We start from the raw sequence: 72,089 nt of genomic DNA, 5'->3' as shown, positions 1-72,089 counted from the left end.
AAATACGACCATTTATATATAGAGCTTATACATATTTAGCTCCATGATTGACATTTAATTTTTCAAACATTTCAGTTTGGTATATGTATGGGTTGTTTTAATTTAATTCAAATATCTATGTACTTCATGTAGTCATTTTCGACCTATTCCATTTGGTCCTTAAAAGATGCTATGTCTATTCCATATAAAATATATTGTGTATATAAGCATCTCTTGTATGTACCCAAACTGGTGAAGGGCATCATACAGTCGACCCCGTCCGGCTTTTAACTCTCCTTACTGTTTTTTTTGATTCCAAATTTTGGGACGTTTCTCTGTAAGTATATAGCTATCGTATGAACTAGGATAAATCCAATCGGTCAAGATCTTCCTCATTTTTTAACTTGATTTTGATGTAATATTCTTAGCATCAGTGTCCCATGACACTGAGTCATGTTATGGCTCAGAGTAATTCCTAGCAGAGCTATAACAGTTCATTTACATATCAATGAAAGTCAAAGAACCACAAAATATTTGATCAATAAGAATTGGAGATGGCAAAAAAATGTATGTCCACTTGTTTTCCGTTTCCGTTTTTTTTTTCGTTTTCTAACATGGAGAAAAATCAAAATGTAATATAATCGTATCATTACAATCTTATCTTAAGTGAGTGACAGACAGATCATCGCCCGAAACGGCTAAAGCTAGAAGCTTGAAAGTTTGAGTGTGGGTTGTTGATGGTGTGTAGGCGCGAGATAAGGCTGGGTTTTTAAAAATTCGAACTAGAAGGGTACGAAAAGTACTAAAATGTACCCATTGTATTAGGCGAACGGGAAGAGCTAGAATTCTGAAATTTCCAATGTGGGTCAACGATGGAATGCTAAAAAGATGTGTAAAATGGTTTTTGGAAATTCGACCTATAAGTGTATTAAAAGTACTAAATTTAGTTAAAATTGTATATATTGAACATATATAGCTAGAATCTTGAAATCTTAAATGGAATACAGGTTGGGAAGTGGTGTTGATGTACGGAAATGGTTTAAGACTTACTTACTTATGTGTATAAAAAGTACAAAATGGTACTAAATTTTGTACTATTTGCATTCAGTTGAGTGTGTAGAGATGGAATCCTGATAATTGGAATTAGGACTACTATTGGAGTACAGGATTGAGGTAGCTTTAAAAAATCGTACTTATTTGTACGAAAAGTACTAAATTTGGTGCAAGATGGATCTTGAAATTGGAAATTAAAATGACTGTTGGAGTGTAGTACTGAGGTAGATTATGAAATTCGGAGAGAGCTGGAAACCCAAAATTTGGAGTAATGGTTGATGTTGGAATTTATAATTGAGATGTGGAAGTATAGCACTTATGTGTACTAGGATTGATGTAGTTTTAGAAATTCTTACTTAGGAGTATGAATAGTACTAAATGGTACTAAATTTGGATTTGGTGGAACCCAGAGATTTGGAATGTAGATAATTGTTAAAGTGTAGTATTGAGTTATGGCGACAACTTTGGAAAATCAAATGTATGTGTACGAATAATAATAGAATAGAAAAAGCACTAAATTTGGATTTGAGTAACGGAGAGAACTGGAAACCTAAAATTTAGAATGTGGGTCACTGACGGAGAGTTAGAAAGAAGTACCAAGGGGGTTTTGGATGTAACTGCTACTAAATTTAGTGGTGGTGATGGTATGTAGGTACTCTTAAAAATGTGTACTTAGGTGTTTGAAAAGTGCTAAATTAAACTAAATGTGGAACCTGTACGTATTTGCTAAAATCTGATCTATTTTTAATCAGTGTAATAAAATAAAAAAGAGATTTCGGAAAATAGTACTTATGTGTATGAAGGGTACTTGATTGTAATAAACTTGATATTAGATGTAGAAATAGAGGCGGAATTCAGAACTATAGTACAACAAATTATACAGTATTCACGATTTCCATATGAAATAATTTTTTGTATTCCCTTTCCGCATACGAAGTAGCGGACACTTTGCTAGTCATATATATAATAAAATATTTTTTTGTCATATCAACAAAGCATTTCATTTAATACAAATACAAATTACCTGTAACTATGCTTACTTTTGTTAAATATCGCAGAAAAAATGTATAACCGTTTAAACACTTTCTGCGCAAAATTTTACAACAAGCTATTGAAAATTACTAATTTTTGTACGGCATTTGATTTTCAACAGAAATAATTTAGAATGTACTAGAAATAACTTTCACGTTTGAAAATTTTTAAATTTATTACATCTTGCAATATAGGTTTAATAATATTTCATAACATGTACATTTTGTTTAATGTTGCGTTCTATTCATGCAACGTTTAATTGAAGGTTCAGTAACCTTTACATGTAAATTGTTGAATTCACTCCCTATTTTGTTTTTAACAAAAGTTAGCCGTAGCAAGAAAAACCAACTGTTTTCTTTTACAAGCAACAGAAAGCTGCTACAACAACAACGGCAGTTACAGTACCAAACAACACATTTCCGCAAAGTCAGGTCGCGGAGATGGAGGACAAAATCAACATGAACTTGCTGTGGCCTATACTTGTAAGTAAAGTTTAAGTTAAGCTAATATTTCATGCCGTTCATGTACATTTGTTGCCCGAATGTACTGCTCAACTGAATGCAATTCTTTTTGTTAGTGAGATGGAAACCGAAACCGTCTAATATGGTTGTTGATATGTTAAATGTGGTACAAATTTTGTTGTAGAAAGAACCATCATATGCTTAATATTCGATGCAATTCTATTGGACCCATTGCAAATATTAGTAAAATATCAAAAACCTGTGTCAAGATAAGGATGATTCATAAGAACATCTCATACATATACAAAAAATACTGAGATTATCATATAGTAGGCCACTGCCAACTTTAGTCCCTTCTTTAATGGTTTCAAATGTTGTCTGCATGAGTATCCCCCGAATATATCATTTTATTTCCACTTGTGGGTTATTGCTAAATAATTGCAATAGGTACTCTTTATGTTGATGCTATGATTCGGTTTTTCTAATCTCACTAATTCGTACGTATCTAATTCGCATGTGCATGTGTCACAGGCGGGTTAACTTTCGCATGAGTTTACATTCGGGTTATTTTATTTTTTGTCGAATGTGGTCATTGCATGGATATGCATTTTCTTCTATGCAAACGACAGCTAGACTTTCTAACATAGTGACACCCAGCAACAAGCAAAAGTCAAGCGAAACCAACAACAATTAAACAACACAATGGTGTTAGAAGTGTGTATTTGAGTTCAATACTTTTCCTAGACTTCATACAAGGTACACTCGAAAAATATCGTTATAATCTTTACGTGTATAAAAAAGTGCAAAAAGGGTGATGGGTGCACTTTCTTTATTTCACAATCGGACACACGAACAATATTTAGCTAAAATAGCCCGAAAATAAAGGAAACGATCTACATTGCTGTATAAAGATTTCAAGGTACTACTCCTATCTCTCACTTTAAACATTTTAATTAAAAATGAAATATGGTTTTATATTTAATAAATTTTTGTATATCTGAACCAAGTTTCTCCAATTTTAATAGGGTCTTTGGACCTAATAATCTCATGAGGATCGCAAAAGCGACAGGTAATTTGTTAACAATTGTAGATGAATAGACAGTTGTAGATTAATAAATCTATCAACCAAAATATCGTCATGTAGTTGCTGTAAGAACAAAAATTATTTGGATAATAAATGAAAGCTATCTCAATTCCTTCAGAAGATAGCGTGATTACAACAGACGGACGAACATGGCTAGATCGTCTTAGAATTTCACCCTGATCAAATATATAATATATATAGGGTCGGAAATGAATATTTCGATGAGTTACAAACGGAATGAAAAAATTAATATACCCTCCATACTATGGTGGATGGTATAAAAAGGGGGTTATATGGGGACTACTCCAAAAAGGGGGCGAATATTAATAATTTTTATAGAGAGATTTGTAAACATATACGACTACAAAATTGCAGCAAATTCTGTTGAAAAACGCGCTCAAGAACCCCAAAATACCGAAATTTGGCGGGTACCCTTATATGGGAGCTATGCCTAAACGTGGACCGATATATCCCATCTTCGAACTTGACCTGCCTTCAGACAAAAGACAACCCTATGCAAAATTTCAGCACCCTATCTTAATTCCTTCAGAAGATAGCGTGATTACAACAGACGGAGGGACAGACGGACGGACGGACATGGCTAGATCGTCTTAGAATTTTATCCTGATCAAGAATATACATACTTTATAGGGTCGGAAATGAATATTTCGATGAGTTACAAACGGAATGACAAAATTGATATACCCTCCATACTATGGTGGAGGGTATAAAAAGGCAGAAAAATAATTTACAAAAAAATTTTTTTTTTATGTGATCAAAAAAAGTCCTTATTTTTTATGGCGGGCATGATAACTCCTCACTGGAACATCGGAATCCGAAAATTCCAACTGTATTGGAAAGAGTACATGTCTGGTTCTCTAGGATTCTCTAGGATTGTTGACTTCGCACAACAATTAACAAAATTGCGGAACTTTGATTTTTTTTGAAAAATCGCCTATTTTTGAGTTAAGAAATAAGGAAGATCTTCACCGATTGGCTTTATCCTAGTTCATACGAGAGCTATACACTCCCAGAGAAACGTGTCAAAATTTGGAACCGATTGGATTATTAGTTTTAGAGGGAGATAGAGAGAGTATACTTGGGAGTGTATGTTTGGTAGTGTTGGCGGGTTTCTATGGCACAGAAATTCTTTGTCGTTTTGACTTTTTATTTTGATTTTATATTTTCTTCTTCTTGGTCATGTATTGTCTCGTTCCTTCTTATTTACATACAATTTTATGTTCAAATTAGAACGGCCATATAAACAATTGGGTTGGGCTTGGGCTATAAACATTCCGTAGCACCCACCATTCGGTATGCTGCAACATAGTGCACTATCCATAATTTATCTCGACGCAAAATCCAATTAAAGCCGGTTAGATTTGGTACGTTGTGGACTAATTCGTCCTAAGCGGACAAACTTTAGTTATGCCAAATTTCGACTGATGCCAAATTTAATTCAGTACGCTGTGCAAAATTCTGTCTCTATCGGAAAAATATTGGCAATATTTACATGAAATCGGAAGAAAATATATATGGGAGACATATCTAAATCTGAACCGATTCCGACAAGACTTTGCATACATAAATATACGCTGTGCACAGTTTTGTCAAATCGGCTCAAATTTGATTCTATGGTGTTCCATTTACATAAAATCGGACGAAACTATATATGGAAACTACATCTAAATCTGAACCGATCTAAACAAAACTTGGCGTATGTCAATCTAGACCTAATTCAGTACTCTGTGCAAATGTTTGTCTCAATCGGAATAATGTTGGGAGTTTGGTGCACAATATACATAAGATCGGACGAAACTATATATAGGAACTATATCTAAATCTGAACCGATTTTCTCCAATTTCAATAGGGTTCTTCCTTGGGCCAAATAAGTGACATGTGTAAAATTTTAACCAAATCTGAACATAAATTCGACCTGTACTTTGTTTACAAAAATACATGGACAGACGGATGGACAGATGGACGGTCGGACGGACAGACAGACATGCATAGTTCGACTCAGAAAGTGATTATATGTCTATATCGATTCCTTTTGCCTGTTACAAACATATGCACAAAGGCATAATACCCTGTATCACAGTGTGGTGAAGGGTATAAACACCAAACAAAACACAGCCGATTAGTGGAATACATTTGTTTTTGTAATGAGAGAGAGGAAAAATGGGAGCTCATAGTGGTGAAGTAGAGCGAAGAAAGAAAATAGTTCTGATATTAATGAAATGTTTACATTTTTTTGGAAAAAAGTGGCTTTCTCATGATTCTAAGAATGTTTACTTGTATTGAGCGAGGTACATGTACAATATGGAAAAAAATAACTGTGAATGATATTATGAAAATATTAATAAAGTGTTTTTTTTCGGTACGTGGAAGCTACATCAAAATGACGCCTAATTATTAATTGGCTGTATGTAGCTATGTCTATTTCCTTTTGAGAAAATGGGATACAATTTAGTAATATTTATGTTGGATATGTCGGAATAGAGTGGAATATGTCCAAATATGACCTATATTGACACTTACACTAGTGGCCTTTTACCCACCCAGAGTCCGGGCTTTCTTAAACTGTAGATTGTTAAGACGACTGTAAATTTGACATTTTCTATGTTCTGCAAAAATGTTTTCATTTCATAGTTGACGTTTTTCTTGAGTGTAAAAAAAACATATTACTAACGCACATTTTCACGTCCGTTATGCGAAAAACATTAAAACATTTACAACACTCCTCTTATTCGCACATGCCGCTTTTGTTGTTTGTTTGTTCGTTCATTTGCAGCTTTTCTTTTGCCCTTCCCTGCTGCTGTTGCTGTTGTTGATGTGAAAACTTTGGGCCAAACAAATAAAGTCAGGGTTTCGCCAATTGTGTGGCGGTGACACGAATCAACTCTGCTACTACTATATTAGTCCGGTGCGAGAGTCCAGAGTTAGTATGGGCCAACTAACACAACTAACCCATGTCTAATTCTGAATGTCAAATGTCAAAATATATGGTGAAAATGTGTCAACGTTCTTATCTGATTTGGTCACGCTGCTACTTTATTTGAACAAATACAGCGGCAATAACAAAAAACAACAACACTGGCACCACATCGTCAATACAAACATTATTAGCAAGCAATTGTTGCCGCAAATTCTATTCGTAATATATTCCATTGGTCATGAGTCTGAATGCAAGAGTTCGTGTATCAAACGCCAGTAAATATGTATGTATGTACATACAATATAAAAATAGGGAGCAAACAATCAACCGAGCCCATCGACTGTGACCGCAGAACAAAATTTTTCCAAACAAAGGTTAGAAGAACACTTTCAGCTAATTTTGTTGCCATTTTTAGTTGTAGTTTGGTATTAGTAACAGATAAGCAAAAATTAAGGTGTGGAAAGAAAACAAAAAAAAAACTTGCCGAAATCGATATTGCTGTAAATTGAAAGGGAAATCTGGAGCTGACCGTTTCTCTTGAAGAAATTAGTAAGCAATATATTTGATATCTAATAAGGGCAAATTCACTTTTGAATTTCGTTATCATTCTCTAAGGTCTATATTAACCCTCTTCAAATACGAAATAATGGATTGAAATTTGTCCATGTTCATGGATTCCATCAACATACACCCATCTTAGGAAGAACTTATGAAATGTCGATCATAGATCCAATTCCCTTGTAACCGATGAAGTTGTATGCACGTTTACATTTTACTGCAGCATCTAATGTAATTTACATTTTTTTAAAAGACATCACTGAGTTTTGCAGTCTGATATACTCTCAGCATATGATATGCGTAGTGTATATATCGTAACCAGAGACACTGTCTATGTGTCGGGTTTGAGCAAGTTTACAAATTAATTTAATAATGAAAATCGAAGCTTTATTGGGGAAGCATTGAAAGTCGTAATAAACACCAGACAGACAAACATATATATCGAAATCTTGATGACTCTATCTTTCAGTGAGGCACATTTTTTATTCCCCTTGTATAACTGTAGCGGATAAAGTTTTTAAAATGTCAGGTTCTTTGCGAATAAACTCTTCTTCAATATACCGAAAATGTTGAGATACTAAAACGTGGACTTCGGTTGGAAATTCCTTAAGGAATATAACAACTAAATAGGTAGTTAAATTCGGACCAGTAGTTGGTTGTTCATGTTCTGAAAAAATTATATTCAAATTGCGGTTATTAAAGTTAGAAACTTGGGGTAGGAACTTCCACATATCGATAATTAAACGGTACTGAATAATTTGTGGAAATAAGTTTCTGGAAAGAACTTAATAATACTGGAAATAGGTCTATATAAAAACTTGGACTAAAATAATTAGGTATACCAAAACGTAACTCTATATTGACCAATTTTTGTTCAAAAATTTGACCCAAATTAGAAAATCTGGTCCTCACCTTCCAAAAATCCGTGATGAACTTCTGAAAAAATAGGCTAATACTTATCCAGTAAGGAAAGTAGTAAAGTCGGACTGGGCCGACTATATGATACCCTTGGGGATATTGATACCCTTTGGGGATATTCTACATATGTATCATTACAGATGTCGTCTTTTCGAAAGAACATTGACATGAAATTGAACGATCTTAAAATGCGATTTTTGTCTATAAGTAAACCGACTAACATCAATCCTTACACATGTCATTCTGCAATCTATTCCATACCTTGTAAATGGACTTTAAGCTAACTTTACGCACGCTATTTGGTATGATTCACTGTTTAAAATGTAATATCAATCAAGCACCCATTGATTATTTGGTTTACAATCAACATGATTAGGTCGAAATTATATATGAAAGCTATGCTATATCTAAATCTGTACCGATTTCAAGGAAACTTGCCCGAGATTAATTGATATTCATTTCCGTACGTTTTGCCAATCGGCCTAGCTATGGGTCTTTGGTACAACATTTACTTAAAATCGGACGAATGTATATATATAGGAGCTATATGTAACTCTGAACCAATTTCAAGAAAACTTGACACACGAAAGTTTATAGTAACTTCAGTACTTTGTACAAAATTGTGTGCGGGTCGGCCAATCTTTGGTTCTTTAGTGTACAATTTACATTAAATCGGACGAAAATATATATTGGAGCTATATCTAAATCTGACCCGATTTTCTCGAAACTTGGCACACGTCATTCTTGACCTAATTCAGTACCTTATGCCAAATTTTGTGCAAATCAAAAGATATATAGGGACTTTGGTGCCGCATTTACCTTAAATCGGACGAAAATATAGATATGGGGGCTATATCTAAATCTGGACCGATTTTCATGAAACTTAACACACATCATTCTAGACTTAATTCAGTACGCTGTGCCAAATTTCATGCAAATCGAAAGGTATATGGGGACTTTGGTGCACCATTTACATAAAATCGGACAAAACTATATATGGGTGTTACATTTAAATCTGAACCGATTTTCCCCAATTTCAATAGGGTTCGTGCTGGGGCGAAATAAGTGACTTGTGCCAAATTTCATCCAAATCGGATCATAAATGCGACCAGTTTACAATTTAACATCTACAGACGGACTGACGGACATGCATAAATCGACTCAGAAAGTGATTCTATGCATATTCTCATAAGGAACTATGTGTCTATCTCGTATCCTTTGGCTGTTACAAACATATGCACAAAGACATAATACCCAGTATCACAGTGTGGTGAAGGGTATAAAAATACGGGCTGCTACATCGTGGCCAAATATATACATTTACACTGTGCAACAATATTTTGAGAGAGGAATAATTGCTTGTAACAAGCAAAAGGAAACGAGATAGAGACATGGTTCCTTTTGAGAATATGCATAGAATCACTTTATAAGTCGATTTATGCATGTCCGTCCGTCCATCTGTCTGTCCATGTTAAATTGTAAACAAAGTACAGGTCGCATTCATGATCCGAATTGGATGAAATTTGGCAGAGCGCATTATTCGGCCCAAGGACGAACCTTATTGAAATTGGGAAAAATCGGTTCATATTTAGATATAGCTCCCATATATATATTTAACTGATTTAATGTAAACGGTCCCTATATATCTTTCGATTTGCACGAAATTTGGTACAGCCTAATCATTTAGGTCTAGAATGATGTTTGCCAAGTTTCGTAAAAATCGGTCCAGATTTAGATAAGTCCCTATATATCTTTCGATTTGCACCAAATTTGGCATAACGTACTGAATTTAGCCTAGAATTATGTCTGCCAAGTTTCGTGAAAATCGCTCCAGATTTAGATATAGCTCCCATATATAGTTTCGTCCGATTTCATGTAAATGGTACACCAAAGTCGCTTAATATCTTTCGATTTGCACGAAATTTGGCATAACGTACTGAATTGAGCCTAGAGTGATGTCTGCCTTGTTTCGTGAAAATCGGTCCAGATTTAGATATAGCTCCCTTTTATTATAGAATAATTTTAAGTAATTGACGCACCAAAGAACCAATATGCTGATAGGAACAAAACGTTCTGAAATTAGTATAACTTAACCTGTGACAAGTTTGTTTGAAATCGCTTAACATTTGGATAGAGCTTCCATATATATTTTCGCCAGATTTCAAGTAAATTGGGCATCAAACTCCTCACGTTAGTCAGATTGACATCAAATTTTCCACAACTTACGAAATTGAGCATAGAATTACGTAGTTGCGTTTTCTAGAAGTACAGAAATAGCCCAACGGATGACCTAATTATATTTGTTTGAAGTCGATTTACATACTTTATGGATAGATTTAGATAAATATCACATATTTTATTTCATCCAATTTCATGTTAATAGTCCTGTTTAATATACCCATAGTGGTGAAGGGTATCATATAGTCGGCCCCGTCCGACTTTACTACTTTCCTTACTGGTTTTTGACTTTATGACTTGACTGCAGTCAAATCGTCTTTTTCGTCCTTTTTTCTTGAACTATGGGGAATCTGTCCTTCTTGGCTCTTAATATACTCGCCAAGGATCATGAGTCCTTTTAGATTCATAGTAATATCATGATAATTTGCACCAAGTCCAGGTTCCAGTCAAGGATGTGCAGATTTAAGGTCAAATCGAATATACCATAAGTTTCATAAGGGATTTTCAAGTTGTACCTCAACCCTTTGACTATGCCTATGTTTGCAATGAAATTATAAGCTAAAATTTCTACCGCATCGGCCACTTGCATCGAGAGATTGTATGCACCTTTCTAAGAGATTCATTGAGAGACATACCTAGCTGATTATTACTAACATTGGTGGAAACTTAAATCCCTCCCCATTTTGAGGTGGGAATATCAAATGACTTTATTAAATTGTACTCTTTTATTTTTGCTACTATAAATTATTCTCTACAAAGGTTATAATTAAAATTTCATTACAACAATATACCTTTTTCTGCGAACTTATTCATTGGCAGCTTTGCAGTAGCTTGGAATGGACAATACGTAGGGGATCAATTGCAATAATTAATATTCGCTTTGAAATTTATAAGGCGTTGCAACGGAAATGCATGTTGCATAGTCACTTATCCATAACTTGCTCACCCCCATGCTAAGCGCCATTACGAAACACAAATAACAACTGTTCGGATAGAAGCAGCTCATTACGGTAGTCTCCCTCTTATTATGTGGCGTTTGATTGGCATTATATCTCAGCCTGGGGTTTGGAGAAATGCTGAAAATCTAATTAGCTTCTCGTATACGTCTATTAGCTTCGTTTGATATGGAGGTTTGTACATGTTATATGGCAACTATCTAATAATACATCTTAGACAAACACTTTCTGTCATTTCGAATGTGGGTATAGGCTTAGCTAGATACCCCGCTGTTTCACAGTAAGCAAACCCTAAATGCAGGGCAGTATCTTTTTAGCAAAAGAAACGCACAAATGATCTGGCATGGAACAAATGACGAGGGGCCAAACACTAAATTAAGGTGCGTATGAATTACTAATGAGAAAATACGCACTTCCTGTGCTACGAAAAGTAAACTTTGGCAAGTTGGCTTACGGCGTAACGTTACACTTTAAACAACCGTTTGTGGACATAAGTAGGGGGCAAAAGTGAAAAGACTTTGCTAATGACAACTACAAGAGAAGAATATAATTGGAGATGAAATAATGTAAGATATTCAATTTCAAAATATGTTTTTTACACCATCCACTATAAGGTGAAGTGTATATTGAATTTGTCAGCCCGTTTGTAGTAATCAAAACATTTATGCGATATTATTGATCGGAATACGATTATGTGTCTGTTAGGACCTCATGTTATGATAGGGCCTCGAATATACGGAAAAAGAGATGAGAAAAATATAATTATCTAATAGGGGGCTAGGGTTTTATGGGGCTATACCAAAACGGGTATCAAAACGTGTCAAAAATTCTTAAAATGCCGACTTAGGTCAATATAAATCATTCATAGTACCCGTTAAATTAATTTTTAGTACATGGATGTGTTATATAATGAGAACCCAAAATATCAAATTACGGCCAATTCAGTTGAAGAACGTGTCCAAAATCACCAAAATACCGAATATCTAGGTGTTGCAAACGGAATGATCAATTGTGATATTGTGTGCTAGTAGATTGTTTATTTGGGAAAATAAAAAAAAAACCAAATTAAGCGGGTCCTTTGTATGGTAGAGATGTAAAAATCATGAACGTAAATTGGAAGCTTTGTAAAAAAATGTTCAAAAATAATGTGGTATAGTATAATATCCTATATAATTTATTGTTTTTAAATAATGTGAATTAGCTCGAGATTTTTAACGGATACGTTGAGTGGAACTTTAATTTTTATACCCTTCACCACACTGTGGTACAGGGTATTATGTATTTTAGCATATGTTTGTAACAGGCAAAAGGAAACGAGATAGACACATGATTCCTTTTGAGAATATGCATAGAATCACATTCTGAGTCGATTTACGCATGTCCGTCCGTCTGTCCATGTTAAATTGTAAACAAAGTACAGGTCGCATTTATGAAACGAATTGGATGAAATTTGGCACAGGTCACTTATTTGGTCCAAGGACGAACCCTATTGAAATTGAGAAAAATCGGTTCAGATTTAGATATAGTTCCCATATATATTTTCTTCCGATTAGAGGTAAATGGGGCACCAAAGTCCCTCCATATACACACAAAGTACGGAATTAGGTCCAGAATTATGTGTGCCGAGTTTCGACAAAATCGGTTCAGATTGAGATATAGCTCCCATATATATTTTCGTCCGATTTAAGGTATATGGTGCACCAAAGACCCTATATATGATTCGATTTGCACGAAATTTGGCATAGATTACTGAATTAAGTGAAGAATGATGTGTGTCAAGTTTCGCGAAAATCGGTTCAGATTGAGATATAGCTCACATATATAGCTTCGTCCGATTTAAGGTAAATGGTGCACCAAAGACCCTATATATCATTCGATTTGCACGAATTTTGGCATAGAGTATAGCTACCATATATAGTTTCGTCCGATTTAAGGTAAATGGTGCACCAAACTCAATATATATCTATATATAAATTGCACGGCATAGCGTAATGAATTAGGTCTAGAATTATGTGTGTTAAGTGTCGTGAAAATCGGTTCAGATTTAGATATAGCTCCTATATATCTTTTCTTCCGATTTCATGTAAATTGAGCACTAAAGACCAAAAGTTTGTTCGATTGTCACACAATTTTGTGCAGTGAACTGTAGTTAATATAAGTTCATCTCTGGCAAGTCTCATTGAAATCGGTTCACATTATATATATATATATTAGATATATATATATATATAACAAGTGAAAAAGCGTTAAGCTCGACCGGGCCGAACTTTGGATAGCCTAACTATTTAATATAAAAAAGGGGTTATATGGAGACTACCCTAAACAGGGGAGAGAGATTTGTTACCATATACGACTACAAAATACCAAATTGCAGCAAATTCGGTTAAAAAACGCGCTCAAGAACCCCAAAATACCGAAAATTGGGGGTACCTCCATACTATGATGGAGGGTATAAAAATATAAAAATTTAGAATATGTTGCAGAATGGCATGTTACGGATCCATTTTCGTGTTTATGGTCCTTTAATGTCTGTTAGGATTCCTCTGTTGAATATACCCAAAGTGGTGAAGAGTAGCATATAGTCGGCCCTTCCGACTTTACAAGTATTATATAGCTATCTGACCTGGCAAACGTTTTTTGCCTTATCAAAATTGCATCAATATAGGGTTGGTATATATTAAGGAAGTTATCGAAAACATATTTGTGTATGTGTGGTATTTCAGTATATTAATTGATAAAACTTATTCCACCAAACACTTTTGAATTGAAGATCAAGTTTTGATACATCCCAATATTTTGACATTTTCTAATTTGTCCATTATTGAAGTATTCTTAATTGGAATAAAATGTTGTTCATGTCTAACTGTCGTTTTGACTCTTATATTGAAATCAGTATATAATTCGCAATATTTTAGATTGGGCTTAGAAATGTTGAATGTTCGATTAAAAACATGTCGTATCGTTTAGTGGTATACATATTTATAATATATATATGAGGGGAATTCTCGGATATTTATTCCGCTCGGATCGGTTCATTGAATTTTTTAACAATTCATTATATAGTTGATAGATTATCTATACTGATTTATATATGTTTTGTTATAGATTCTATATATATTTTTTAACCGTTAAGGTTAAAAAATTTCGGACAAAGTTAACGTCGGATATCTTGTTCTAAATGTAAATACCAATTTTATATCTAAACTGTAAATCGCGATGTAAGAAATGTTCACATATTGAGTAATTTGATTTGTAATTAGTAGGAAACATTTAAATAATTGCTGTTATAAGTTTCATAGGTTCATATTTTTGTGTAGTCCCTTACTGTCACACACACTTCAAATTGTCGGAAAAAAAACATTGTCCAAAAAATAATACATTTTTTGACATATATTAAAATTAGGTTTGATTATTCAAACATTATTACAAACATCTGAAAAAAATGTGCGTCAAATCGATACAGTGGTTCTCAATACACCAATTGATTCACATAGTATAACAAATTGAATAATCCTGCTTTAATAGAAAACGTGGGGAAATAATGATCGCGATAAATGTGCGTGTCTTACATATAGTTATCTCTTTTCGGTTTCATATTATTAAATTTTTCCCTAGTAAAAAAATTGATTGCCATATATCATACAATTTTCGACTAAAATATATCCAAAAAAAACTACGAAATCATGAAATCGTAAAACTTCGAAGAAAATTTGTCGAAATGCAATTATCTTTAAACATATATTTTGCAACATTTTTCTCAAAATGTTCCTTCTTTAAAACCTTTACACTTCAAGAACAGACAATTGAAAATAATTTTTAGTCAATTCGGTCCAGTATTTCCTTAAAAATATTTTTGCGAGATTTTCGCGGATTTTTCTTAAAATTTTTTTTCATAACTGTTATTACCGACAATTGAAATCCATTTTGAATGAAATCGGTCCAGCCGTGTGAAATGAGATTTTGTCTTGTGCTGGCTTTTTTCATACTGACTCAAGATATATCACATTACCTGCTCTTGTGTTTACTGAATAAACGTATAGTTTTATACCCTTCAGGTATTATGTCTTTGTGCATATGTTTGTAACAGACAAAAATAATCGAGGAAGACCCATGATTCCTTTCGAGAATATACATAGAATTACTTTCTGAGTCGATTTATGGATGTCCGTCAGTTCGTCCGTCCGTCCATGTAATTTTGTTAACAAAGTATAGGTCGCATTAATGATCAGGTTTGGATGTAATTTGGCACAGGCCACTTAATTGGCCCAAGGACAAACCCTATTGAAAATGGGAAATCGGTTCTGATTTAGGTATAGCCCCCATATATATTTTCGCCCGATTTAACGTATATGGTGTACCAAAGTCCCTATATATCTTTCGGTTTGCACACAATTTGGCACAACGTAATGGATTAGGTCTACAATGATGTGTGTTAAGTTTCGAGAAAATCGGTTCAGATATATATATGTAGCTCCCATATATATTTTCGTCCGAGTTAAGGTAAATGAGGCACCAAAATCCCTATATATCTTTCGAATTGCACGAAATTTGGCATTGAATACTGAATTAGGTCCAGAATGAAGTGCGCCAAGTTTCGATAAAATCAGTTTAGATTTAGATACAGCTCCCATATATAGTTTCGTCCAATTTAAGGTAAATGGTGCACCAAAGTCCCTATATATCTTTCGATTGGCACGAAATTTGGCACAGAGTACTGAATTAGGCCCAGAATGATGTGTGCTAAGTTTTGTGTAAATCGCTTCAAATGTAGATTTAGCTCCCATATATAGTTTTGTCCGATTTTATGTAAATGGTGCACCAAAGTCCTTATATATCTTTTGATTTACACGAAATTTTGCATAGTGTACTGAATTGAGTCTAGAATTACGTGTGCCAAGTTTCGAGAAATTCGGTTCAGATTTATATATAGCTCCCATATATATATATATATATATATATATTTTCGTCCCATCTAAGGTAAATGGGGCTTAAAAGTCGATATGTTCTTCCATAAGAACATTTGGCCTCTATAAGACCTTGTGGTCTGCCATAAGACATTGTGGTCTTATATAATACTTTCTAGTTTTCTATAAGACCTTTATATGAGTACTACATCAAAAAAGGTCGAATTGAGTTTTGGATCTTTAAATTAATTCTACATTTGCATATACCTCACGTATGGTATGCCCATACGCCATTCCCTGTGCAATGGATAAGAAAGATATAAAAGGATAAGAAAAAAATCCGTAAACAATTTCCATAATCTTTTTCTTATGACTTCTGCAGTAATGAGGCGTTACTTTTTGCGATTTGTTTAATTAACAATTTTCTTCTAATATGGTGTTTATTTAACAATGGAGAGGATGGAGAAAAAGAACCTTCCAATAAGGTAGTGAAAGAATTAATTTAATTCCTTTTAGATTATGATCTAATGAACATGAAAAGTGCCATGTAACTGGATGATTGGCGTGTTAAAAAAATATTAATGGTTTATTTGTCTACACTTCACGTAACAAACGTCGCGGCACCTCTCACCTTATCGTTAGCCAAAAAAAGTAATTTCAACTTTTTCTCTATCCCTAAGTGAAATTGCGGCATATGTTTTACCCTTTCTTTAGCAACACAGGTTTCACAACGGATTAATCAGATTAACTTAAATACGAATAGAACTTTGGCAACGGATTAGTACGGCATTAACCTGCAATGCAAACTGTTTATAAACAGAATAACAAATACCACATTCTTTGGATTGCTGAAGTTGCAAACTTTTTCTTTAGATTTTTTTTTAATTTGTCTGGTATACAGGACACTCAAATGGTTTCCGGTAAAAAGTTTGCGAGAAAACAAATACAAATGAACATTTTCAACCTTAAGGAAGTGTTTCGCTTCCCACAACATTATTCTGGGATCTGTTGTTAGTCAGGCACAGAACAAACGAATGAAATATTTCTAAATATAATAAATGTTAGTATGATAGAAAACTTCTTTGCTTGTACAAAGAGTTGTGCATGTTTCTTGATAAGCAACTAAAGGGAATGTTTATACTTTATTGTCTGATAGAAATTAATTCGTGTTAAAATATTCCAGCAAAGGGTATGGATTAACAAAGCACCAAGGAAAAAGGAATCGAGCCCAGCCAGACTTCCTCAATTTCAAGGTAACACCTTATCACTCATCCCTTGGAGGTTGAAAAAATCACCAAAAAATAAAACCTAAAACAAAACCCATTGAACATTGTACGTATGGTGTCCTGATCCCTAGGTGTCCTGATCTTGTCTGATCGTTGGTGTTGGACCTTCGGGGAACATCGTGCTGAAGTTGGTTTGTAACCAAATGCCGGGTAGAGCTTCGGCACGATGTGCAGTTGCATTACAACTGGATGAGCTCCGCTCCTCAACCAAGGATGTGGTCGCTTCCGAATACGTGTGATGGATTGCTATCTGCATATTGGCGAGGGGCGTTGGTCGACGCTTTATTTTAAATGGTGTTTACAGCTCCACGTACCCTAAGCATCTCTGTAGCAAATTAAAAAAGAAGCAGTAAGGAAAGTCCAAAAGTCGGACGGGGCCGACCCTTCACCACTTTATGTACATACAAGAAATGTTAATATCTACAATATCCTGTAGACAGAACAGACATAGAATCTTTGGAGGACCATTGAGATGGAATCGGGCGAAAAAAAACCATAAACATACTTACTTACTTATCTGGCTTGTTACAGAACGGTTGTTCCATTAGCCGAGCTTAAAAAAATTTCCAAGCGAGTCGGTCTTGTGCGCAAGTCCACCAATTTGGAAGACCACGTTCCAAGATGTTGTTTTCTACTTGGTCTTTCCATCTAATTCGTGGCCTTCCCCTTCTTCGGGAACCATCAGTAGGCTAATTTTTATATGCCTTTTGAGCTGGGGCATTTTCATTCATCCGCACAACATGGCCTAGCCACCGTAGTCGCTGCAGCTTAATACGACTGACTATGTCGATGTCCGCGTATAAATTGTAAAGCTCGTGGTTCATTCGACGCCGATATTCACCGTCGACGCAGATCGGTCCGTAGATCTTTCGGAGAATTTTTCTCTCAAACACCCCAAGAGCTGTCTCATCTACTTGCGCAAGTACCCATGCCTCTGACCCATATAATAGCACGGGTAGTATCAGCGTCTTGTTAAGTGTGAGTTTGGTCTGGCGGGAGGTGGCCTTGTTTCTAAACTGCTTACTTAGACCATAGTAGCATCTTTTGGCCATCACAATCCTTCTCCGAATTTCAAAACTGATGTCATTCGTTTTATTTATGGCGGGACCAAGGTATATAAAGTCTTTAACTACCTCGAAGCTGTAGTTCTCAAGTTCCACAGTTGGTCCGAGTCTACTGGACGTCTTGCGCGTTGATACCATCAGCTTGGTCTTCTCGCCGTAAACATACCATTCAAACGGGCAGACTTGGATTCATTGTTGTACCATTTGTATGAAATCGGGTAAAATTATTTATAGGTGATATATATAAACACATGGACATATTTGATATATTCAATTTAATACCATCGGCCAAATTTCGTGTAAATCGAACAAGCATAGGCCCCTCAGTGCACCAATTACATAAAATCGAACGAAAATATATAAGACCTACATCAAAATCTGAACAGATTTCAACAAATCTTATCAAACATCATTTTTTCCTGAATTGCATTCGCCATGCAAAATTTGGCTCAATCGGACAAATATTGGGAGTTTATATATATATATATATATATAGGAGCTATATATAAGTCTTAACCGATTTTAACAAAACTTCGCAGACAGCAGTCTAGACTTAATTCAGTATTCTATGCAAAATGTTGTCCCAATCGGACAAATATTGGGAGTTTGGTGTTTCATTCAAAAGAAATCGGCCGAAACTATATATGGGAGCTATATCTAAATCTGAACCGATTTTAACAAAACTTCGCCTACATCATTCTGGACCTAATTCAGTACTCTGTGCAAAATTTTGTCCCAATCAGACAAATTTTCTAAATCTGATTTCTAAATCTGAACCGAGTTTAAAATACTTCGCAGACATCAGTCTGGACCTAATTCAGTACCCTCTGCAGAATTTCGTCCCAATCGGACAAATTCACATAAAATTCACATTCACATAAAATCGGACGAAACTATATTTGAGAGCTATATCTAAATCTGAACATATTCGAACAAAGCTTCGCAAACATCAGTCTGGACCTAATTCAGTACTCTGTGCAAAATTTTGTCCCAATCGGACAAATATTGGGACTTTGGTGTATCATTCACAAAAAATCGGACGAAACTATATATGGGAGTTACATCTAAATCTGAACCGATTTTAACAATACTTCGCAGACATCAGTCTGGACCTAATTCAGTACCATCTGCAGAATTTCTTCCCAATTGGACAAATATTGGGAGATTGGTGCATCATTAACATAAAATCGGACGAAATTATATATGGGAGCTATATCTAAATCTGAACCGATTCCAACAAAACTTCGTATACATAAGTATAGACCTGATTCAGTGCGCTGTGCAAGATTTTGTCCCGAAACTATATATGGGAGCTACATCCAAAATCTGAACCGATTTTAACAAAATCAGTCTGGACCTAATTCAGTACTCCGTGAAAAAGTTTGTCCCAATCGGACAGATATTGAGAGTTTGGTGCATCATTCACCTAAAATCGGACGAAACTATATATGGGAGCTATATCTAAATCTGAACCAATTTTCTGCAATTTCAATAGGGTTCGTCCTTGGGCCAAATAAGTGAACTGTGCCAAATTTCATCCAAATCGGATCATAAATGCGACCTGTACATCGTTCACAAAAATACATGGACGGACGGACGGACATGCGTAAATCGACTCAGAAGGTGTATTTATGCATATTCTCAATATGAACCATGGGTCTATCTCGATTCCTTTTGCCTGTTACAAACATATGCACAAAGATATAATATCCTGTACCACAGTGTGGTAAAGGGTATAAAAATATTATTCAAAAATCGTTGCAATTTTTTGGTCTTGAAATTTTTATTTTTTTTAAATCTTAGGGATTTTTAGGTCTTGAAATTTTTATTTTTTAAAATCTTAGGGATTTTTTGGTTTTAAAAATATTTAAAAAATCCACTCATTTTATAGAACTCCGAAAATTATTCCTTTAAAATATCCACGCCTTCTGAAAATATTCCTTTAAAAATTCTACAAGTTCTGAAAACATTCCTTTAAAAATTCCACGCCTTCTGAAATAATTCCTTTAAAAATTCTACAACTTCTGGAATCATTCCTTTAAAAATTCCACGCCTTCTGAAATCATTCCTTTAAAAATTCCACGCCTTCTGAAGTCATTCCTTTAAAAATTCCACGCCTTCTGAAATCATTCCTTTAAAAATTCCACGCCTTCTGAAATTATTCCTCTAAAAATTCCTCTCCTTCAGAAATCAACCCCTTAAAAATCCTGTATTTAAAAAACCAGTGAGCGGAGCAGTATAGTCGGACGGGGCCGACCATATGATACCCTACACTACTACCACGGAACTCTAACTTTCTGCGGATGTTTATTCCGAGCCTGGGCAATATTTCGTGATATTTCGTCCCTCTAGCCTGATTAGAGGTCAACAGCACCTCTTCCTTACACTGACATATTTTCCGAATATTACTATTCATATTCAGTACAGCCTTTCTAATTACTTGTCCATATTCCCTTCACCGTGGGTTGTGTTGTGATGTTCGGCCTATTATTGGCATCGACTCGAAAAAACAAAAACAAAAAAATAAGTTTTCGGTCCACTTCATCCCAAAATTATTATCTGATCATCACCGAAAATTATAGGCATAGTCCTTGACCATAACTGGAACCTCATGAAACATTTCAAAGCGATCAGCGCTATATTTCCGCCCTATTTGTGGTAATGGTTTATTAAATATTATCTGAATACGTAAGCACCTGTAAATATTCAAGTGTATATCCCAAATCCGAGTACATATGACAATATAATTGGTAGCAATTTAAACGCCAACCACTCCTCTTGGATATACTGTCAACTCTTCGGCTCTATGTTCTTCAGGAGTAAATATATACGCTATTGAATACAAATTTTGTAATTTTTCACACAAAAGTCAGGTCCATTTGACCCGCTAAATATTGACCAATCTTTATCAATACAGGCATTCTTATTCTTTGGCACAATCCCCTTCTCCATATAAAAATTCGAGATGTTTGGGCCATAATTGCGGCCTCTGGAGCGTCCAGAAAAACCGACAAAAATTAAGTATTTGGTCCATTCCCCTAAATATTAACAGATATTCTCCAAAAACAATAGGGGTCTTCATTGGACCGAACCCTTCCTACATGCTAAATTTCGTGAAGATTGGTCAATAACTGTGGCCTGTATCGTGTTTACAAATTATAATGGACAGACGGACGAACGGACACACATGTCTAGATCGACTCAGCTAGTCGAGATATGACGATCGGTATAGTTAAAGGTGGGTCTAGGACCAATATTTCGCGGCGTTACAAACTCTTGGGGCTGCACAAAGCTATAATACCCTGACAACATAGTTGTGTAGGGTATAAAAATCAAATTCTGTTGCGGTAGATATCGAATATAAGAAACTCAAAAAAGCCGGAGATTTCATTCTTATATACGTTTTTTCTTATATAGAATTGTCGGATATAAGAAAGTATAAGCTCGGCGTTTTTGATAAACTTTATTATATGCGATTTTTTCTTATATGAGATGTGCTTATATCCGATATCTACTGTATATTGTGATTATATCAAAATATGGACCATTAGTGATCGAATTTTGCATAGATGTATGTAATTTTTGCATAGATGCATGTAATGGCGAAATGGATGTTCGTCACATTCCAAAAGGCGACCACTTCGGACAATACACTGACCAATTCTCCAGAGTAGCATATACCGTTAAAAACACAATTTATAATAGTTAAAAATCTGTCTGATCTGAAATAAATATGTTATCCCCACATCTATTAATCATATTTGGCCTGAATCGAACCTAAATGCAATAGCTAGATTGATTCGAGTGGGTCTACGAACATAATTTTTCGGTTTTACAAACTCTTGGTGCCAGTCAAACTTATAATATCCTCATAGTAGGGAATAACAACATATTATTTACATCCTCTTTTATTATATTTACTTTTTTTTAATACACAAACGGAAATATTAAACTCATCATTTCCGTAATCCTTGCAGTCGATGGAGTACGAATGCCAAGGAAATATGTAATAAGTCACATTGAGTGGAAATATATTGTGCAACAGCTTGTAAAATCATTTGGGGTTATGTGCGTATATTTTTGCTGTGAGTTTTCAAACAGTTCTCTGTCGGGCACGTTCAACGGAAATGTTAGTCAACCAGTGATTACATGGTAATGATTATCATAGGCACCGCTGCAACCGAACGACAATCGAACAGGTGCGTTAACCAAACAATGGAATTTATTTTACAGTAAGCAAACTACTATAAAATGAAGCACTATTTGTTTTCGTGCAGAAGAAATAAAGTAGATGGGGATACAAGGATGATTACTTAAAAATAGAAATAAACTATTTCTACGATTAAAGACATTCTAGTCAGGATCATTATTATGAATTTGCAATGTATCAGTAGAAATGGACCACAAAAAGCCATATATATATATATATATATACATATTTTGAATAAAATAAGATACACTCTGCTTCGACGTAGTGCTGAAGTCAAACGTCATGTATCTAAACGATTAATATTTTGAACACACAAATTTGGCCCTTCGTGAGGAGGTACCCGATGGAATGGAACGATAAGACCCATCTTCGAAATTGATCTAGATTTGGTAAAAATACGATGGTGTTCAAAGTTTGGGTCAAATCGGATATGCTTAATATTGGATTTATAAAAATTAAAATTGTGACCCTTTGTTGTAGAATGCGCCGTTGAGTCCCATTTTCGAAAAAAACAGGATTGGTAAAAATATCAAAAAGAGTGGACCGACATTCGCCATCTTTCAACTTGACTTAAGGGAACCCCCTCCCCCACATTAATTTTTTTTTTTTTAATATGTTAAATGAGCTGGAAAATGAATACCAATGCTTGTTAAGTGTTGTAACTTTGCACATAAATATTTGAAGATTTAAAAAAAAAATAAATAAATTAACAAACATTTTTGTCGGAATTTGATTTTTTTTTTGAAAATCGCCTATTTTTGACCACAAACTAATTTAAAAAATAAGGAAGATCTTCACCGATTGGCTTTATCCTAGTTCATATGAGAGCTATACACTCCCAGAGAAACGTGTCAAAGTTTGGAACCGATTGGATTATTAGTTTTTGAGTCATCGTGCCCGCCATTCGTAAAACACTGCTTCGAGAAAAATGCGTTAAAAGTTTGAGAATCACTCTTGCCCTCACTTGATGCTGACACAATAAATCGGCTATATATTCAAGAGTTCTTGATATTAGGAACATTCTAGAATTAGAGTAGATTCGAATTAAATAAAAAACCAGTAGGGAAAGTAGTAAAGTCGGACGGGGCCGACTATATGATACCCTTCACCTCTATGGGTATATTAAACAGGACTATTAACATGAAATTGGATGAAATAAAATATGTGATATTTATCTAAATGTGAATCTACCAAGATCTATCCATAAAGTATGTAAATCGACTTCAAACAAATATAAATAGGTCATCCGTTGGGCTATGTCTGTACTTCTAGAAAACGCAACTACGTAACTAGGCTCAATTCAGTATGTTATGCCAAATTTCGTGCAAATCTCAAGGTATATGTGGTGCACCATTTACATGAAATCGTACGAAACTATATATGGGAGCTATATCTAAATATGGACCGATTTTCACGAAACTTGACAGACATCGCTCTAGGCTTAATTCATTTCGTGCAAATCGAAAGACATAAATGGATTTTGGTGCACCATTTACATGAAATCGTACGAAACTATATATGGGAGCTATATCTAAATCTGGACCGATTTTAACGAAACTTGGCAGACATCATTCTAGACTCACTTCAGTACGTTATGCCAAATTTCGTGCAAATCGAAAGACATAAAGGGACTTTGGGGCACCATTTACATGAAATCGGACGAAGCTATATATGGAAGCTATATCAAAATCAGGACCGATTTTCTCGAAGCTTGGCACACATCGCTCTAGGCTTAATTCATTACGTTATGCCAAATTTCGTACAAATCGAAAGATATCTAGGGACTTTGGGGCACCATTTACATGAAATCGGACGAAACTATATATGGGAGCTATATCTAAATCTGGACCGATTTTCTCGAAACTTGGCAGACATCACTCTAAGCTTAATTCAGTTCGTTATGCCAAATTTCGTGCAAATCAAAAGATATATAGGGACTTTGGGGCACCATTTACATGAAATCGGACGAAACTATATATGGGACCTATATCTAAATCTGAACCGATTTTCTCGAAACTTGGCAGACATCACTCTAAGCTTAATTCAGTACGTTATGCCAAATTTCGTGCATATCGAAAGATATATAGGGACTTTGTGGCACCATTTACATGAAATCGGACGAAACTATATATGGGAGCTATATCTAAATATGAACCGATTGTCTCGAAACGTGGCAGACATCACTATAGGCTTAATTCAGTACGTTATGCCAAATTTCGTGCAAATCGAAAGATATATAGGGACTTTGGGGCACCATTTACATGAAATCGGACGAAACTATATATGGGAGCTATATCTAAATCTGGTCCGATTTTCTCGAAACTTCGCAGACATAATTCTAGGCTCAGGAGAGTACGTTATGCCACATTTCGTGCAAATCGAAAGATATATAGGGACTTTGGGGCACCATTTACATGAAATCGGACGAAACTATATATGGGAGCTATATCTAAATCTGGACCGATTTTCATGAAACTTGGCAGACATCATTTTAGGCTCAATTAAATACTTTATGCCAAATTTCGTATAAATCGAAGGATATATAGGGACTTTGGTGCACCATTTACATGAAATCGGACGAAACTTTATATGGGAGCTATATCTAAATCTCGACCGATTTTCTCGAAACTTGGCAGACATCACTCTAGGCTTAATTCAGTACGTTGTGCCAAATTTCGTGCAAATCAAAAGATATATAGGGACTTTGGGGCACCATTTACATGAAATCGGACGAAACTATATATGGGAGTTATATCTAAATCTGGACCGATTTTCTCGAAACTTGGCATACATCACTCTAGGCTTAATTCAGTACGTTATGCCAAATTTCGTGCAAATCGAAAGATATATAGGGACATTGGTGCACCATTTATATGAAATCGGACGAAACTATATATGGGAGCTATATCTAAATCTGGACTGATTTTTACGATACTTAGCACACATAATTCTAGACTTAATTCAGTACGCTGTGCCAAATTTCATGCAAATCGAAAGGTATATAGGAACTTTGGTGTACCATTTACATAAAATCGGACAAAACTATATATGGGAGCTATATCTAAATCTGGACCGATTTTCACGAAACTTGGCAGACATCATTCTACACCTAAATGATTAGGCTGTACCAAATTTCGTGCAAATCGAAAGATATATTGGGACCGTTTACATTAAATCGGTTAAATATATATATGGGAGCTGTATCTAAATCTGAACCGATTTTTCCCAATTTCAATAGGGTTCGTCCTTGAGCCGAATAAGTGACCTATGCCAAATTTCATCCAATTCGGATCATAAATAGGACCTGTACTTTGTTTACAATTTAACATGGACAGACAGACAGACGGACGGACATGCATAAATCGACTTACAAAGTGATTCTATGCATATTCTCAAAAGGAACCATGTGTCTATCTCGTTTCCTTTTGCCTGTTACAAACATATGCACAAAGACATAATACCATGTACCACAGTGTGGTGAAGGGTATAAAAAATGACGCCAAGAATGGGGGTCAATATTTACTAAAATTCACCTCTCATAAACCGATAGTTTAGGAAATGTTCATACCAATTGCGAATTACCAATAAATTGATTATTATAGATAATTGATGAAGACCAAATAACGTACATATATTATGTCTTTGTTCATATGTTTGTAACAGGCAAAAGGAATCCAGATAGACCTATGGTCCCTTTTGGGAAAATGCATAGAATCACTTTCTGTGTCGATTTACGCATGTCCGTCTGTCCGTGTGTCCGCCATGTATTTTTGTGAACAAATGATGAAATTTGGCACAGTTTACTCATTTGGCCCAAGGACGAACCCTATTGAAATTGGAAATCGGTTCAGATATAGCTCCCATATATAGTTTCGTCCGATTTTATGTAAATTATACACCAATCTAAAAATATTTGTCCGATTGGACAAATTGCACAGCGTACTGAATTGGGTCCAGACTGATGTCTGCGAAGTTTTGTTAAAATCGGTTTAGATTTAGATATAGCTCCCATATATAGTTTCGTCCTATTTTTTGTGAATGATACACCAAATTCCCAATATTTGTCGGATTGGGACAAAATTTTGGTACAGTGTACTGAATTAGGTGCAGACTGATGTCTGCGAATTTTTTTTAAAATCGGTTCAGATTTAGATATAGCTCCCATATATAGTTTCATCCGATTTTATATATATGATGCACCAAATTCCCAATATTTGTCCGATTGGGACAAAATTTTACACAGCGCCCTGAATCAGGTCCATATTTATGTATGTGAAGTTTTGTTAAAATTGGTTCAGATTTAGTTTTAGCTCCCACATACAGTTTCGTGCGATTTTTTGTGAATAATGCACCAAATTCCCAATATTTGTGAAGTTTTGTTGAAATCGGTTAATAGCTCTTATATATATATATATATTGCATAGCGAATGCAATTGAGGAAAAAATGATGTGTGATATGGTTTATTGAAATCGGTTCAGATTTTGATATTGGTCTTATATATATTTTCATTCGATTTTATGTAAATTGTGCACTGAAGGGCCTATGTATGTTCGATTTGCACGAAATTTGGCAAATGGTGTATGCAACGATTGCTCAATTAGGTCCATGTGTTTATACATAGCTCACATATATAATTTTACACACTTTCATACAAATGGTACACCAAAGTATTCAAGTCTGCCCGTTTGACATGCAATTGTTCATATCTATCTAGATAGCAGATTTAATTTCTCCCGATTCCATCTCAGTTGTCCTCCAAAGATTCTATGTCTGTTCTATCTGCAGGATATTGTAGATATTAACATCTCTTTTATGTACCCAAAGTGGTGAAGGGTATCATATAGTCGGCTCCGTCCGACTTTTGAGCTTTCCTTACTGGTTTTATATAATTCTAGGTCAATTTAGACATATCCATCTGTGTGTCCGTCGGTTGATAGCGATCGCAATAATTAACATAGAGCTCTGAAATTTTGAACGAACATTGTTAGATCTTGTAGGGTGTTTTGTATTGCAAATGGGATATATAGGTCCACGTTTTGGCATATATCCCATATAACGGTACATCACACTATTCGGTATTTTAGGGGGTGTTGGGTTCGTTTTTCAACCGAATTGGTTATAATTAGGTATTTTGGGTTTTCAATGTATAGGGAACCTTCCTATTAAAAATTATTAAAACTTTCTGTGAAGTTCAGTTTTAATAAACTAGCCTACGTTTATGTGTAGGTTTTAATAATATTCGGTATGTTCAAAATATATAAATTATTATTGGATGTCAAATTTCAATATCGATTCTTGTTTTGGCATATATTCGATATTTTAAAAATTGCAGATATCTTTTCCAAACGTCACTCGTCATTGGTATGTTCAAGTTGCTAGCTAACCCTGAATGCTGTAGATTATAATACCGTTTTATTCTGGAAGATCCAATCGGTATTAGGTATTTTGAATGTAAACATCATGGTGGAGGCTCAGCCGACCTCAACGACATTTTTATGTTGTATTACTTCCATTTAAATAAATCAGTTAAATTGTTGGGAACTTATTTTAACAACATTTTTAAAATATGCTTAACAATTTCCTTTCATATGTTTTTGCCCTAAGTTCGAGCTTTAAATTTCTTCATAAGTGTATTCTTGTTGTCAATTTACCCGCACACCTACACCCACATTTGGTCATACTCTCTCACACCCTACCTAAAATGTTATAAATACACTTACTGCGACTACATGAGTTTCTTTGACATTAGAATTGCGTGATATATTTTCCCTGAGCTTTGTATTGCTTTTTGAAATTTAAAATATCACAAGCAGTATTTGTTTCGGTTCGGTGTTTAAACATTAACCACGTCGCATATTACACATTTTTTGCATGTTGCGTTAAGCCCCGAAAGCCATAAATGAGTTTTTCTTTGAAGTAGTGCACTCGCACACACACGATAATGTACAACATATTGAAATGCAATCGCATGATTGTCAGCATATACCGGACCAACGAACCATATAAAGGCTTACCAACCGGCATCTTTTCTTCTAATCTATGTTTGTCGGTATATTTTCCTTAGAGGCAGTTTCGATTTCAAAGAAGAAGAAAAAATAACGAAACAAAATTGTGAAATATTATTGCTGATATTCCCTCATTAAAAACGGAAGCCAAAGAAAGGCATGATATTATTTTTTCCTTTAGTGTTTTTTTTTTGTTTTTTTTTTTTTTTTTGGATTAAAGGGAGGATTTAAATTAATGGAAAACAACACACACAAACACACAATTTTCGTTTTGAAATTAGAGTCAAACCTGTGGATATAGATATTACGCTTGCAGTTCGGCACAACATAACTACTCATACTGCTCCAGTTTGTGTGCTTGAATGACTTTTTTGCCGAAAAGTATTTGTGAGTGACAGCTTTACAGTGTTTCCTGTCCGCTTTGAAGTTTCGTCTTTTTGTGTTTTTCGTAGAAAAGGAACATAACACGTGAAATGAAAAGATACAAATGAAATGTCAACATTGCTGTTCATCAGCATAAAGCGAAACGTAATCATAGTTCAACAATATTTTTGTGTTTGAATTTTTTTATCAGAACATTTTGAGATGAAGTGAAATATCTGTAATTTACAATCTCTTAAGATATATTTTTTTATTTATCAGTTGTTTATTTATGTTTTTGACTTTGGCAATGTAGATTAATCTATATCCATTTTGAGGTTTCCTACTTTTTTTTAAAAATGACACACCCACCTGTGGAATTTTCATTGTCATATGAAAGAACAATCTTTGAACATAATATTTGTTGATATATATTTGACTAATAAACAGTAGTCGGACTGGGCGACCATATGACATCGTACACAGCTTGCTCTGAACTCAAATTTTCAACAGATCATCATTGTTATATTGGCAGCTTTTCCGAATCATGTTTCCCGAATTAACGTAGGATTCAAATTTAGTCACACAAAAGTCTTGGCACATTTGACCTAACAGATCATCATGAAAAACCCTTCGTTTGTCCGATCTTCTTCGCCGTGTAACTTTTGTAATATTCGACTGATAATAGTGGTCTCTAGAGTGACAAGAAAACCAGACAAAAATAAGTAATTCTTTGTAAATATTTGCGTATAACTCCCACATCCGAGTACATAGAACAATATAATTGGTATGATTTTTAAAGCGAACCATTCCACATGGATATACTGTCAACTTCTCATTGCTACGTCCTTCAGAAGTAAATATACGCCATAGAAAGCAAATTTAGTCACTTTTCTCACAAAATCTGTATCTGTTTGACCTGCTAAATATTGACCGATTATTATTAAAAGGCGAAATTCGTGTTATTTGGTGTGCTTGCTTTCTCCGTGATGTTCGGATCATAATTGTGAACTATAGAGCGACCGAAATTCAGACAAAAATAAAGACAGACAATGTAGTCCCGTAATTTTTTTATAATCCATGCTTAAATGTATTGACTGAAATAAAAATTATTAAACCAGTGAGCGGAGCAGTATAGTCTGACGGGGCCGACCATATGATACCCTACACAAATTCCATGAAATTCTAGCTTTCTATGGTACTACATTCTGAGCTTGGGCAATACTTCGCGATATTTGCACCCTCTTGACGACTAGGGGTCAACAAATATTATTATTACTAATATTCAGTACAACCCTTCTAATTACCTGTTCAGATTTCCTTCACCGTGGGTTGTGTTGTAATGTTTGGCTTTCAATTGTGGCCCAAAGATCGACTCGAAAAAAAAACACAAAAATTAAGTTTTTGTTCCACTTCATATCTGTACCAAAAACAATAGGGGTCTTCATTGGCCAGAACCATTCCTACATGCAAAATTTCGTGAAGATTGGTCCATAACTGTGGCCTGTATCGTGTTTACAAATTATAATGGACAGACGGACGGGCACACATGTCTAGATCGACTCAGCTAGTCGATATATGACGATCGGTATACTTAAAGGTGGGCTTGGGACCAATATTTCGCGTCGTTACAAACTTTTGGAGCTGCACAAAGCTATAATACCCTGACAACATAGTTGTGCAGGGTATAAAAATCTCGGTTATATGCTGTCCATAGGAAAAATATTGAAGAAACCAAGGCCAGACTACTGAAAGAAGTTTGTTTAAATCCCTATTTTTTTCAAAATATTTGTCTAAGCGTGGATTGTTCAAAAAAATTTTAAATTTTTTACTTTTTAAGGTTTTAAATATTTTTGTTTAAAGCGGGTATTTTTATAAACATATTATATTATAAAAATGAACCCGAACCTCACAAAATACGGGTAGAAGTCATTATCTCCACTGAAAGTAGTAGTTTAACAACAGGGCTTTAAGTTACCCATCCAGCTATCTTTTCCCGAAATGGGTTTCAAAAGCAGATAATGGCAAAAATGTTGGTTGTAGACCACATTTTTCATTCCACCAAATGCCTACCAGACAATTTAGAGTCCATTTACAAATGTCCGTCCGTCAGTCTGTGTGTGTATTATCGTGCTCGAAGTGAGTAATCGATTCAATCCAATCTTTGCAAATCATAATATTTCTTCCAAATTTAAATCACGTTCAAGGATGGGAGTCATCGGTCCACTCCTTCCGGCACCTCCCAAACAAAACGACCAATATTTTACTGAAAATTAAGTTTCTAATATCATGCAAACGTGCTATCCGATTTGAACCCAACTTTACACAATCTAATATTTTCATATTTTCCGAAGATGCAGTGTAGATTTTTTAAGTAACATTTTTGAAAAAAAAATGATAGCAATCGTCCCATCTTTAAAGAATGATTACTACAGCAGTCATAATGGATTTTGATAGAAAACCTCTTTTTTTCAAGGACTACCAAAGCAGTTCCGTTAAATCTATTTCCTGATATGAGCTCCAACATTTTGCCCCGAATTTCAATCCTAGTACATGTTTCGGAGCTGAATGTCCGCTGATTGCAATTAGTTTATTTTTCTAACTACCTCTTCTGGATGCCTGGTATGTTTCAACAATTTCCGAAATAAAATACCCAATTCAAAGAAAATACCCAATACTAAATTTGGTGAATTTTAAGGGAACCGATTGGACTGGAATCCTGGATTTGGAAAATATAAGTTCTATTGGATCGTAGAGGTAAGTAGTTATGGCAATTTATATTAAGGTGTACTGTAATAAATTTGGTCAAATTTGGATTTGGATGTATATAGCACGAATAATGAAATTTGGAAGTTTTTGTGGAAATTAGCACTACAAGACTACAAATGGCAATAAATGGTAGCACAGAGCTATATTTCTATTTCTGTTTGGTCTATTTTTGAGATATTGAGATAGTTATTGAAGTACCTACTATGAAAAATAAAGGTACTAAATTTTTTATTATGGTCGTTATTGGTGTGCATGCTAATTGGCTCTGTGAAAACAACATAATATGTTAAGATATATTTAAATATTTCCCACATTTGCTATCGATGTACCGGTCATATGCTAGTGTAGAATATTTATTTAAAGTCCATATTAAGCAAATATCCTTATAAGCTATTCCATTTTTTTTCTTTTGTATCCTTCCATAACCATTTCTAAATTTAGGCTAGACCTGACAATTCCATCCAGTCAGCCATGACTCATTTTTTTCCTGCCACCACATTTGGTGGAGGTGGAGGCATTACATTTGAAAGAGCTCTCATTCAAGTGAAAGTTATTTTTCTCGCGTGTCCATTTGACATTTAGCCATGTTGACATATCTGACCAGCAGTCATAAGTCTTCCTTTAGCCATTTCAGACGTGTTTCTGTTTTTTTCTGCTTTGTTGCTGTTATCGGTAGTATAGTTGTGGTTGTTGTTACTGTTGTGTTGGATTACTTTGTCATTAACATTTTTGTCGTTTATTTAGATTCTTTCTTTCTTTTTTTTGGGAATTTTTGATTTTATTTCTGCATTATGTTTTATTTAGCCTCGATTTTCATTGTCGTTCTTACTTTTGTTTGGATCAAAGAACATTTTGAAAGTATTTTCGTTTAGTCGTAACGTTTGTGAATCTCAGTATGTAAGGAGAGATTTTGGTTGAAAATATATCATCAGAAGTAGATATGGGTATGTAGTAGCCAAAAGTATATATTATAGCCTTATAATGAGCATGCAAATTGTTGTTTTTCAATATATATAAGTTTTGTACGCTCTAATTGTTATTCCTATATAATTTTTATATCCTCTCCGAAATATTGGGTTTTTTATCCATATAAATTTCAGACTATTCGCAGGTCTGCTTGACTGGCTAGTGCGCACGAGGGGAGCAGCCAGTTTCCGCCAAACTTTGTACATCGTAATATTCGTTCCATACTTAAATCATGTTGGAAGATAATGCATTTCCGCCTAGTCCTTCTAGTACCTCCCACACAAAATGCCTATCTTCTTGGGACTATCCTCTTTGAACTAAACATTATGAATAAAATATTAATTCATGCCTCATAATTTCAACTGAAAACCAGTAAGGAAAGTAGTAAGTCGGACGGGGCCGACTATATGATACCCTTCACCACTTTGGGTATATTCAACAGATGAATCCTAACAGACGTCGCATTTTTGAAGGAGCAGTAAAATGAAATTATATCCAAAAACATACATTTCTGCAACCTATACTAAATTTTCTTACAATGGGATACAATTATGTAAATCAATTTAAAGCAAATATCAATCGGACACCCTTTGATTATTTGAATAAATATCTAATAAACATGAGGAGTATCGTGTACCATTTACATAAAATCGGACGAAAATATATATAAAAGCTATATCGAAATCTAAACCGATTTCATCGAAACTTGTCACAGGTTTTGAGTTCTTGATGCATCATTTACTTAAAATCGGGAGGAAATACATATACTAGCTCTATCCAAATTTGAACTGATTTCAACAACAACTTCCACATGCTAGGTTATATTAACTTCAATATGTTGTGCAAAATCGGCCTAATGTTGGGTCTTTGGTGTACCATTTAACTAAAATCGGACGAAACTAAATATGGGAGCTATATCTAAATTGGAACCGATTCCTACAAAACATGGCAACCGTTAGGCAATATTAATTTCAGTACGTTGTGCAACATTTTGTAGCAAACGGCCTAACATTACTTAAAATCGGACGAAACTATATCTAGGAGCTATATCTAAATCTGAACCGATTTCAACAAAACTTATCACACTTTATGTTATATTATCTTCCGTACGTTGTGCAAAATTTTGTGCTAATCGGACCGACCTGGGGAATTCGGTGCAGAATTTATATCTAATTTCTAGGTTATACTAATTTAAAATCGTTGTGCAAAATTTTGTGTAAATGTTATGTAAAATCGGACGAAAATAAATATCTAAATCTTGACCGATTTTCAGGAAACTTAACACACATTATTTAAGACTTAATTCCGTACTCTGCGCCAAATTTCGTGTAAATCGAAAGATATATAGGGGCCGTTTACATTAAGTCGGACGAAACTATATATGGGAGCTATATCTAAATCTGAATCGATTTTCACAAAACTTAGCACACATCATTCTAGACTTTATTCAGTACGCTATGCCAAATTTCGTGCAAATCGATAGATATATAGGGACTTTGGTACACCATTTACATTAAATCGGACGAAAATATATATGGGAGCTATAATTACACATCATTCTAATCAGTACGCTGATTTTCAAATCGGATATTGTGACTTAACACACATATATATTCTAGACCTAATTCAGTACGCTGTGCCAAATTTCTTGCAACACGAAGGATACATAGGGACCGTTTACATTAAATCGCACGAATCTATATATGGGAGCCATATCTAAATCTGGACCGATTTTTCTCAATTTCAATAGGTTTCGTCCTTGGGCCAAATAAGTTACCTGTGCCAAATTTGATCCAATTCGGATCATAAATGCGACCTGTACATTGTTTAAAATTTAACATGGACAGACCGTCGGGCGGACATGCATAAATCAACTCAGAAAGTGATTCTATGCATATTCTCAAAATGAACCTTGTGTCTATCTCGTAATACCCTGTACCACAGTATGGTGAAGGGTATAATAATGGTTCACAAACATAGATTGCACTGACGTTGTGTCTTTAGGGCTCCATTTATCAAAGATGAAATTTGGAATTAAACATATGGAAATTAATTTAGATATATGGAAAATAAAGCTCTCTGCTTACAATTTGTTAAGACCAGTTCAAAAGTGTTCAGATATATGTAGTTATTGCTCCATGCATATTATGCTAAGATCCCCCTTTTACATTTAGTGCACCTGCTGCAGGGCATCATGTAGAAGGTTCTGCCCGATATTTGTTCTTCCATTACTGTCTGTTGTTTTAATGGGTATAGTCTAATGAAATCGCTAATCCTCAACCGGCCTATTGTGCAACTAAACTAAATAAAATCATTTGAATAAATGGCAATCCATATTCGGTGTAATATATTCCAAATACTTTTACCACTATTCACCACACCGCCTATCAAATTGTACTCGTGGTGCTGTCATAGCTGTATCTCGTCTCTGTTGGCTTTTTTTCGTTTTTAACAAACTTGAATGCAATGAGTGGCTTTTCATGTCGTTGGATTCTTTATTTGTTGACCATCGTTGACAGACATCTGCAGTAAGCATTTTGTTAGATATCCATCCGTCCGTATGTCACGTGACAAAATCGTATAATTTCTCTTTAATTTGGAAATCCACCGAGAGAGGTTTGAGAATGAAACAAACAAAAACATATCTAAGTAATTCAATATTTAAGTGGCTTTCAATGAACGCTTGGAGGTTTCTATGCAAGGATGTATGTAGGTGTGGGCTTTGAAATGGCGTGGGGGCTACCCACTAACAATGTGGTGATTAAAATGGCATTCTTCGTTTACCGAATATTAAGTCTTTTCAGTGGTTTAACATTATTTGTTGAATTGAATTGGCGGACATAGGAAAGGTGAACATATTGTTACAAATTGAAACTGGACATTGATAATATATATGTACTTTGAAGTCTCGTTGTTCAACTTTGTTGCCTCTTACAAAACGACTGGTGTTGAACTGGCAAATAAATCTCTTAATAGGATTTTATGAATAGACCTAAAGGTTTGTCGGGAATATCTGTTCTATTGCACATCACAGCCCCTTCTAAAGTTATCATTTTACACAATATTTTAAAAAGAGAAAAAAACATTTTACTGGTAAAAAGTTTTTATTCACGAGGAATCCGATATACCAAATTATAGTAATTTCAATGAGAAATCAGTAAGGAAAGTAGTAAAGTCGGACTGGGCCGAGTATGTTCCTCGAAGGAACATACATATGTCTTTCTGCAACCTATGGTAAATTTAATTCCATTCGGACAGAGTTAGAGTCGTCTGCGCACCACGGGACAAATTTATGGAAAACGAATTATAGCAAAAATTCGTTCGAAATACATATGGAAGCTGCATCTGCACAAATCAGCAACAAAACACAAAAAACAGTTTCAATTTTCAATTTGATATGCTGTACAAAATTTCGTTTTAATCGGATGAACATTAGGAGTTTGGTGCACCATTAATGTAAAATCGGACGAATATATATGCATATGTGGTAGCTATATCTAAATCTGAATCAATTCTAGAATTGAGTTGTGTCTAGAATGATGAGTGGTATGCTATGCCAAATTTACTGCAAATCGACGAATATATAGGGACTTTGGTGCACTATTTACCTAAAATCGGACGAAAATATATATGGGACCTCTGCCAATTTTCGTGCAAATCAAAGGATATATAGGGACTTTGTGGACCATTTACATAAAATAGGATGAAAACTTATATCGGAGCTATATCTAAACCTGAACCAATTTTCACAAAAGTTAGCACACATCTTTGTAAACTGAATTCAGTACGCTGTGCGAATTTCGTGCAAATCGAAAGATATACAGGAACTTTAGTACACCATTTACTTTAAATCGGACGAAAATATATATGGGAGCTATATCTAAATCTGAACCGATTTTTCCCAATTTCAATAGGGTTCTTCCTTGGGCCTGCACCACATTGAAGGGTATAAAAACAGTGAGTATAATCGGACGGAGCCGACCATATCATACCCCACATAACTACCACGGAATTCTAATTTTCTGTGTATATATATTTCGAGCCTGACAATATTTCCGACGTTTGCACCCTCTTCATAGATTAGAGGCCATCAGCTCCTCTTTCAATTAGAATATTATCAAAACATCCTTCTTAAATAGTTCCCTTCCCCGTGCTTTGTGTTGTAATTTCCGACTTATTATTATGGCTTAGAGCGGCCATAAAAACAAGACACAAAAAGTTTTCGGTCCATTTCATTCCTTTTAATATCATCTGATCATTACCGAACCTCTAAGCGCCGTCTTTGAACATAACCGGAACTTCATGTAAAATGTCATTTCATTTCTGCCTCTAGAGGGGTAATGCTAATACAAAACAATACTAGAATAAGTACACCCATCGCATCGGAGTACATTTCAGAGATTATATAATTGATATCAATTTAAGGGTCAACCACTCTTCTTGGATATACCATCAACATCTCGAGTCTATGTTCTTCAGTAGTAAATATATACGCTATAGAATACAAATTTTTGTCACACAAAATCTGGGCCCATTTTACACGATAAATATTAAACTATTCTCCTCAAAAGAGTCATTTATATTCCTGGGCCAGACCCCATTCTCCGTATAAAATTTGCTGATGTTCGCGTCATAATTGCGACCAGAAAAACATACAAAAATAATGTATTTGGTCCATTTCATCGGCTAATGTTAACCGATCATTACCATGACTACATGCAAAATTTCGTGGCGATTGGTCCATAATTATAGCATGTTAGTTTAACTCAGCTAGTCGAGATATGACGATCGGTATACTAAATAGTGGGGGTATGACCAATATTTCGCGGTGTTACAAATTTCTGGGGCCACAAATTTCTGGGGCCGCTATAATACTTTGACAACATAGGTATGTTGGGTATGACAACATAGGTATGTTGGGTATAAAGCACAAAACAAATAGTTACCACCAACCGTGAGCCAATATTGCGAATTTTTAATATGGAGATTTTCTATTCAGTGAGAATCATCAATATAAACTTCGAAACAATTCCACTGAAAAACGTGTCGCAAAGCTTTTCAAATACCGAATATTGGTGGGTAAGGTAATATGGAGGCTACCTTAAACAGAGGACCGATATATCCAATTTCAATAATAAACATCCTAGGGGGAACATAAAAAAAATCAAAGATCTATTTTAATCATTTCGAGCTTTATCGAGGTTTCTAAAGCCGTACGTGGATAAATCGAGAAAAAATATAATCTGATCAAGAATATATACATTTACATTATAGGGCATCAGGTAAATAATTCGAGTTGTCACAGTGAGAAATTTAAAATACACTCCACCTTGTTGATTGAAATTTAAATAGATTCAGATTTAAATAATTCATATATTTTTCAGTACTAATTTCAGTTAATTTTTGCGTATTTCTTTGTGTTTAGTTCCGTTCTCTATTGCAACTCTTTTGTACATTCCATTTCACAATGTTCTATGGATAATTATTAAAATTTCACTAAGCAATATTCCTCATGCAATTAGGGATGTCTACATCCAGCCCACACTTTATATATATATATATATATATGAATATACATGTATATGTATATCGAAGTGTGTGCAATTAATTATGAAACTGCATTTATCTTTAAAAGGGATATATGATGTGTATGAATACCATGGTAAATAATGGAATATGGAAGCCCTAAAAATTACACGGAGGAAAAATATTAATAAAAGTCATTAAAAATGTGAATAAAAATATTGAATTAAATTCAAATGTAAATCGAACATGCAAATGAGAGGGGATTTAACCAGAAACACGAGCCTAACCACAAACACGGGTCTATTATATAATTTCGACCGATTTCATATGATATCCAATACGCTACATCCAATCCAACAAACATTAAAGTTTGTACTGAGGACAGAATAGAATCTAGAGTGAAGCCACATTAAATTGCTTTAACAATTCGACGCCTCCGAACCATAGTATGCTAAGTCGACTTAGCATGTTTTAAAGTTCTTCACGTTTTTAGATACTACGGTCCTTAATTTAAATTCTCTGAAATTTTGGTAAAAATCGGCCAATCCAAACCAAAGTTATAAGCAACCAGTGAGCGGAGCAATATAGTCGGACGGGGCCGACCATATGATACCCTACACAACTTCCACGAAAAACGAACTTTCTGTGGATCTATATTCTGAGCTTGGGCAATATTTCGCAATTTTTGAACCATCTGGACCAACTACAGACCGACAATTATTACTAGTGTTCAGTACAGTCCTTTTAATTACTTGTCCAAATTCCCTTCCCTTGTATTGTGATCTTCTTATTCCCATTGTAGCCTATAGATCGAATCGAAAAAACACAAAAAAATAAGTTTTCGGTCCACTTCATCACAATATAATTATCTGATCGTCACCGAAAATTGTAGGCGTTATCCTTGACCATAACTGGAACATCATGGAACATTTTAAAGCGATCAGCGCTATATTTCCGCCCTCTAGTGTGGTAAAGGGTTAATAAATAATATCTGAATACATAAGCACCTGAACATATTTAAGTGCAACTCCCACATCTGAGTACATACGACCATATAATTGATATCAATTTAAAGGTCAACCACTGCCATTGGATGTACCAACAACTTTTCGGGTCCATGTCCTTCAGGGGTAAATCTATACTCTATAAAATACAAATTTTGTAATTTTTCACACAAAATTCAGGGTCCCTTTGACCCGCTAAATATTGACCCATCCTTATCAAAACAGGCATGCTTATTCTTTGGCCCGATCCTAATCTCTATGTAAAAATTCGCGATGTTTGGGTCATGATTGCGGCCTCTATAGCGACCAGAAAAACCGATAAAAATTAAGTATTTGGTCCATTTTATCCCCTAGATATTAACCGATCTTTACCAAAAACAATAGGGGTCTTCATTGGCCAGAACTCATCCTACATGCAAAATTTCGTGAAGATTGGTCCATAACTGTGGCCTGTATCGTGTTTACAAAATATAATGGACAGACGGACGGACGGACACACGTGTCTAGATCGACTCAGCTAGTCGAGATATGACGATCGGTATACTTAAAGGTGGGTCTAGGACCAATATTTCGCGGCGTTACAAACTCTTGGGGCTGCACAAAGCTATAATACCCTGACAACATAGTTGTGTAGGGTATAAAAATGTACTTAGCATGGCACGTAAGATATAAGAAACTTCCATACTTTGAGAGCTTATACTGAAAAACTTACTTTTCAGACTTAGCATACTATTCTTCGGAGGCGTCGAATTTACCATGGCATAGTCCCCATACATTTTAGACATTTTGATTTAAGCCATTCTTCGCCCCGCCGAACTTCTTCTTGTTCGTAATGACATTATTTCTTTCAGTGGATTAATACATATTTACTTTCATTTCAGCCCGGGGATTGAGACGCAAACAATCATCACATGAAAAACAACTGCATAAAAAAGCATATTTGTTGAAATTAAAAAATGTACACGTCTACCACATCGTTTCTTGCAAGCGGTCGGTCGGTGGCCGTCCTGTGCTGTTAAAACAAAAGAATGTCTCAAGTGGAATATGCACAAACAGCCAAGCAACAATATACGAGTAATGCACACCAGCATTCATAGCGGCATTGGAAACAATGGTAATATCCTCCAAGTCTTCGTGCTCGTCGTCGACATTGTAATCATCATCAGAAGCTGCGGTATTAACAGCAGCATCAGGATCAGGCTACCAACGAAAGTGAGTGAGTGCATTAACTACAACAACAAAAGTAGAATATTCAAAATGATGATGATGGAGTCGGGCAGGATGAGACAAGAACGAAAGGAGTGAGCAATATCAACCACATCATCTAAAGCGGCTCAGGAAAACAAAAATATGAAAGAAAAAACAGAACCCGAATAGCTATGCCATCAGCAGGATAGTATACATACACATACATAGTGTGGGTAATAACTCCGAGCTTAGCAACAATGCATTCAAAAGCAAACAGCAACAACAACAACAACAACAACACCAATAATGCTAACGGCTACCCCTACATAATCATGCAAAGCATAAATCCAATGGTGTGCATATTTTGTACTGCCACCTCGCAATCTCATTTCAAAGGATTTGCTATTCACATTCCCATCCGCCGAAAATTTACTCATACCAGATGGGGCGATATGGAAAATCGGCAAAAAAGCACGAACATATTTAAAATGTCATAAAAAATGCTGTTGTCAAAACAGCAAAGACCACCAGCCACAAGAAGAAGCAGAAGAATGGAGAAACAACTTCAAACCAAAATACGGGAAACCCCCAGACCGCTGGATGCACAAAAAAATAAAATCACAGAAATCCCTTTTATCCGTTTCTGTATTACAGTTTAGGTTTTGTGTATGTTGGTAGTTTTTTTTTATTTTTACAACTTCCTTTACGGGATATTTGAGTGAGTGATACCCTACAGTTGTTTAGCATAAATATAGGTTTGCAAATGGGTAAATATAAGTATTATCGTTAGGGTGTATATTACAATGTGTATATTACAACTCAATAGATTCGTCAGAGACAGCATAATTCCGAGTCTACCCATTTCCGTCTGTGTGTTGAAATCCCTATAGACATCGCAGTATTTAAAATAAGAGCTTTGCTATTTTAGATGTTTAGTATTGCAAACGCGGTATCTCCCATAAAAATGTACATCCAATTTTCGGTATTTTGAAAGTAGTCGACGCAACCGAAAGTGCTGTAAGACTGGCATACATCAATGCAGAAAACGAGAAAAGGATCTAAATTTGCATTTTGATGGTTTGAAGTTTGACAAGAAAATACGAATCATAGGTTCACGTTTTAACATGGAAGAGACCCTGCCCAATATTCGGTATTTTTATGGGTGTAGCCCCATATCCAAGGAACAATTTTACTTGTAATTTTGTCAATCCCTGCTTAATTATTTCTATATAATGAAACCAGTGAGCGGATCAGTAAAGTAAGAGTCTAAGCACAACCAGAGAGTAAGAAGTCACGGGCATACAAAGGGAAGAATTAGCGGCTAGCAGCATAAAATGTCAATTATTTGTTTTCATTTTTAGAATATTATACGTTGTGCAAACCAAATTCAATTTATTATTTAATAACCAGTGAGCGGAGCAATATAGTCGGACGGGGCCGACCATATGATACCCTACACAACTACCACGGAAAGCTAACTCTCTGCGGATGTTTATTTCAAGGCAATATTTCGTGATATTTGCACCCTTTTGCTCGATTAGAGGTCAACAGCGTCTCTTCCTTGCATTGACATATTTTCCGAATATTACCAATATTCAGTACATTCCTTCTAATTAGGTACTTGTCCAAATTCCCTTCACCGGGTTGTGTTGTAATGTTTCTCTTATTACTATGGCCTATAGATCGACTCAAAAAAAAAAAAAAACAAAAAACAAAAAACGTCATGAACGCCATGAACGTCATGGAACATTTCAAAGCGATCAGCGCTATATTTCCACCCTCTAGTGTGGTAATGGGTTACTAACTGTTGTATGAATACGCAAGTACCTGTAAATATTTAAGTGTAACTCCCACATCCGAGGACAACAAGTAACACCCACATCCGAGGACAACAACTCCTCTTGGATATATAATCAAATTCTCGGATCTATGTCCTTCACGAGTAGAATACAAGATTTGTCATTTTTCATACAAAATTCAGGGTCCATTTAACCCGCTAAATATTGACCACTCTTTATCAAAACACGCATGCTTATTCTTTGGCCCGATACCCTCCTTTATGCAAAAATTCGCAATGTTTGGGCCATAATTGAGGCCTCTGGGGCGACTGGAAAAACTGACAAAAATTAAGTATTTGGTCCATTTCATCCCCTAAATATTAACCAATAGGGGTCTTCATTGAGGCGAACACATCCTACATGCAAAATTTCGTGAAGATTGGTCCATAACTATGGCCTGTATCGTGTTTACAAAATATAATGGACAGACGGACGAACGGACGGACACACATGTCTAGATCGACTCAGATAGTCGAGATATGACGATCGTTATACTTAAAGGTGGGTGTAGGACCAATATTTCGCAGCGTTACACATTCATGGGGCTGCACAAAGCTATAATACTGAAACATAGGTGTGTAGGGTATAACAAATAATGTCAAGGAACTTGTGGAAAATTATTGGAACAGTAGCAAGTTCGGCTTATTGCTATTATATTGATGGATTGTCATCATACCAAAGGGCGATATGTTCATCTCATAATTCAAAGAATGTTCAAAAGTCGGACGGGCCGACTATATGATACCCTTCACCACTTTGGGTACATACAAGATATGCTCATATGTACAATATCCTTTAGATATAATAGACATAGCATCTTTGGAGGATCATTGAAATGAAAGCTTGTTCGGCTTATCGCTATTACATTGATGGATTATCATTTCATAATGGTGTCCCCTAAAGCGATCTGAAAACCATTAAGGAAAGATCAAAAGTCGGACGGGGCCGACTATATTATACCCTTCACCACTTTGGGTACATACAAGAAATGCTCAAATGTACAATATCATTTAGATAGAATAGACATATCATCATTGGAGGACCATTGAAATGGAATCGAACGAAATTAACTGCGTGAAGTTAGATAGATGAACTAGATTAAAACATTCCCGTCACCTTGCCTCAATTGGTATGTGTATACCGATCTGAATTAAGATCTATATATAAATGGACGTATTTGAGCAAACGTGGCACCCACCATTCGGTATACTGCAACACAGTTCACTATCCATAATTTATCTAGATGCAAAATCCAATACACGATATTCTCGGATCGATACGTTGTGGACTAATTCGTTCTGAGCGGACAAACTTTAGTTATTTGGGATATCATTTTTATGAACTCGAATGAATATTTCATGTAAAGCGAACAGACATAGGCTCCTCCTGCAGCAATTGCAGTACGCTGTGCAAAATTTTGTCTCAATCGGACAAACACTGACAGTATGGTGCACCATTTACATAAAATCGCACGAAAATAATATGGAGCTATATCTAAATCTGAACCTATTTCAAATAAACTCCACGGATGCGAACCTGTAGTAATTTCAATAAGGTATGCAAAATTATGTCTCAATTGGAAAACATTGACTGTATGGTGCTCCATTTACATAAAATCGGTTTGGTGCACCGTATCTATATATATATATATATATAGGAGCTAAACCTAAATCTGAGCCGATTGTCTCCAATTTCAATAGGGTTTGTCCTTGGGCCAAATATGTCAAATATCAACCAAATCCGAACATAAATTCGATCTGTACTTTGTTCACAAAAATACATGGACGGACAGGTAGACGGATATGCATAAATGGATTTAAAAAGTGATTATATGCATATTGTTAAAAGAACCATGGGCCTATGTAGATTCCTCTTGCCTGTAACAAATATATGCACAAAGACATAATACCCTGTACAACAGTGTGGTGAAAAATAAACACACATCAATAAAAAACTGCATTAAATTTAATTGATTTTTCATTCTATTGTAGCCTATTCCAAAATCGCATATAACTGCATGTTATCAACATAATTTGTACAAACGCCAAATGATAAGAAATCCTTTCGTTTGTTTCCATGCCTGTAAGGATTTTTTGTCGGCTCTCTTCTGTTTTTTTTTCGGCTTCGGGGCAGTTTTAAATCATATGAAGCTTTTAGCAAAGAAATAGTGTACTGAGCAATATGCCATAGGCATATAAAAAAGGATTTTGTTAATTGTATACGCTCAAAGTAGAGATGAAACGTTTCGTGGCAAAGAAAAAAATAAATAAAAAAGAAAAATATTAATGTAAAGACCGGAAAAGGAAATAATTTGACCATTTGCAAATGGCTGCAAAATATAACATTAAATGTTTTGCAAAGCATCTAAAATCTATTTTAAATTCTACTTCATGTTGCTAATGCATTTTGAAATGTTGAATGAGAGCTTTATTGTATTTTATGTTAAAATGGGAAATTTGAAACAGATATGTAATATACTAGATGAGCCATTGGATCTTCGCTGCCTCATATAAAATTTTTATGACGATATCGGTAAGAGTTCTTAAGATATACACCAAGACATACTTTTGATTACTTATGTCAACAAATGTCAGCTGTGATAATAATTCATGGACAGATAGACATGCATAAATCGACTTTTGATCAATACGGAAATGTCTCTCGAATTATACCCTTCACCACACGGTGGTACCGAGTATTATGTCTTTGTGCATATGTTTGTAACAGGCAAAAGGAAACGAGATAGACACATGGTTCCTTTTGAGAATATGCATAGAATCACTTTCTGAGTCGATTTCTGCATGTCCGTCCGTCTGTTGGTGTTACATTGTAAACAAAGTACAGGTCGCATATATAATCCGATTTGGATGAAATATTGTACAGTTCATTTCTTTGGCCCACGGACGTACCCTATTGAAATTGGGCAAAACGGTTCAGATTTAGATATAGCCCCCATATATAGTTTCGTCCGATTTTATGTAAATGGTGCACCAAAGAACCTATATATCTTTGGATTTGCACGAAATTTGGCACAGCGCACGGAATTAAATCTAGAGTGGTGTGTGCTAAGTAACGTGAAAATCGGTTCAGATTTAGATATAGCTCCCATATATAGTTTAGTCCGATTTTATGTAAATAATGCACCAAAGTCCCTATTTGCACAACATTTGGCATAGCGTACTGAATTAGCTCCCATATATATTTTCCTCTAATTTAAGGTAAGTGGTGCACCAAAGTCCCTATATAGCTTTCGAGTTGCACGAAATTTGGCATGGGGTACTGAAGGGTGTGTAGAATAATGTGTGCTAACTTTCTTATACCTCCTATATATATTTTCATCCGATTTTAGGTAAATAGTGCACCAATGTCCCTATATATCCTCCGATTTGCACGAAATTTGGTGTGTGTTAAATTTCGTGAAAATCGGTTCAGATTTAGATATAGCTCTTGTATATTTTCGGCCGATTTTAGGTAAATAGTGCACCAAAGACTGTAAGAGGGCATACATCAATGCAGAGAATTATTAGTACAGGTCCATGGTTTGAAGGTTAACAAGAAAATACGATTCACATAGATTCAGGTTTTGACATGGAGGAAGATCCCGCCCAATATTCGGTATTTTTATGGTTGTAGCCCCATTCCCTCCCTATTTATTTCTATATAATGAAACAGTGACAAGAACAGTAAAGTAAGACGGGCCGACTATATGATACGCTACATTAAAATTTCCCGGATATATATTTCTAGCCTGGACAATATTTCCTGATATTTCTTGTGTGGTAACGGCAATACTAAACAATACTAATATATCTAAACACATTTTAGTATTTCTCTCAATAACCAGAACTTTATGCAAAATTTCGTAGCCATCAGCGAGAAATTAGCAAAATCAAAATATCAATACCCCTCAAAATATGAAGCTGGGAAAGAGAAATCCATTAGGAACATTTCGATTAAATCAGAGAAATAATCGAAGTTGACTGGCATGTTAGCAATCGTAACATCGCCCGGTATGTTCGAACATGTGATTCTAAGGATACATATCGACGACTCCGAACCATAGTATGCTAAATCGACTTAGCATGTTTTAAAGTTCTTTACGTTTTTAGATACTACGGTACTTCACTGAAATTTTGGTAATCATCGACCAATCCAAACCAAAGTTATAAGCAAAAATGTTCTTAGCATGGCACGTACGATTAAAGAAACTTCCATACTTTGAAAGCTTCTACTGAAAAACTCACTTTTCAGACTTAGCATACTATGGTTCGGAGGCGTCGATATGTACAATATACCCAAAGTGGTGAAGGGCATCGTATACTTTCCTTACTGGGTTTTAATTGTTTTTCCTCAAAATGTTGACCATCTTGTAGGGAAAATACGAGAAGGGGGAAATATCTTCGTGAATTATTGTGAGCAATTAAAAAAATTAAATTTGTGGGTGTGCTTAACTGATATCCAAAAACATTAACTGATATTATTTGTTATTTAATTTTTACCATTTTAATTGTGTTATTGCCACATTTTGTTATAATTTCATCAATTAACACTTTGCCGACCCCTACATTTGACATGCAATATAAATTGCTTTATTAATTTAAAATGGCAATTAAATACAACTCCAAAATTATAATAAGTGACTCAAATCGTTGCAGATAACGAGCAACTTTCAAAATTGCACGCAACAAATCAAAAGGTCATTGCAAATATTTTCATGGAATCGAAAATAAAACGAAAACATTCCCAAAAAACGCCCAAACATGTCGCTCACAGTGATCGGCTGGCTGGTTGGTTGTTTGGTTCGTACTCTGGCTTCATATCTCAAGTACAAATCACTCAAAAGACACCGAAGTCCGCCTTGTCTCGGCACATTTGGTGGTATCTGTAAGATAAGACAAAAAATATGATTTGAACAATTTTCAAATTAAAAAAAAAAATAAAAAATAAAAAAAAAAATAAAAAATTAAAAAAAACATCAAAAATTGTACTTCAATTAATGGCTTAATTTTTTCTTCTGTTTTTCTATAATTTTCCAAAAAATATATCTCACAAATGATTTAAACACGAGATAACATTTAACTTGAAACCTGTACTTTCAAAATCTGCCAAAAAAAAGTAAAAAAGCAACCCAAAGACTCATTGGTGCCAGCGCCATTCCACAACCGCTGCCACCACCATCAGTACCAAAAAGGTCAAAAGCACTATTTTAAGTGGAAAATTCATAATCGCAAATGTGTCTCTGTGTGTGTGACTTTGTTGCGGATTTGAGACAAATTTTCAACGATCGTAATAAGACACTTTTCTTATGATCTCTGTTAAATATTGGTCTGTTTGTCGTGGCAGTTTGCGGCGATTATTGTGACGTTTTTTGTTCTATTCAGTTGGTGCTGCGTTGCTTTATAATAGATCTTGGAATTTTTTCGGTGACTTCAAGTTTTCAACACTCTCGGATATTGTATTTTAGTGTTCCATGTAATTCGTTATGTCGACTACGACATTGGGGACATTTAATCATTTTTCACTTCATCACGAAAAATAACAAATAACTTTTTGGCACGACACCGAAATTAATCATTAAAGAGTTGTTAGGTATTGAGTGGAAAGCGCAATATTCGTACTTCTACTCCCACTTCAATGGCAAAGTTCACAAATAAATTGTTTGCGGCTAAATTAGGGCATATTTTAAGTTTTAAGTGATGGAGAATGCAGACAAACATAAATAAGCCTAGATAATCTATAAGATGTCAAATTGTTTGATTGGAATGCAATTTGATGGGGACCAAATATAGTATGCGGAATTATTTATTATTAAAGTATTATCCAGTTATAACAACTGGGTATACAAATAAACAATTTGTATACCATTAGTAACAACATAAGTAAGTTGGGTCAGGCCAACCTCAACCATTCAAAATTAATTAAATCAGTAAGGAGCTTTATATGGGGCCAATGGTCTCTAATAACTAAAGTGGCAATTTGCATGGGGGATATTATAAACTTTAACCTTTTCTAAAATCACCTTTTTATTCACCAGGAATTCGATAAGCCAAATTATATCCACATCGTTGAGAAATTTCGGTTGAAACCATAATAATACCGAAAATGGCGCAGGACTTTTTTATGGAGACTATGTCAGATATAGGCCTACATTTATCAGTATACCCTATACAGCTATGTTATATGGGTATAATAGCTTTGTGCGGCCACAAGAGTTTGTAACGCCGCGAAATATTGGTTCACCTTTTAGTATACCGATCACATATCTCGACTAGCTAAGTCGATATATGCATTTATATTACTTCAGTACGTTGTGTCAATCGGCCAAGCAACATCATTCTAGACTGAATTCAGTACCCTATACCAAAATTCGTGCAAATCGAAACATATATAGGGACTTTGGTGCACCAATTACATAAAATCGGACGAAAATATATATGGGAACTACATCTAAATCTGAACCGATTTTCATGAAACTTAGCACACATTATTACAGACGCAATTCAGTACGCTATGCCAAATTTCGTGCAAATCGAAAGATTTTCTGGGACTTTGGTGCACAAATCGGATGAATATATGGGAACTATTTTCACGAAACCCTGCACACATCATTCTACACTTAATGCAGTAGGCTATGCCAAATTTAGTGCAAATCGAAAAATATATATGGACTTTGGTACACCATTTACCTTAAATCGGATGAAGATATATACGGGAGCTATATCTAAATCTGAACCGATTTTCGCGAAACTTTGCACACATCATTCTAGACCTTAGTCATTACGCTGTGTCAAATTTCGTGCAAATCGAAGTATATATAGGGACTTTAGAGGACTATTTACCTAAAATTTCGGCAAATCGCTTTAGAAACTATATATATATGGGAGCTATATCTAAATCTGAACCGATTTTCACGAAACTTTGCACACATCATTCTAGACTTAATTCAGTACGCTATGCCAAATTTCGTGCAAATCGAAAGATATATAGGGACTTTGGAACACCATTTACCTTAAATCAGAGGAATATATATATATGGGTGCTATATCTAAATCTGAACCGATTCTTCCCAATTTCAATAGGGTTCGTCCTTGGGCCAAACAAATGAGCTGCGCCAAATTTCATCCAATTCGGATCATAAATGCGACCTGTACTTTATTTACAATTTAACATGGACAGACAGACGGACGGACGGACGGACATGCATAAATCGACTCAGAAAGTGATTCTCGATTATTTTTGCCTGTTGCAAACATATGCACAAAGACATAATACCTTGTACCACAGTGTGGTGAAGGGTATAAAAATCAAAATGTCCATAAAATGGGTAGTACTATACTATTTATTAGAACATTTTACATCCCATGAGAAACTGAAAAATCAAATTAGAACCATTTCGATTGAAAGGCGTGGCCCAACTCCCATCATAATGGGGGTACTCCTATATGGCGACCATCCTAAAACTTGAACTAACACCGATGTTTTTGGTACGGGGAATTTTTTAATCAACGAGAATTCAAAATATTAAATTACAACCTCTCTGATGCTCAAACTCCAAAAATATCGAAATTTGGGACGAAGCAGGACCTACCCTACCGTTCTATAAGTATCACCCTAAAAAGTGGTTCAATATCTATTTCCCAAAATACGAAATTACAACCTGTTTAAAAGCTTCAAAATACCGAATAGACATAGAATTTTATGAGGTCTCAGGACAATTTCTCGAGGTTTTGCATATAACAATATATCCCCAGTATAATCAAATAGCCAAATCCTCGGTATTTTTAAGGATTTATTCGTATTTTTCAAACTAAACGGATGTTAAAAATCATATATAACGGTCCCGTCAGATTATAAGAATTTTGATGGTAATGGACCGAATGGACCGTTTTTCACCTCTTATTTTTAACACTCCCGGGTTTTTGTGAGTATTTCTTCTTAAAGAAGGTTGACCCCTTTCATCTACAATTTGAAGTTAATATCCGCACATTTTGTTAATTTTTTCTACTCGAAGAAACCCGAACAAGAATTGTAGTCCAATATTCTTGTCATTAGTCGCCGTTCTTCCATTGCCATAATATGAATTCTAAATATTACATTCATTGGAATATAGAATACACATTAGAAGGTGTGCCAATGAATGTGAACTAAATGTTTTTTTAAGTGATATTTTCCCTCTATGCCATTGTTCCAGATTGACACACATCTAATGCCAATGAATCGTGCAACTCCACAAGATGATCCGATATTTAATATTTTATTAACTCTGTCAATAAAATGAAATAATGAAAATAAAAACCTTCCGAACTAAATCACTTAACACTCCCCACACTCAGGGCCTGAGTTTTTTTTAAGTCAGCAGAAAAAATACAAAAAACAATCACCAAGGTGTAGAAAAGTGGGTGTATTCAACTTAAATTTTTAAATTATTTTCAAAGGTCAAAGCAGCAACAGTAAGAAGTAAATGAAAACTATGATGATGGTGGCGGCATCGCGCTTCAATAAGGTTGGTTTTTAAGGCGATACTCAATTTAAAGGTACGTTATTTTTTTGTTCATTCTTTTGTTCATGCTTCAGTTGAACTTTAATTCTACGCGAAGATGTTGGCCAAGATGAGGCAACAAAAAACTGAAAACTCCGTAATTGAATCATAATCTCTTTTTCCTTAACCATAATATTTATGTAGTCTAGTACTACTAACGGCCAAAACGAGACCACGAACACCAGACATAAACTGTTAGTTAGTTGTAGAATGAATGTTGTTGTCTGTCGGTTATTGTTGTTGGTATGGGAAAACACTTGTTTTATTAGTTGTGTCCCACAGGATAACCAAATAAGTATTGTATGAAAAATATGGAATTTGTGTAGAATCTGCTACCCTATGGACCATGGGGAAATTGTATAAATAATACTATTACAAATATACATCTTTCGAACAGGCGAAATGCCTAGGCTAATATTTATATTTCTGGTCTAATAATAAAAATGCGAATATTTATAATCGACAAGTAAAAACGTATGTAAATTCGGTCGAACTTTTAATAGTTTCTATCCACACTTTTGGCGAAGCATTAAGAATGTACCAAATTACAGACGCTAAAGAAAGAGAACTGGCCTGAACCTATATATTTCAGATATAGATATAGTATATATACCTATATATTTCAGTATATTCGGATTTTAGTTATTTATTGATATCGATATATTTCATACTGCAGCTTATTGTCATCCCGTCCGACTATTGAACATTTCTTAAATGGCATTTACAATTGAAGTTTTTGCAGGGTTAACCTACTTTATGAGGATTTATTTGACAAATAGGCAATGGTGTTGACAATTGAAACCCTCTGGGTTAACTAAATCCGGTACAATGTAAACTTGCTATTACTGTCTTTTTTACTGTATAATCTTCTTTAATACTCCTTTAGTTTGCGAACTGGAATTTTTCACTTAATCTGAATACAGTTTATTATACTTCAGTTGGCAGTGCAGTGTTGTCTTGTTTCCAGCATCCATCTTGTCGACCAGCTTAAAGGAATTTTTGTTGAATTTTTTTCTATTGAATCCTATTCAAATATCGCTGATTTGTTTCTTTTGTTGTTTGTGGTAGCATGAAGCATTTCCGCTGACACTGTGCTTTATTTTTTTGTTAACGTTGCCCTGATGATTCAATTGATATCGTATAACATGGATTATTTGGGTAAACTTTAAATATAAAAATCATAACTTATTTTGCGATGATTGTAAAACAACATTTTGTGACATAACAATTTTATGGCTGGGATTTATGATTGGATTGCATTTGAAATCGGCAAAGAAATAACTAAATTATTAATTTATAACATTTGACTCTAAAATGATGTGTGGAAATATAGAAAACGTGAAAAGTTTTGTTATTTAATCGTCCTTCATGTATTTAAAGGTAACTTATTTGATCAGATTCGGAAATTCCTATTCCAAATTTCGTGACGAACGAATGTACAAACATAGGTCCATAGATTTGTTTGTTCGAAATTTGGTCATCGATACAGCAAAAAATTTTCTTGGTTTTATATATTTCTGCTCTAAACAGAAATATATAAAACGCCGCGAAATATTGGTCCAAGACACCGATCGTCATATTTCGTCTAGCTGAGTCGATCTAGACATATATGTCCGTCCGTCTGTCCATTATAATTTGTAAACACTATACAGACCACAGTTATGGACCAATCTTCACGAAATTTTGCATGTAGGATGGGTTCTGGCCAATGCACTATAGGTCAAATGACCAGTTTTTCTGTGCAAAATTGAAAAAAAAAAACAAAGTGTCGTTCTTCACGAGCTGTTGTTGTTTTAGTATTTAGAACACTCTAAAATAGAGATACGTGATAATAATTAGTGCTAAACATAAAGTACCGTTACACAGCTGGCCGTGCAGATCGCTCAATACAATTTATTCTATAAATATGCCTTTATTTCTGTGGGGCTTAGTCAACTTTGAATACGTATTATTTCGATTGTGTTTACAATAATTAAGTAGTGTAAAATGGAAAATATAGATACAAGTGAGTATATTTATATTAAATCAAAACATTTTTATGTTTGCGACACTATACTTGAAAATAACCTTTTAGTCTTTGAAGACTTTAAAAAGTTAAAGTAATTTGATAGATTGACTTTCAGTAAGCTATTAAAAAAAATGACCCAATATGACCTCTTTGAAATTTTGCACATAAATTAAGTGATAATTAATGAGTTAATTTAAGTTTATTTCATGTTGCGATTTTTTGCGTTTTGCGAGTAATGCCTCTTTTATCTAGGCAACCTCCGTATAAAAAATCGAAAGTTTTCAAGCATGTAGTGAGCAAAATTGATGTCGAAAACATTTCGGATGAAAGAGAGAAATTTTTAAAGCAAATAGTACATTTATTTTGCTTAAAATTAGCGCAAAATTTCGAAATATGTCACAGAAAGATGCATGTTTTCAAAGTCAACCAGTAAGGAAAGATCAAAACTATATGATACCCTTTACCACATTGGGTACAAACAAAAAATGTGTTCAACATCCTGTTGATAGAAGAGACATACCATCTTTGGATGACCATTAACATGGAATCGGGTAAAAAACAAATGTGATCTACATAGATGTTTGAGCCAATAAAAACCATACACATGACATTCTGAAATCTATAAGAAATATAAATATTGAAAGTTTGGTGCATCCTTTACCTAAAATCTCAATATGGACCGATTTCAAGGAAAACTTCATAGATGCCAAACTGGTACGCTGTGCAAAATTTCGTTTAAATCGGACCATTATTGGGAGTTTGGTGCACCATTTACATAAAATCGGACGAAACTATATATGTGTGCTGTATAAAAATCTGGACCGATTTCAACAAAACATCACTGATGTCAAACTCGACTAAATTCCGTACGCTGTGCAAAATTTTGTCCCAATCGGGCAAACATTTTCAGTTTGGTGCACCATTTACCTAAAATCGGACGAAACTATATATGGGAGCTATATCTAAATCAGAACCGATTCCAACAAAATTTCGCATACATTAATCTGGACATAATTCAATACTCTGTGTAAAAATTTGTCTTCATCCGACCAATATTGGCAGTATGGTGCACCATTTACATAAAATCGGACGAAAATATATATGGGAGCTATATCCAAATCTGAACCGATTTCTTCCAAATTCAACAAAAACGATTCAAGCAACACATAAAAATAATTTGGGCCAAATTTCATGACGAATACTATGATTTTGTTGCCGCTATTTATTTTGCACAGAAAAAGTGGACATTTGACCTATAGTGCAATGAAGGTCCCTATTGTTGTGGTAAAGATCGGTTAATATTTAGGGGATGAAATGGACCAAATACTTAATTTTTGTCGGTTTTTCTGGGCGCTCCAGAGGACGCAATTATGGTCCGAACATCGCGAAATTTTACATGGAGAAGGGGATCGGGCCAAAGAATAAGCATGTCTGCTTTGATAAAGATCGGTCATTATTTAGCGTGTCAAATAAACTCTGATTTTTGTGTGAAAAAATACAAAATTTGAATTCTATGGTTTATATATTTACTCCTGAAGGATATATACCCGATAAGTTGATAGTGTATCCAAGAGGAGTGGTTGACCTCTAAATTGATACCAAATATATTGATGTATCTATTCGGATGTGGGATTTACACTTAAATATTTACAGGTGCTTACGTATTCAGATATTATTTAGTAACCCATTACTAAATTAGAGGGCGGAAATATAGCGCTTATCGCCTTGAAATTGTCCATGAAGTTCCAATTATGGTCAAGGACAACGCCTATAATTTTCGAGATGATCAGAATAAAATGTTGGGATGAAGTGGGCCGAAAACTTAATTTCTTTTTGTGTTTTCTAGTCGAATATAAGCCGAACATCGCAACTAAACCCACTGTGAATATTTGTAATATTCGGAACATATAAAGAAGATGTGCTGTTGACCTCTAATCGGGCAAGTCGGGGCAAATATCACGAAATATTGCCCAGGCTCGGAATAAACATCCGAGTTCCGTGGTAGTTGTGTAGGGTACCGTATGGTCGGCCCAGTCCGACTATACTGCTCCGCTCACTGGTTATCAAAAATGGTTTTATTGTTTTCTCCAGATAATATATCATATACCTTTATATGGGGGCTACACCAAAACATGGTCCGATATATCCCATTTGCAACCATGTACAGTGAGGTTTTCATTAAATATTTCAGTGTCGGTAAAAAAAGAAAATTTTAACCGTTATGGATTTTTGAATTGTTAGCAAAAAATCTTGTATTTGGAATGCATTCCATGGAAATTTTCTCATTGATATGCAATCAACAATTCACTGAGGAAACAATTTTGAAAACATGTGTGAGTATGGTCAGGCCATAAGCACTGCCCATCTAATTTTACTCACCGGATTTTTTATTTTCAATTTCCCATACTGTAGGAAACTTTTACAGTCGTCAAATATAAAATATCTAATACATTTAACCCATTACTAACCCCACCTTTCCAAAAAAGAAAAAAAACACACACACATAAAAGATAATCGCCATGCGAATTTTGTTTGAGGAAAACTTTTCAAATAGTGCAGTGTTTAGCCATAGCAAATAATAGGTCACAATGTCATTTATATGTACACACATCCGGACCATGGAGAAAAATGGTTAGAAAGTTTTGTCAAATTTCCCACAGACGAGTGTATAAAACCCAAACAAGGGTGTGTTTGTGTGTCCGAAAATATGTTCATATTTTTTTCACGAGAAAATTCTTTACAAAGGAAAAATACGTCTAATAAACTTTGTGTATCTTCAACTATCATCTATACCATGAAGCCTGGCATCATCACCTGTGTGTTCGTCTATTGCATGTATTCCAAGAATGTAGTATGTTGCATTGGAGTCATTTTGAGGTAGGTACAGATGACACTGAGTGCTTTCACTTTTTATTTGAATTAGCTTGGAAAGATGGGATACTATTTCATAGGGGCTTCCATGGGAAATAAATCAAACTTGCGAATTTTGAAATTTCGGTATGATATCAATTGTAATTACTTTTAATTTGTTCGATCGTAATGTTCGAGTGATGTCTGTTAAATAGCATTGCTAACATTTTTGGTTACTGAAATATATCTCTTTTCTAGCCACACACTTTGCGAAATAAAACTTATATCGCTTTTGTCATCTACATACAACAACACTGTAACACACATACCAACAACTGAAATGCAATTTACTGTTTATTATTACCAGAAGGTCTATCAACATTACAGAGGCCGTTTGGTCATCAGCGATCACTTGAAAAAACACAGTATCTTATTTGTTGAATTTGAAATTTTGGGCCACAGTAGTGAATTTCATGCAGCATGATCAAATATATATTTTTTTCGATTACAAACATTGAAATTTTTCAAGCGAGGCAAAAGGAATATATGCAATTAGTACCTACTTCAATAAAAATGGTCTCTATATCCTAGTTTCGATATTCCCTCCTCATTTTCGGTATTATTAAATTTGTAATTGGATTTCCTCACCGAAGTAGCTATAATTTCCCAGGTAACAATTTTTGTCGAGCGCTCTCATTTCAGATTTCTTTCCGAAATTTCTAAGGTTTCTTTAAAATGACTGTAGTTTGTTTACCGAAAAAAAAAGAAGTCATTTCAACTGAGATTTAATTCTTTATTTTCGACATTCTCTACAATTTTTTCCGATTACTTGCCGAATAATCTGTATATTCTGTAAAAATATCTAGATTTATTCAGAGTTTCGATTGAAACAAATGTCAGAATTTCGTAAAAATCATCAGATTTTTTGCAAAAAAAAAAAAAAAACATTCCAAGGTATTCAGAATATTTTCTGAACTTGGAATCATACACCCGAATTGTATTTAAACTTCTGAAATAATGTCCCTATTTTCGGCCCATTTTCAAATGTTTCTTAAGAATTTTTTACAAAATTGTTCAGAAAATCGAAAATTTCCTCAAAATGTTCTTTCTTTCTCCCGAAATTTTCGTCTATAATTTGTAAAGAAACTCGAATGTTCCTTCCGATTCCGACAAAACTTTGCAAATTTGTGGGCACCATCACACAACTTTGTTCCGATTTCGGGACAATTCGGCATCAGAATCGGAAACTTGTGAACTTTGCGAATTCGTGGGCACCATCACACAATTTTTTCCGATTTCGGAACAATTCGGCATCAGAAACTTGTGAAGAGTTTCGTTCCGAATTCGGAAATAACTCGGAACAAATTGTAAGCTGGGTTGGCATATTGTTATCTTGGTTAAACAATTATTTATTCGATTTGTTAAGATTAAATAATGTTATGTAATTTGAAACATTATTTTTCAGTGCATGGACAACCTACTACCACATAAAGCAACCATTATGGGTTCAAAAGTCGGACGGAGCCGAGCCCTTCACCCCCAAAGTGGTCCATACAGAGATGCTCCAGTCGATATAACAAACGTCATTGGAGAACTATTGACATCTAAGCGGACATCATTTCATATGTGAGCTCATTCTGAAATCATGTAAACGAGGCAGATATGGGGTCTCTGCATTTGTATGAAATCGAGCAAAATTATGTAATCCGGACCGATTTGGAGAAAAATTGGCATACGTAATTGAACAAATTTTAAATATTTAACCTAATTTCATGAAATCGCATGAAAATATATGAGGGAGTTGTATCTAAATCTGATACGATTTAAAAGAAACAAAATAATTACGTCTAAGTCGGACAACCTTGGGAGTTTGGTGCATCATTTATAAAAAATTGGATGAATTATAGTTATATCTAAACCTGATCCGTTTTCAATGAATCTTAACACCTAGACTCAATATGGGACGCTATGCAAGCCTTTGGGGGTTTGGAACACCATTTACAAAAAATTGGACTAAAATATATATGGGAGCTATACCGATGTCAGCAAAACTTCACATAGGCTACATATGGACTCTGTGCAAAATTTTGTCTAATCGGACAAACTTTGGAATTTTGGCGCTATATTTAAATAAAACCGGATAAAATAATACGTGAGAGTTATACTAAATCTGAACTTATTTCCTTGGGCCAAATAAATGAGCTGTGCCGAATTTCATTCAATTCGGATGATAAAAGCGACCTATACTTTGTTCACAAAAATACATGGATAAATCTATTCTTAAATATACATCTAAATTGCCCGTTGTCAACAAACACAACTGGTTGTAAGATGTAATCAAAATACGCGGCGCCGTTGCGTATTTCATCTGTCGGTTACTTTAATTTTGTTGAATAATTTCTACTCCCACTAAAAGAATATTGTGTGGGAGTGTGTATACCACAAATATGTGAGCCTCTCGAGCAGTTCGGTATCAAAAATGCAATGAACGATATCACCATTCCGTAATTTTTATTTATTATTACTATTTAAATATTTTTATACTCTACACAACTATGTTGTCAGGGTATTATAGTTTTGTGCAGCCCCAAAAGTTTGTAACGCCGCGAAATATTGGTCCTAGACCGACCTTCAAGTATACCGATCGTCATAACTCGACTAGCTGGGTCGATCTAGACATGTGTGTCTGTCCGTACGTCCGTCTGTCCATTATGATTTGTAAACACGATACAGGCCACAGTTATGGACCAATCTTCACGTATGTGAAGATTATGGCTCGAACTTCGCGAATTGTCACATGGAGTCGGGCCAAGGGGGTCGGGCCAAAGAATAAGCATGCCTGTTTTTATAAAGATCCGTCAATATTTAGCGGGTCAAATGGACCCTGATTTTTGTGTGAAAATTTACATAATTTGTATTTTATATCGTATATATTTACTCCTGAAGGACCTAGACCCGTGAAGTTGATAGTATGTTCAAGAGGAGTGGTTGGCCTTATAATTAATACCAATAATATTGTCGTATGTACTCGAATGTGGGAGTTACACTTAAATATTTATAGGTACTTATGTATTCAGATATTATTTAGTAACCTATTACCACACTTTAGGGCGGATATATAGCCTGATCGCTTTGAAATGTTCCATGAGGTTCCAGTTATGGTCAAGGACAACGCCTAAAATGTTATTATCTGATAATCAGATAATAATTTTTCGGATGAAGTGGACCGAAAACTTAATTATTTGTACTTTTCGAGTCGAAAGCCGAACATCACAACACAACCTACGGTGAAGGGAATGTGGACAAGTAATTAGAGGTAACATTTTCTTACCTCTAGCCAGTCAGAAGTTTGCAAATATAGAAAATATTGCCCAATCTCAGAATATAGAACCACAGAAAGTTAGATTTTCATGGAAGTTGTGTAGGGTATCATTTGGTCGGCCCCGTACGACTATACTGCTCCGCTCACTGGTTATATATAATATTATAAATTTCATATGTGGCATTCTTCCTCTATTCCTAAAGGATTATAATACAGAAATACACTAGAACAACTGCAATTAAGTTGACATACTCAAAAATAAAAATTTCGAAAATTATTATACCGGCCACATTTGTCTTAATTTGTTAAATATGTAAACAAATTAAGCACGCGTTCACTGTCGCACAATTTCATTTTACACATTACACGTAATTGAATCTATGGACTATGTATGGTGTATGTATGTATATAAGTATGTATTCATGTAAATGTGTAAGTGCATTGTGATTGGAATGAATTGTTTAAATCATGCATTCAGCTGACATGTATTCATTTAATTTAATAACCACTAAAATAATAAAAATTCTAACGTGTTATACCGTCCACCATATATTGGCGTAATTATTTCGTCATTCATTTAGCAGAACTTTGAAATATTTGAGTATGAGAACCAGTATTAGTATTCAAATATATAATATGGGTTTCAAAATGTTGGATAGATCTTGAAATAGTCTTGTTCAGAAAGAATTGTGAATTTTCGTTGGCTAATGTTGTTTGAATTGAAGATATAAGGAGGGTATATTATACAAAAATATGCCTCATTCGATTTGACTGAAGACATGGCATCCAAAAAAATAAACGCACACCAACAAGCAGTGAAATGAAATATTCTTCAAACTATTTATTTATTCAATTTTACAAATTTCAAAATAGCACGTACAATAATTTGACGACGAAAGTGTATATTCTCCAAAATAAAAATTACAAAAGCCATTGCATTTCCGTTGAACAGAAAACGAAGCGGAATTTTAAAGTAATCAATGTTTAGAAATCTCACCACCACATCTCGGCTGTCCCTGATGAAACGTATTTCTCCACTGTAAATTCCCTCTAGACACGAATCTCTTTTGAACTTATCAAACAGCCCCGATTCCACGAAATATCCCAGAAAATCATTAAATTGTTGAATGTAGGGTAAATTTCTCCTTACTGTGTAGTACTTTTGATGACTGTATATGACGAGCTCGATGTGGTGCATTAACGGTGTCTTCAGAAATTTCTGCTGATATAGAATAAATTCCATCTTGTCTTGTTGCAGGACATATAAATAGGAAGTATTCAAAGCGAAGAGTGATTTGTGGTAGGTCACAATATCGGTAATTTGAAGATTATTCGATATTGCGGAAGGCATGCCAAAAACCGAATGCAAGTAATTGTAGGTGTAGTTGCTGACAAGCAATGACAAGTTGGTGGCTTCGATGTCGGCCAATGTTTCGATTTTCGTTGCAAAAACATTGACGGTCAGGATGCTTGACAATTTGGCCATGTAAAAATTAATGGAAACAAATCCGTATATTATCAAACTGAAGGTGAGGGTTTTCTGCAGAATTGTTTTGCCATTTAAAATGAAATGGTATTGGAACAGGAGCCAACTTTCCACAAATAATACTGCTCGAAAAAAGTTGTCATAGTACTTCCTCTGTCCGGCAATCAAACTTTGTGTGACAAGGGATACGAGAATCAAAAGAAAAATGTTAAATAGCCAAAGACCTTTTCGAAAGGGCAGGTAGTAGTAGTACATCATTGATACGGGCTGAGGAGATGGTACCACAAAATAATAGTTGATATTGTCTAACACACGACTACGATCTAAACCATGCCAATATTGAAGAGTGCCGGGTATAATATCGATTTCATTTGCCTTCATTGCTGTTATCAAACGCATAATAGGCAGACCTGTATGGGGCAAGTTCAAACAAACCATTTCAAAATTATATTGTTTAATAAATATTTCCAATGGCTTCCAATATGTACCGGTGACCTGTACTTTGCCATTTCGATCGGTATAACGATAGATGTTCGGCGCATTGTGGAATACAGTCAATTTCAAAGGGTATCCTTGAAAATCCTTAATTGGTGTTCGTTCACTGTATTCACGAACACTTGTTACCATTTCGATAATTAGCTTTGGTATTGGATTGTATGTGAAGAGATCACCATTTGTGTAGTACAAAGTATTAACAAAACCCAAAGACCAATGTGTTTCTGCGGATTTATGTAAGTCGGTGCGAGTTGCATTATTATAAATCCAAAGAATGTGAGTTAAATGTAAGAATGGCAAAATATTATTTACTTTGATACTCAGTTCTTCTTCCTCACTTTTATTTACTTGGACAACTGTCAGCATATTGTGGCTATGCAGTTGCGTAACATTATATTTGTCGCCGATTTTATCAGCGAGTACCAATATCTTCGGTACATTTGTTATCCTTAAGAGTCCATCAAAATTGTTTGTTATTTCAGTAGCTACCAATAGATTCCATTCTGATTTTAATTTATCATTTAATTCGTTGACAATGTGGCCAAGTTTATATTCTTTCTCCGTTAGGGACTCAATTAATTCTGGACGCCAAAGTATTATCACAAATATGAGCCATAAATTGCGCAGTTGCATTTTATTTCCGCGAATTTCTGTTCTATTATCGGTTAACAATTCTATTGTATTGAGATTTCAAATGAACATATGACCCAAATTTAGTTTTGCACTTAGTTCATGTTGATTATTTACGTATGTATATAAATTATAATTATGGCTTTCGAATGTCAACAATTCCTTAGTGAAATAACCGATATATTGGTTATAGTAAAAAACAAGTAAAAAAGCGTTAAGTTTGGCCGGGCCGAACTTTGGATACCCTCCACCATCGAAATACTGACAAATTTTTGTAATGAAAACATAGGGAACATACATATAAGGACAATTCTTCCAATCGATTATTGTAACCCAAATACACCTAAGTCTGTTTTTACACGGATTGGGGTTTTCCTAAAATCTCAAAACCCTAAAATGTTGACATATATGATTAACGCATGATACGGTGAAACATGTGTATAAAATCCTGAAAATAATCCAATTTAGAGTGCAATATTATATATGAGGCATACTAAAGCAGGACCAATATTGACAACATTGTGTAGGAATTAGCAACTACTTGGTGTTTTCATTATATAAGGGGTTAGGCCTAATTAAGGGCCGATGTAGCTCAAGTTCCAAGTTAATATTTTAGTTTTGAATCCCAATACCGTCCATCACTCTAAATATTAAGTAGGTAGGATGTTTTATATAGGACCTGGTCCTAAATGCGGGTCGATACAGTTCATTCTCAAACCTCACGTTTTAGTTTTTATGCCGATATCCTCCGAGAGAAAAATGGTTACAACATATGGCTATATCGACTAAATCGATTTAGAATTCCTACTATGTGTGTTATGAACTGAAAATTTCGTCTACCGAATATCCCTCCTACTATGGTGGAATACAACTATATGGGATAACCCCAATACACGGAAAACTATTTTAAAATAAACAAGTGAAAAAGTGTTAAGTTCGGCCGGGCCGAACTTTGGATACCCTCCACCATAGATATACTGACAGGTACTAGAAATGAAAATATGGGGAACATACCAAAAAGTGGACCTATACCGACATTTTTAATGGATAATTATACACTGTGGCTAATTGAAATATCAATTCTAGACCCCATGTTTCTTTGGATCAAATCCGCTTCAAAAAAATTAGATTTCATCCAAACTTTGTTCACCTTATTATTTCTTCAAATCTTAGTTCAAATTCGAAGATCGGTCCACTTTGTCTGGAACCTCCATACAGGGACTAGGTCTTAATGCGGGTTATAGTTCATTATCGAACTTTACGTTCTACTTTTTTATCTCGATATCCTCCGCAGGTGAAATGATTACAACAGAGTCTTAGAACCAAAATTAAAACGCGTAACAAATCAGATAACTATTTTAATATAAAAAGGGGGTTATATGCGGACTACCTCAAAATGGGGGCGAATATTAATAATTTTTGGTAGGGAGATTTGGTACCATATACGACTACAAAATACCAATTTGCAACAAATTCGGTTGAAAAACGCGCCCAAGAACCCCAAAATACCGAAAATTGGGGGTACCCTTATATGGGGGCTATCCGAAAAAATGGACCTATATTCATAATTTTTTGTGGAGAGTTTTGGGACCTATTAAGAACTCAAAATACTAAATTGCAGCTAATTCTGCAGAAAAATACGATAAAAATCGCCAAAATACTGAAAATTAGGAGGTACCGTTATATGGGGGCTAACAGAAAAAGTGGACCTATATTTACAATTTTTTGTGGAGACATTTAGTACCCAAAAATAACTCAATGTACCAAAATTCAGCGTATTCGGTTGAAAACCACGCTCAAGAACCCCAAAATACCGAAAATTGGGGGGTACTGTTATATGGGAGCTATGCCTAAACGTGGACCGATAAAGCCTATCTCCGAACTTGACCTGCCTGCAGACAAAAGACGACTCTATGCAAAATTTTGGCGATCTATCTCCATTCGTTTAGACGCTAGAGTGATTACAACAGACGGACGGACATGGCTATATCGTCATAGAATTTTACTCTGATCAAGAATATATATACTTTATAGGGTCGGAGATGATTATTTCGATGAGTTACAAACGGAAAAACAAAACTAATATACCCTCCATACTATGGTGGAGGGTATAAAAAAGGGGGTTATATGGGGACTACCCCAAAATGGGGGCGAATATTAATAATTTTTGGTAGGGAGATTTTTTACCATATACGACTACAAAATACCAAATTGCAGCGAATTCGGTTGAAAAACGCGCTCAAGAACCCCAAAAAACCGAAAATTGGGGGAACCCTTATATGGGGGTTATCCGAAAAAATGGACCTATATTCATAATTTTTTGTGGAGATATTTTGTACCTATTAAAAACTCAAAATACTAAATTACAGCTAATTCGGCGGAAAAATACGAGCAAAACCCCCAAAATACTGCGAATTAGGAGGTGCGGTTATATGGGGGCTACCAGAAAAAGTGGACCTATATTTATAATTTTTTGTGGTAATATTACGTACCCAATAAGAACCCAATGTAGCAAATTTCAGCGAATTCGGTTGAAAAACGCGCTCAAGAACCCCAAAATACCGAATATTTGGGGGTACCCTTATATGGGAGCTATGCCTAAACGTGGACCGATAGCGCCCATCTTCGAACTTGACCTGCCTGCAGACAAAAGAGGACTCTATGCCAAATTTTGGCGATCTATCTCCATTCGTTTAGACGCTAGAGTGATTACAACAGACAGACGGACAGACAGACAGACGGACATGGCTATATCGTCATAGAATTTTACGCTGATCAAGAATATATATACTTTATAGGGTCGGAAATGATTATTTCGATGTGTTACAAACGAAAAACAAAACTAATATACCCTCCATACTATGGTGGAAGGTATAAAAAGGTCGGTATAAGGGGACTACCCCTAAAAGGGGGTGAAAACTAATAATTTTTGGTAGGGAGATTTGTTACCATATACGACTACAAAATACCAAATTACAGCGAATTCGGTTGAAACCCGTTCTCAAGAACCCAAAATACCGAAAATTGGAGGATACCATTATATGGGGGCTACTCGAAAAAATGGAACTATATTTATAATTTTTAGTGGAGAGATTTGCTACGCAATAAGAACTCAACGTACCAAATTTCAGCGAATTGGGTTGCAACCTGTTCTCAAGAACCCCAAAACACCGAAAAATGGTGGTACCATTATATGAGGGCTACCTAAAAAATTGGACCTATATTTATAATTTTATGTGGAGAGATTTGAAACCCAATAAGAACACAAAGCACTAAATTACAGCCAATTCGGAGAAACAATCCATTCAAAACCCCCCAAAAACTGAAAATTGGGAGGTACCGTTATATGGGAGCTACCAGAAAAAGTGGACCTATATTTATAACTTTTAGTGGTGAAATTTTGTTTCCAAAAATAACTCATTTTACCAAATTTCAGCGAATTTGGTTGAAAAACGCGCTTAAGAACCCCAAAATGCTGAAAATTTGGGGGTACCCTTATATGGGAGCTATGCCTAAACGTAGACTGATATGGCCCATCTACGAACTTGACTTGCCTGCAGACAAAAGACGACTCTATGCAAAATTTTGGCGTTCTATCTCAATTCGTTTAGACGCTAGAGTGATTACAACAGACAGACGGACATGCTTAGATCGTCATAGAATTTTACGCTGATGAAGAATATATATACTTTATAGGGTCGGAAATTATTGTTTCGAAGCGTTACAAACGGAAAAACAAAACTAATATACCCTCCATACTATGGTGGAGAGTATAAAAATAACAATCAATTTTGCTGAAGACTCAAAATATGAAATGTTGGGGGTACAGTTATATGGGTACTACCCTACTTAGTGGTATGTAAATAGAACGATTGCAAGTGTACATATACTACAGGACTATTGAGAGATCATAGGTCTGTATAAAGTCCAATTAGTCTGAACATAGAAAACAGGGTATATACCAAGTGGTCTGTTTTGAGATCAGAGATGTCTATAAGAACCAAAATTGGTCAATATCGAGTCCACATGTCTTTATAAAGACCGATTGGTAAACTCTGTTTTCTCCGCACAGACTAAATTGTCTTTATACAGAACTATGATCTCTCAACAGACCTGTAGTGTCTATACACTTCACGTCGGTCTGTTTATATACCAATGTTTCTTTGAAAGACCTATGTTCCCTATACAGATCAATTCGACTATATTTTGGTCCAGTGTGGACCATTCTTGTTGGAGTTTGAGTGATTTGAAACTGAAATTTAAATATTTTAACACGGGGTTCGATAGAGGCACCCCCAAATTAATGATTTTGAACGCTTCAACCACATCTTCTGGAAACGAAAACTGTTGGCCACGCTTTCATGTGCAGGAATAAATAGAAGTTATAGGGTGTCATGGTTAAGCTGTGCACACACCGAAATTTTGGCAACAATGGCATGCCATTTTACTGTTTTTGTATTTTTTTTTTCTCTCAGTGTTTTGTATTTCAGTCTTTTCGTATTTTTAAACCTTCTCCCTGAAGAATTTTTAGATTAGTATAAAATTATATACAATGTTATACATATTTTACAAACCATTTTGTCAAATATTTCTAGCCGTTATTAGAGAAATGTCAATATTACTTTGTTTCTATTCATATATCTTGTCGGAACAATTTTTCACCATTCACGGAATCTGGAAAATATGAATTTGTTTAAACCAAACTTCTTGCTGGCGGTAATTGTGATTATAATGTGGAGCCTACTAATGATTGACTGCATTAAAGAAAAACAGCAGCACAAGCAGCTTGACCATATGGTCACTGAAATCAATAACAGGTTAAAATTGCAATGGAATTTATATTTATATAAAGACACCACCAACGGTTTTGAAGAACTTCTACAAATAATAAACATACCAAAGATATTGGCAAGAGTGGAGAAGCTAATTGAGGTATCCTATAGCACACTTTGGCATAGTCATAATTTCCTGACAATTGTCAATGTTGCCACATGTGACGTGAGAGAACTGAGTTTGAGAGTTAACAATCTTTTGCCTTACCTTCATTTTACACACATTTTTTGGATATATAAAAATGCAACACTCCGAGACCTATATAAAGCAGCCAAAGTTCATTGGTACTGGGGTTTTATTAATAGTCTCTACTTCACAAACGGCAGCCTATACACATTTAACCCTGTACCAAAACTAAGAATTGAAACGGTGAATAGTACCCGTGAATACTGTGAAAGAAACCCCATTGCAGATTTTCAAGGTTATCCTCTAAAAACGACCATCTTGCGCAACGCCCCGGGGAGCTATCGTTATGTAGACCGACATGGTAATATTGTAGAAACCGGAAAATATTGGAAGCCATTGGAAATATTTATTGAGAAATTTAATTTTCAACTGGTGAGATTTAACTACCCGTATGGCTCTTTCAACGTTAATAATTTGGTCACAGCAATGCGATCACACGAACTTGATATTGTCCCAACAACACTACAATATTCACATGATTTGGATCGTAGCATTGTGCTAACGAATAGAAAATATTATATTATGGTACCATCTCCCCAACCAGTGTCAATGAAGGAATACTTTAATCTACCATTCAAGCGAAAACTTTGGATATTTGGTTTTTCTATTTTGATTTTGACAGCTGCAGCCCTGCATTATGTAATAGCGCGAACACAGCCTTACTATGAAGATTTTTTCCGCACACTTTTATATGTTGAAAGCTGGTTTCTATTTCAGGGGCATTTTAAACTGAAAACAGTCACGAATTTCCAAAGGAGCCTCGTATTTGGATTAATAATCTATGGATTTGTTACAAATAATTTCTATATGGCCAAACTGTCAAGCTTTTTGGCCACTAACGTTTTCGAACCGAAAATTGAAACATTAGAGGATCTGGAAACAACTAATTATCGTTTAGTAATTAACAAATACAATTACAATAATCTACGAAATTTTTCTGATGTGCCAGCTGTACTTCTCGATCGAATTCAAGTCACCGATGCTTCGTCTGTTTACAATGCTCAGCGCACTCTAAATGTTTCCAATATCTATCTCCTGCAAGAAGACACGCTGAATTTCAATCTGTATCAGCAGATATTTTTAAAAATACCTCTAATGCACCAAGTCGATGTTGTCATCTATTGCCGGCAGATGTACCACACGGTAAGAAAAAATCTACCTTACATTCAGCAATTCAACAAAGTGCTACAATATCTTATGGAAGCAGGATTGTTCGGAAAGTTCCGAAAGGACTCCTATCTGGAGGGAATATACAGCGGAGAACTACATTTCTTCCGAGATAATCACGAAACACAGGTGGATATTCTAAATTTTGATTATTTTAGAATTCCTCTTGTTATTCTGTTTCGTGGCGGTGTTGCGGCATTTGGTGTTTTCGTTTGTGAAATTCTATATTTTCGGCGTAATCTTATTTGGGGATATATTTGGAAAACATTTCAGATAATAAGAATAAAATAAATATGATATGATAATCTGCAATACAATTTGTTAAAGGATATTGTGTGTTTTTAATGTGTATGTTTCATGACGAAGGAAAGAAAGTAGTGTCGTTGCTACATTTGGGGATAAACGTAGAATCATATTTTGAGTCGAATTTGTCCGACCGTATGTCCACGTATGTCTACCCTTTGCCACAATGTGGTTCAGGGTATCATGTATTGGAACATACGTTTGTAACATGCAAATGGAAAAGAGAAAGACCCATAGTTACTTTTGAGGATATGCATAGAATCGATTTATGAGTCGATTTATGTATGTATCCGTCTGTTCGTCTGTTGGTGTCACATTGTAAACAAAGTACAGGTCGCATATATAATCCGATTTGTATAAAAATTTTGTACAGCTCATTTCTTTGGCCCAAGGACGAACCCTATTGAAATTGGGAAAAATCGGTTCAGATTTAGATATTGCTCCCATATATAGTTTCGTCCGATTTTATGTAAATGGTGCACCAAAGTCCCTATATATCATTCGATTTGCACTAAATTTGGCATAGCGTACTGAATAAAGTCTAGAATGATGTGTGTTAAATTTCGTGAAAATCGGTTTAGATTTAGATATAGCTCCCATATATATTTTCGTCCGATTTAAGGTAAATGGTACACCAAAGTCCCTATATATCTTTCGATTTGCACGAAATTTGGCATAGTGTACTGATTTAGGTCTAGAATGATGTGTGCTAAGTTTCGTGGAAATCGGTTCAAATTTAGATATAGCTCCCATATATATTTTCGTCCAATTTAATGTAAATGGTACAACAAAGTCCCTATATAACTTTCGATTTGCACAGAATTTGGCATAGTGTACTGATTTAGGTCTATAATGATGTGTGCTAAGTTTCGTGAAAATCGGTTAACATTTAGATATAGCTCCCATATATATATGTTCGTCCGATTTAAGGGAACCTTTCGTGTGTCAAGGTTTGTTGAAATCTGTTCCAATTTAGATATAGGTCCCATATATAGTTTCGTCTGATTTTAGTTAAATGGTGCACCAAAGACCCAACATTAGGCCGATTGACACAAAATAGATAACCAAGAAGTCCTGCTCGCTATATGCAAAAAAACTCTAATAGTGAATTTTCACAATCCTCCCAAGATACCAATTTTTTATCATTAGAGAAATTTCGCAGTGCAAGAAAAAGATGATAATCGGTTGGTGCCAAGTCCGGACCGTATGGCGGATGCATTAAAACTTCCCAACCAAGATCCCCAAGTTTCTGGCGAGTCACTGTAGATGTGTGTGTTTTCTGGTCGTTTCTGGTCAATGTTAATGGTTTGAAACAGTTTTGACATTTTCGACGACCGGCCTACCTGCGCGAGTTGCATCATTCGCATCAAAAATACCTCCATGTTTGCCTTTGTCAAAGTGAAACGTAAAATGTACTGAATTTTCTCTTAGTTCATTTCCCTGTAACTCACAACTGAATGCACCAAACAAAAAACAGCAAAATATTTTGTATACCCTTCACCACACTGTGGTACATGACATTGTGTCTTTGTGCATATGCTTGTAATAGACAAAAGGAAACGATATAGACACATGATTCCTTTTGAGAATATGATTAGAATCACTTTTTGAGTCGATTTATGCATGACCGTCCGTCCGTCCGTCTGTCTGTCCATGTTAAATTATAAACAAAGTACAGATCGCATTTATGACCAGAATTGGATGAAATTTAGCACAGCTCATTTATTTGGCTGAAGGAGAACTCCTGTTGAAATTGGGTAAAATCTGTTCATATTTAGATATAGCTCCCACATATATTTTCGTACGTTTTAAGGTAAATGGTGCACCAAAGTAACTATATAAGCTCCCACATATACATATATATTCATCCGATTTTATATAAATGGTGCACCAAACTCCTAATGTTTGTCCGATTAACACGAAATATTGCACTACGTATCAAATTGAGGCTTGAATGACATTATTGCGTTTTGTTGAAATTGGTGCAGATGCAGCTATATGCATTTTTGACGAGTGTCTGAATGAAATTAAATGTTTAACAGTGCGGTGTACCGAATAGCGTGTATAAATTTTGATGTAAATCAATTTGCATAAATTTCTCCCATGGTACGCAGACGACTCTAAATCTGCCCGAATGAAATTAAATTTAGCATAGCTTGCAGAAAGACATGAGTATGTCCCTTCGAGGGAACATTGACCTGCAATTGTAAGGATACATATGTACAATACACCCAAAGTGGTGAATGGTATCATATAGTCGGCCCAGTCCGACGTTACTACTTTCCTTACTGGTTTTTACTGCAAAATGTCACCCTTCAAACGATATTGATATTGATTTCAATTTATACGAAAATGAAATTTTTACCCTTTGCCAAAAAAAACTTTATGCGACTTATCCCAAAAAAGTGTGGAACTGACAGCCAAGATTTTTGATGGGCCTTATTGAAGTATGTTTTTGGACATCAGATTATGTGCATCTGTGTAAGGGTTATGTACTTAGTTACAAGTTATTCAATTTTTGATTGTAGTTCTCCCCCAATAGACAAGAAATAACAAGTTTCAAAAGTTTGCTATCCTCCAGTTCTTTCCATTGTATGTTTTGCCCAATTTGCCTTTTAATACATTTGATTTTAATTTGCCCATTCATTCACAGTCTCCCTGGAGAATTATTAAATATAGAGTTAAATAAAGGGTTATATATATTTTATAAAAATTGATAGTGTCTTACAATTGTTTCGAGAGCAAAAGCCATAATTATTCCAATTGATGCATTACATTGTTTCAATTCATAAGTTATGCCACCTGCATTCGTGCTCACTGGAAGTTCAATAAAGGTTGTCAATGAAATAAGTCAACGTTTACGGATTCTGAAAAATATGAATTTGTTTCAACTCAACATGTTGCTGTTACTACTATTGATTATAATATGGTGTCTACGAATGATTGACTGCATTGCAGAGAACCAGCTTCAGCTTGTCCCGATGGTCAATGAAATTAATGAAAGATTAAAACTGAAGTGGAATTTATTTGTATGTGATGAAATTACCAGGGATTTTGATGAACTTTTAAAAATCATAAAGCTACCAAAGATATTGGCAAGTGTGGAGAAGACAATTGATTTACCCAATATTACTCTTTGGCATAGCCATAGTTTACTGGCAATTGTCAATGTTGCCACAAGTGATGTGAAACAACTCAGTTTGAGGGTTAATAGTCTTTTGCCTTACATCCATTTCACGCACATAATTTGGATATATACTAACGCATCGCTCAGTGACTTACATACATCTGCGGAATCTCATTGGCACTGGGGATTTATTAATAGTTTATATTCCACAAATGGTACCCTATATACATATAATCCAGGACCAGAGCTAAGTATTGAACTAGTTTCTTCTATCCGCGAATACTGCGAAAGGAAACCAATTGCAGATTTTAAAGGTTATCCTCTAAAAACAACTGTGTTGCGTAATGCCCCTGAAAGCTACCGTTATACTGATCGAAATGGTAATATTGTGGAAACTGGAAAATATTGGAAACTTTTGGAAATATTTATTGAGAAATATAATTTTCGAATTGAAAAGTTCAATTACCCATATGGCTCTTTCGACATTGATTTCTTGGTTAACGCAGTGCGATCACGAGAAATTGACATTCTTCCTACAACATTACAGCAATTAGACTATATGGATCGTGGCATTGTGGTATACAATAGAAATTATTATGTTATGGTACCGTCACCCGACCAGTGTCAATGATGGAATACTTTCATCTGCCATTTAAGCCAAATCTTTGGGTATTTGGATGTTTTCTTTCGATGTTAACATCTGCGGTCTTATATTATTTAATCTCAAGCACACATCCCACTCAAGCTGATTTCTGTCGAACATTTTTATATGTTGAAAGTTGGTCTCTATATCAGAGTAATTTCAAATTTAATACGAAAAACAATATTCATAGAAGTCTCATGTTTGGATTGACAATCTATGGG

General features: G+C 35.0%; 1 protein-coding gene across 1 annotated transcript; it reads right to left on the bottom strand.

The window, feature by feature from the left end:
• Window positions 1–40,108: 40,108 nt before the first annotated feature.
• LOC133332938 (uncharacterized) lies at window positions 40,109–61,612 on the bottom strand. The gene is made up of 3 exons (XM_061541303.1): window positions 60,149–61,612; window positions 40,224–40,453; window positions 40,109–40,175 (listed from the first exon to the last, which is right to left on the bottom strand). The coding sequence occupies exons 1-3, from the start codon at window positions 61,610–61,612 to the stop codon at window positions 40,109–40,111; spliced, it is 1,761 nt and encodes a 586-aa protein (XP_061397287.1).
• Window positions 61,613–72,089: the final 10,477 nt, after the last annotated feature.

This window comes from Musca vetustissima, unplaced genomic scaffold (assembly GCF_032173495.1).
Source record: "Musca vetustissima isolate MV318-11 ecotype Yass unplaced genomic scaffold, APGP_CSIRO_Mvet_v1 utg426, whole genome shotgun sequence".
NCBI lineage: Eukaryota > Metazoa > Arthropoda > Insecta > Diptera > Muscidae > Musca > Musca vetustissima.
Note: the sequence above shows the minus strand (reverse complement) of the source record. Positions and strands in the feature narration are given on the sequence as shown.

Excerpts from the sequence above, each read along its gene's own strand:
- LOC133332938 (XM_061541303.1), bottom strand. The coding sequence starts at position 61,612 with ATGCAACTGCGCAATTTATGGCTCATATTTGTGATAATACTTTGGCGT. Across the intron at positions 40,454-60,148 it reads GTCATCAAAAGTACTACACA|CCTGATCCTGATGCTGCTGT; the intron begins GTAAGGAGAAAT and ends TTTCGTTGGTAG. Across the intron at positions 40,176-40,223 it reads CGCTTGCAAGAAACGATGTG|TTGTTTTTCATGTGATGATT; the intron begins GTAGACGTGTAC and ends TTTTTTATGCAG.